Source organism: Stegastes partitus, unplaced genomic scaffold (genome assembly GCF_000690725.1).
Source record: "Stegastes partitus isolate 25-593 unplaced genomic scaffold, Stegastes_partitus-1.0.2 Scaffold23, whole genome shotgun sequence".
Classification (NCBI taxonomy): domain Eukaryota; kingdom Metazoa; phylum Chordata; class Actinopteri; family Pomacentridae; genus Stegastes; species Stegastes partitus.
This window is the reverse complement of record NW_007577754.1, coordinates 656,530-728,618: the sequence shown is the minus strand read 5'-3', so window position 1 is coordinate 728,618 and position 72,089 is coordinate 656,530. Positions and strand designations below refer to the sequence as shown.

General features: G+C 40.1%; 1 protein-coding gene across 1 annotated transcript; it reads left to right on the top strand.

Annotated features, from left to right (window-relative positions):
• The first annotated feature begins 19,673 nt into the window (after positions 1–19,673).
• Positions 19,674–67,241, top strand: brinp3a.2 (bone morphogenetic protein/retinoic acid inducible neural-specific 3a, tandem duplicate 2). Its single transcript, XM_008295519.1, has 8 exons — positions 19,674–19,894; positions 36,256–36,446; positions 39,051–39,241; positions 44,439–44,544; positions 44,802–45,038; positions 55,781–56,003; positions 64,145–64,487; positions 65,902–67,241. Exons 1-8 carry the CDS (start codon positions 19,674–19,676, stop codon positions 66,670–66,672), a joined length of 2,283 nt encoding a protein of 760 aa, XP_008293741.1. The 3' UTR covers positions 66,673–67,241.
• Positions 67,242–72,089: the final 4,848 nt, after the last annotated feature.

Here is a 72,089-nt window from a genome sequence, read left to right as displayed (position 1 = left end):
GCTGTGCTATGAAGGAAAATGGAAATAGGGGCTGACCTCTGTCAACAGACGATGTGTATTAAGGGACTGCGGGTTAAAAACTTAATTGGGACATCAGTACTTTAGAGAGATCTGTTATTGCCAGGATATCATTATGCAGAGTTATTGCTGGGGGTCATGTTTTTCAGTGCTTTTACTAAAGATGAGTCACCTCTTTGATAAACTGTTTTTATAGACTGGCTTAGCTTCATAATGTGTCAGTTTACTGATGCCACTGATTACTGAATACTGAGGTATTCAAGTGTAGAAACGTCTTATAATGTGGTTTTCAGACTTAATGCAACATGCGGCGCACTCGCTGCTGTTCAAGGGGAGTCACGGAGGAGACAAGGCAAAATAGAGGGGCTTTGGAAAACTCTTGACCCTATGTTAGTGAAAAATTCTGTATAAAAATTAGACCATTTCACCGCATTACTTCAAATAAGAAACTGTAATAGGCCTGCAGAGCTGCAGGTAATGTTTACATACAACAAGCTATTAAACTGGCAAGACACACTTGACACTCTTTTGCGGATTGGCATAAATAGGACTTTTCTCCTAAACTGTCATAATAACCATTTTTTATATAATTCAGGAAATTCACACACACATTCCTAATCTTAAAACCCACAGACTCACTCACTTTAAAACATTCTAGCTAATTGTGTGAGAGCTCAGGGTTGTCCAACTAACAAATCATCAAGCACACGAGGGCTCTGACGAGGGCTTCTCAATGCTATTATGTGCCCTTTCTGTGAGGCTGCATATTTGCAGACTTTCTCATAGTTTGTGATGAAACTGGTGCCGTATTGCCATGGTTGCCCTGCTCTCCACAAAATGTGCACAAATCAGGTGTGTGTGGTGTGCGTAGGAGTTTTTTCTTTAAGTGGCAGCAGCTGACTGCTCACTGTTGTGATTATTTATTGCGTGCTTGTGGAGTTGTTTGCATTTTCAATCAAACCTAGGATTTACAGATGTTCACAGTTTTAGTGACTTTTGGTAGTTTGCCAAAATGTATAAACACTGTAACGTCACGAACACGGAGTGACTGACTGAGCAGCTAATTAAAGCGTGAGTGACACATGAGTCAAAACTCACTTTTTTTTATAGCAATGTATTGTTTCCAAACAGCGTGTGCTGTCACAATAATGTGTCCTTTATATACAGTATTCATCAGTAACTCACAAACTCAAGCAGTTAAGTCAGTTAAGCCTGTGAGGGTTTAATGCTTTGGCTTTGGGTGCAGATTGGGATTGGGCCAATATCTGCTTTTTCTCTGTTTCGCTTTCCATGCCTGGCTGGATGTCTCATTTCTATTGGCCACATGGGTATTTGTTACAGCACGCGGTGGGTAAAGTTCAACTAATTTGAACTTTGACTGCTGAATGTGAGCTCACTGGGTGGTGCTCGATTCAGCAGCAGTCGTCTGTGGTGGGGCACGAGCCGCTGGAAATAACTGGGTTCAGAGAGGAGCCGAGCCATGGTTGAGTTCTGTGTGAAAGCTTAGTACTTCATGGCGGCTATTAATTTGCATCAACCACAACGTATAGGCTCAACTACAATCTATTTATGTCGGCCTGTGTGTGTGTGTGTGTGTGTGTGTGTGTGTGTGATAGAAAACCAGGTGCTCTTTGATCAGGCTGCATACAGTCGAGCAAAGATGCATCTCAGCCTCACAGTGTGAGACTCGCCTTTTGACTTCACCTTCAAGTGCTGATGTAGAGAAGTGGGACTTTCCATCCCATGTGTGGAGACAAATTGTGTGTTTGTTTTTTTCTGTCAGTGCACACACACACCACCCCCAACAAGTAATAGTGTTGATATGAGTTCCCTTGTACAGAGACAAGCTCTGACTGTTGTATTGAAAAGAGGGGGCTGTGTACGCTGCGATGGCCATGGGGGAGTTTTTCGCTTTCATCAACGAGGTCAGCCTCTCAGCACGAGCTTGTTGCTGCCTAGTAGTTTATCTGCAATACATCATAGGTGATGGATGGGTAATGGAGAAGCCATAGCCTTCTCATTCAAGGCACTATATCATTTCTGATAAATCTTCAAGCTATCTGTTCATTGGGTTCAGTGATAGGCTTCCTCCACGGCATCATACTCGAGGTACAAAGGTACACTGATCTATCCATATCTGGCCTCTCAATTTCCCAGTTTCTTTCTGGAACAGAGTTGACTGATAATGCCTGCACCTCTAAAAGAAATATGTAGCTACACAGATGGACACCAGCTGGGCTTCAGATCCTAATTATTATTTTTTTTATTCTTTTAATGTTTTACACTTTTTACTAGACTTGCTGGAAATGAATATTTAACAGCAACAGCGAGGGATGCAGTGGGAATTCTTTTGTCAAATGTTTATTACAGCTCCGCTTTGTTGGCCAATGAAATGCTTAACTGGGGTGGTTGTAAGTTCAGTGGCTAACCTAAGGGCACTTTGACTGTACTTGATGTTCTTTTTTTTTTTGGAGCTTGTCCAGGGATTTATGCCAACAACTTTATTTGTCACAAGTTTACTTTCTCTAACAGCAGGCTACAAATTTGCATTTCCAGTTATGACTCAAAACTTTACTAAAGCGCTCTAAGCCTGCAGTGCTTGTGGCACCGTGCGACTGGGTGGATGTTTTTCCAAAGAATGGAACATTATCTGTCTGAGATTGTGAATGCGATCTGTGTTTACTAAGGGATAGTCAAAGCAGCTTACCTTCCTCATCCCTCAACCACAGTTGTGTTATCAATCCCACAATCCCACCGAATTAGCCACCACACTGTTAAGCACTGATGCTGCCATACCATGATAAATATCTTGAATGAAAACACTGATTGCTATCACAGCATTACTGTTTACAAGGTTATCTCACTCTGCCTCTGGTATCAAGTTAATTCCTCTTCTCTTCAGGGTCATCATTAAACCTTGTATTGGCCATTACGCAAAGTGATGTTCATTATATAATAACAACAACAGTCAGGTGCTTTGGGGAACTGGGTACGACATTATGAGAAGTTCTGGTAAATTAAAACATTAACCCTGAACACGCTCGTCAAGTCTTCTTTTTTTTATGCACCCAATAAGGAGACATGTCAGCAGGGTGGATTTGATGATTTTCTTCAGTTTGATGAAAGGTAAATAATAATGATTGCTACTCGACTTTGTAAAAAAGTCAAGAGGGAAAGCATCTGAATATCCTTTGTGATGAGACACAATGTTGAATATTCCCTCCGAGCAGTTTAAAAGTTCCCTCTGTTCACGAACCTTTTGTCCCGGCTATGCGCAGATAAGCATTTTCCACAATAAACAGGGGATGATACTGTGCTGCCACTGGCTTATATTCTAATACGGAACCTGTAGTGCAGCAATAGATAGAAGGTAACACAAGATAGCTTGAGGTAATCTGTATGAAGCATGAGGTATATTCAGTCCCCTGCGCCAAATAATCCTAGCTGTTTTAAATATAGACTAGATAACTGCTGGTCTGATGGTATTCTTGGGGGGAGATGATAGACGGTAAAATGGAGCCAAAAAATGAATGGACCCCTTAGTTGAACAGACCCTAAATTCATTTCACAGGCCCGGTGGAATGGGGTTATGTGAATCAACTGTCCGCCATGGCTGCTTGAGGGATTGGAGATGGGTCAAATTACAGAGCGGGGTTCGGCCTGTGAAGCATTACCTTAAGAGTTCACAGGAGTCTGACAGCCAGCCAGTCTTGACACACGAAGATCTAAGACAGAGCATGGGGGAACAGAAACTCTGCTATTAACGTCATAATTGGCACAAATGTAAGATCAAACAGGCATTCCAAGGAAAAACAATAAATCACTGTTTTAGCTTGATTCATCACGAACATGGATGTGAACTCCTTTTTTGAACAAAACGCTATTAGAAAAGGAAGAATGACAGCAGGAGGGAGGGGAAAAAAAAGGGGGCCATACATGATGCTCGTCTGCCTACTGGAGGGACATTTTCGGTGCTCGTGCAGACAGTTAAAATGAATGTGATGCTCTCCAGACACTCACAGGTCCTCTAATGAGACTGTGCTTAAGGTGTAAATTAGTTACACTGCCTTGCTCATCACAGACACCGGAGCAGCAAATCCACTGGGTTGCTCCAGTTCCACCAGACATGATGGAGATCCAATTCATGAACATCACTCATTAATATGCTAATGGAAGTCATTAATGCTTGATAGTGGAATTAATAGAATTACAGTACTTGGCAGGTCGTGGCTGAGAAGAGGAAGAAGGAAGAAGGGGGAATATTTCCAACAGAGAGCTATAGTGAGGAAGAAAGGAACATTCTGCTTAAATGTTAGATTTTTAGATGGAAAACACAAACTGATGCAGTGATAAGTATGTATTTTTGTATGCTGTTATAATAGAAGAGCACTCTTGGCAGGACTTACAGACACTTCCAATCAAGCATTTAAGTGATTTTTTAACCTAAAAGTTCAACTTCAATGATCCTTGGAGCTCCAAAAAAAAGGGGGGGTGCTGGTTATTCATGCGCCCCACCCATGAGCTTATCATCAACAGCAAACCACCGAGGTGGAAGGCTTTAATACGGATGATAAATGGATCGGAATGGGCACAACGCTGTCATTTTTTCTTCTTCTGATGTAGCCCACAGATGGATGAATACACTTAAGGAAATGGTTAAATTAATGACATTTTTCTAACAAGTTGTCAAGTTTTTTTTTGCGCCACCGTCCTGATCGGAATTGACAGTTAGGAATATAAAACGGAGTCTGTGTCACGCTGAATCTGGCACAAATCTCTGCTGGGACGCGACATAAATCAACTTCAGGACCACGGACAGCTCCGGCGCAGAGCAGCATACTAAACGGACACTGAAACACATGGGGAACTGGGTTAATTAGCACCACACTGAGGCTGCTGTGCCTGTAGAATTCCAAGACCTGATTGCTTTCACAGATTAATTTTCAGCTGTTTCTGGGTAGATTTCTGGGTTTCTTTTCTTTGGTCTCAGCAAGAACCACGAGGTGACAAATGACCCCGGGGGGGACGCCACCCACGTTGTGTTGTACATGATGCAACAGTGTTCGTCATTACATGAAACAGGAGAAATAAACACTGCATCTTGATATTAAAATTCACTTTTATCCACCATGGGCTCAAAAAAATCCACTTACTCAATATGATTTCACTGAGGCATCCAAATTGTGTTTCAGATGTAATTCAGCCACTATACTTTTTTTTTTCCTCTCCCCTCACTGCATATTAATTATTCCTGTGCAGTTGTAGGAGCCAATAAAAGGCAACAGAATCTGCCTTCCTGACCAATTCAAGTCCTACACGCTCCGGCGCTGTTTTTTGATCAGTGCAATCTGAGATGGAATCAGGTGCCTGGGTTTACAGTTAAACACCGCTGATCCCTGTTGCTGTAATGTGTGCTGTCATAGTCATTATGAAAATGCCAGCATCTATTCACTCACTCTGTGGCTATATCTCTGCTGCAACGCTGATTGTAGCAGAGCTGCCTATTTTTTATTTTTTTTTGCGGTGCCACTTTAATGACTCATGGTTCATGCATAGGCATGCTCCACAAGACAAAACCAAAGAGGATTACGCATTATGCTCAACACCTTCCCTCTCCTCTAACTAATGTGACAGCTCAGACAGATAAGGACTTAAATGTTGACGTCCTCTCTGGAGGCGCTTTTTTTGGAGTGGGCCAGCCAAGCAGTTATGGGGGATATTCAATTACTTCCACTGCTCATGTCTTTATAAATAACTGCGGCATTAAAAGAACTATATTAGGGCATAAAGTTAATGACAAGAATGTCATTTCGCTTAGTGCACCCCAGTGCTTTTCATTTAAAGTGAGAAGGAGAGAGGGTGACTGTTAACAAAACGCGCGTTATTATTCTCTCCACGTCGCCTACCTTAGTCTACCCTCCTTTGGCAGCTATTACAGAGGGCTACTTGTGCCTTAAACATGTGACTAAGTGAGAGAGGGGCACAGGGGAGAGCTGAGGCGCCCATGCCTGTTATCTGCTGAGCGCCTACCTACAATTTCTACAGGATCTGGATCCTCCGCTCCTGCGCTCCTCCACGGCGATGCGGAGTAGGCGGGTCAAGTAGGAGAGGAAAAAAAAAAAAAAAAGAACAGCGCTGGGGCGGAATTCGCAACGGGATATTTAACAATCTTCGTGGGGCGGCTGTCCACGGTTCCCGGTAGCCGCATTCCGCCGCATCTGTCTGACGCCGGACCCCGCCGGTTTGTGTCTGAAAGAATTGCGCCTTTTTAATCTTCTGATCGTCAGCTTCTTTGCGCTCCTTGAGTCTCTCTCCACCTCCTCTCTCTCTCTCCTCCTCCTCCTCCTCCTCCTCCTCGTCTCTTCTCTTGACTACATCTCCTGCTGGATGATTTCATTTTGTAAAGTCATTATCCCCAGAAAGGTCAAAGCCTCTCCTTCTAGGAACGCAGAATTACTCTGGGATAAGCCGACTGTCACCCCAAGCGCACCCCGACTGCTTTCTCAAAGTTTTCTCACTGGTGTAGAACCGTGCGTCGGATTTGTCCGGAGCTGCCTTCCTCACCAATCACTTGTACCTCTTTTTCGGATCCCTGAGTGTGTACGAGTGTTTTCTTTTTTGGAGTGCTGTTTCTTTTTTCTTTTTTTTCCTTCTTTTTCTTTTCTCCACGGAGTTGCTATTGAGCCCCGACAAACTGTGAAATGAGTTTCTCTACAATTTCGGCAATTGAGAGCCATCGAGATTCAGACAGAAAATGGGAAATACTGAGTTAAACTTTATCTGCTGTTCCAAACCGCGGTGAGTTCCTGCAATTCTGCTGTTTTGTCGAATGTGTGTGGATGTAAAGAATTCCTGATAATCTTGATACTTATTTGTGCTGTAAAATAACCACATCATCGTTGTGTTTGACCTGAATGACACTTTAAATCTGATATCTGTCGTGTGTTATCCGAGGCTTGACCACGATGTAAGCAGAAACTCTCTCTCACACACACACACACACACACACACACATTTGCGCGAACATGACTCCGGCTGCACACCTGCGCATGGCACCACACATCTACTGTATCTACTGAGGCTTTCAGGAAAGCATACACAATATTGCTTTTCATGCCTTGTCAGTATGTACATGAGCACAATCACACTCATCTCCTCCCCTTCTCGCTGCCTGTCTCCTTCCCACCTCCTCCTCCTCCTCCTCCTCCTCCTCCCCCCTCCTCACCCACACTGCCACCCTTTATCTGGCTCTCCAACAAACATCTCTAATCTATATTCCTTAGGGTGTATTGGCATTCTCGCCTGTGGAGGATCAGATCTCTAACACTGATCTGTGCACAGAGCACAGTTTGCCAAGCACCAGCCGGGCAGAAAACCTAACTCAGCCTGGCCAAAAGAGAGAAAAAAAAAAAGAAATAGTCCCACTGATTTCATAATTATACATTTCACCCTCAAGCATCACCCTCAAAGAAGGCACATGAGTCAGGGCAGCCTTATGGGACGTCAGTGGAGGCTGTGATAATGAGCCAAATGCCCTCGAAGAAAACAAATAACATTTGAAATGCAATCATACTGGCCCAAGGGCACACTGGCATAGGTGGTATTTGCAGTATTTTAAATTTAACTTTATATAAAACCAGAGTAAAAAAAACAACAACAACAACAACAAAAAGAAAAAAACGTCTCCAGTGGCAGACAGGTTGTTTTGTAGCCGAGCTTTACGATGGAAAAAACAGTGAATCACTGCTGTAATTCTCATTGCCACTTGCCAGTGTTGGGCAGGAATGCCAAAGCCTCCGAGTGTTTATAGGGCCACAACAGGGCCACTGTTCAGCAGTGTCCTCATCTATCCTGGGAGACTGGTGAACCCGACCGTGTCCAGGCCTGAAAGGCACACTGTCTGCCCCTATGAAAAGAGAGATTTCTCTCCTTGTATGGGTCACCTGGTCCACAAAGGAAGAACTTAACAGCTCAACACATTTCCTGATTTTACATTTTCCAACTTTTAAATGTGTGTCCCAGCCCTGTGTTTGTCTGTCTGCTTGTTCATCGGGGCGTTGATGACGAGAGCAGCTGCCTGTGATGGACATATACTTGGGAAGAGACAAATTGAGCTTGAAAAACACTTTTGCAGGGCAACTGTGAGCGAGCAAGGGACCATCTATAGGCTTCTAGACTAATGTCAACAGGAGGAATTACATGCCTGAGAGGGCTCCTTGTTCTGAGAGTTCAGCGTTTGGTGGCTGATGGGGCCGGATGCGGCATCAGTCGTAGGTGTGACGGCTGAAGAGCGAGGAGGGAGGAAAACGAAAAGGAACTCTGCCACCCTCCTCCCACAGCCACTGCAAGCACACCAGAAGAGAATGAAAAGACCGTGGAGTAAATGCAGTTAGTGCGATGCAAAATGGTTCTCTATTGCTTATTTTCAGGGAGACGGGTGGATGGGTTTGGGAGCTAGAATGCTAACAAGTGTTTAGCTTAATGAATAAAAGCCCTTGCTGTCTGAAATACCACTGCAGTATATTTGATCATAATTAATATTTGCTTTTAAGTGGGAGTTGGAAAGAGAGAAGAAAAAAATGAAGTCTGAAGATAAGGGGTAAGAACGGAAGGAGGAAAATGAAGAAGGATAAAAAGCAGAGAAAGATTGGCTGTGCAGGTTTAGGTGGTATTTCGGGGTCAAGTTTTGCCAGGATCTGTTCCATATCCACAGCCCATTATTTTATGATAATGAGCTAACAAACGACTTTTACTTCAATCTGAAATGATGGAGAAGAGCCTCTGTAGGGAGAGAGGGCAAAAGCGGGAGAGATGAGAGTCAAGCAAAAGAGAATCATAAAAAGAGGAAGAAAAAAAAAAAAAGTCTCATTGAGGGATTTGAGACTGACTTGGGCGTTAAAATAGAATCTCTCAGATTAAGACCGACTGGGGCATTAAGCCAAAATCTCTCTCTGAGGCAACTGGTAATTGAATGTTGAGTCTGAGCATATTCTGTAGAAGCACACAACGGACCGACACAAGACTGCTCTTACAGCAAATTTGCAGTCAGCCACTGACAGCAAAGTGCTCAGTTTCACATTCTGCTTTGCAAATCAAGTGCGGGCTTCTTATGAATAAAATAGCCAGACATTAGGAATGGCCACAACATTGCACTGACAAAGACTGATTAACCATATAAGTACAACTCAAATGACCACATTTGTGTTCTGAAAAATCATAGTCAGGGTTGCCTTTGAGAAGAACTTTGCCTATATGTTAGAAGCAAAAGAAGCCCAAATTGTAGCAACTAAATCCTTCAGTTTAAGTAGCTGGAGTTGCACACAAAACAAAAACAGAGAGAACAGCGAAAAGGGAATCTGTCCCTTTAATTTAAGAGCAACCTTTGTCCCTGTTTGTACAAGGCCACCAGCAGAAGAGATCTATTTATGTTTTACTGTGATTTATAGAAGCTTCGTTCTCTGTATGTCCGCGGCCACTCAGTGATATGCAGCCAAATAAAAGCGTTGGAGTGAGAAGTTTACAGTCTGAGTAGCAATCATTAGGGTGACTTTTCCCCTGTTTGCCTTCAACTTTAGCTTTTACGCACAACAGTTTAAAAGTGATTTACAATATGCTCGCAGATTAAAACTCGCAGACTTACTTTGAACTCGCTAAAACCTACCAATACGAGAGACTACGGGCAGAATAAGTGATTGAATCCGCTGAAACAATTAATCTCATATTGCTGCCACAGCCTCCAAGGGCAGCACGTACACACTGACTGTATACCTACAACCACACACACACACACACACACACACACATGCACAGTTTCTGTCTGTACTAACATAATTAAATTGATAGTCAACACTCAAAAATCAAGGTTTGCTTTGAAGTAATTTGGACGGGCTTTAAGAGGTGGGAAGCAACTTCCTTTGCATAATGACGTGGGATGTTGATGTCAGTGTTTGGGCTATCCATCTTTCATAATGAATTTCCACTATATTAAATGAAGGGCTTGCTGTTTTTCTTATCACTTTATTGCTTTTCCAGCCAAATTTCCATCCTACTCTGTTGGAAAGATCTTTTTATGTTGGCCTGAAAGGTGTCTGCTGTCTTTAATTTTCTTATTTTCCAACTAGTCACTGAGAGATTACATTGGATGTTACAAAAAAACGCAGGTTCGTGGGTACGATCTTTAAATAGAACTGCACACAGTGTCACTGTAAAGTCCCACGGCGCATGTATGGTGATACCACTGGCTGGTTTATTGGTTTTATCTGCTATCTGACTCCGCAGTTGATCAGCCGCCTTCGTCTCATATGGAGTACAATGAGTATTTGTCCAGTTTTTACTGCTAGAATTTCTGTTTAACAGTTGCAACCATACTGAGCAAACAGATATTTAGTACATAATAAAACTCCTCAGTTATCCCTAACGCCGATGTCCTGTGTGAGCGCTTGGACAACGCAGCCTCCCTTTAATAGCTAAAACCTACCTAGTATTATTTAATCAGACTGATACTTAATGACTTTCACAGATTTTATGGGGATTGATGTTAAACATAATTTGGAACTGAGGACTAATGTTTGAGATATTCACCTGCGTTGCTTCTGTTTTGCCTCTCAGAGACTATATGGTTAAATACAATGGATTTTCATTTGCTTTATATCTGTAATTACTGTCAATAGTTCTTTTTCTCAGTGGTACCCATCACAAATCCCAAAAAGTTCTATTTGTATTTCTGCTTCATAACTATTTGTCTGTAGCAGGTCTAACATGGGGTTATTCCTATCTGGGCTCTGACTGATCCAAAGTACAGCATTTTGTCTCTGAATTCATTTCTGGCACATAAAGTCAATATAATTCTTAATGTATTGTGACCTCCAACAAGCAGGAAAACCCATTTTGTGGGACATATGGATTACCACTATACTATTTGTATACATAGAAGGTTTTAAAATGCCCACAGGAAATTGAAAAAAATGTATATTTTAATGTAAATATAAAACATTCATTAGTAAAGTCAGTTACAACAAGCACTAGAGTGAATGAAAACAGTAAATGTTTTCTAATTAAAAAGAAAAGAAAAAAAAGTTTAACCCTGTGAAGCCTGGACATGAAATAATTGCCAGAAAATTGAAAAATTGAGGGGAAAAAAAAGGAGTGTTTTTTTTTTTTTTTTTAACCTTCTGACAAAGTTAAATAGCAATTTTCATATATGAGTTTATATTAATTATATATTCATTTATACAAGTTTTTGCTACATCTGGCATTTTTGATGGATGAATTACACTCATGTTGGATTGAATATGTCTGATTGTATACATCAGGTATTTTTTTAAAAAATATATACATATATATTACACTAATGATGTAGAGGTCTCAAAAACTCACATTTTAAATATGATACACTTGGTGTTAAAGGGTTAACTATAACTCTGTACACACCAGTCTACATGATTATAGCAGCAGCTCATGTAAATAAGTTCCCTTGCTTAAGACTCCACCGAAAATGTATTTACATACAAAGAGGATTATAAGAGATAAAGAATGTTGCGGCTAAAATGCAACGCATCAAAGTTTAAGTCAAAATTTGCAGTGATTAAAGGAGTTATTTAAATAAATAAAAGCCAAGCATGAAATGGGTTTGCTGCGTCCACTTATTAAATCTCAATTTGGAGCCGAACAGCACCGTGTGTAATTTTGAAGAAATATATATCTTGGGTGGTTGCAGGAAAGTTTCTGTTTGGGAACGTTCCATCACTAAATTAGATTCTCTACATCCCAGAAGGCTCAAAAGTAAATTTTAGGAGTCGATGGAACAACACCTACACAACGTGTAGAAAAGCACACCTTCACACACCTACAGCGTGTATAGGCTTTGGTTTGACCTTCCCCCACAGCAGCCCGGTGGTGCTGCTCATGTATTATTGCTTCGCGTCTTCATGTCTAGGACTTATAAACGCATGTTTGTAGATCTGTAAATGCGCGTGTTTATCATTGTTCATGTTAGCGCTTTCATAGTGACATTTTTTTTTGTCTTTGATGTCTTCCTCAGGACACCATGGGAGCTCATCCTTTGTATTTGTTTTGTAAGACAGCCGGATGAGTGCAACTGGCAGTCATATTATAATTTCACAAAGGCTGTGTTTTACCCCCGGCGCTGGTATGAGAGGTATTGTTGACAGTTGTAGGAGGGAAGATAACTGGGTTAATTAGGGCCAAAAACCTCATTAGTCAGCATGGAGGGGAAGATGTAAAGTTTATCAGTTCCTGTTTTCCTACTTTGAGGATGGTTTTAGGGTTGGCTTGCAGACAAGTTACAAAGTGGATCCTGTTGAAGAAATTGTAATGAAATGTTTTAATCAACCCCCCTCCCCCCCTGCAAAGCGTGCGCCTCCCCTCCATCTCCCTTTTCCACCATTGTTTTGTTTCAGATGTGTTTAAAGTGTGAGATATCACAAAATGAGTCTCATTTCAATTTGCATATCCGCTGTGCCAACAAAGAGGATCTGCTGTGGTGAGTGTTCCAGTCATGGATATGGACACATTTTGCAAGACGCCACACACACACATACACACGTTTACACACACACATAAAGCTCAGGCAGGTGACCATTACAGCTCTGGCATCCTACAATAAGCGAGCAGATGTTTAGGGATTGAATGATCCATTTTGTCCTGGTCTCCAATGAAAACGGCTGCCGAAATTCTCAAGAAAGATTAGGCTTGGGAGTTCCCACATCTCATCAAGCTTACTGTATCCTTCAAAAGACAGGGTGAGAGTCAAGATCCAACACTGCAGTCAGTAGCCAGGTCCATATCTCTGGAGAAAACATGTAATTTTGGCTGTTACACAAAGTTACTGGAAGTGCTGTAGTGCTGCAGCCTGAAGGACGTGCTCCAAAATTTTGTGGAGACAGATAAATCTATTCATCACAAATGTTGCAGATTGATAGGAAAAGCCCAATAAAGAATCTGTTTGGGATGTTCTCTTTTGCAAAAATCTATTGAAATATTAACTCAAAGTAGCAATTTTGTTAATTTAGCTCAAGAAGTCTGTGAATCAATCAGCCAACCCCAAAACAAGCAATGAAAAGTGTCAAGAATACCAGCAATCATGGCTCCACTCAAATTAGTTCTTTATTGAGTGACAAATTTGCAAACATTTTAAGATTTATCTGCTGTATCATTTGAGGACGTAATCCTAAAAAGATATTTCTGTTATTCGAAGGACTCCTTCTTGATAATTCAGAAGAAAAATAGTAAAACACACACACACACACACACACACAAACAAAAGAAACGCAAAGAGAGCTGTCATGTTCACACAGATGTTCCAAATAGCTGGAGGACACTGTGCACGTCACAGCTAAATGGAACCACCAGTAGTGCTCGTAATGAAAAATACCTTTGACTCACTGTTTCATCATTCAGTTGATTTTTTTTAACATCATGCCTTAAGCAAGTAACATCTTGAGATATGACTAAGTTATGGGCATGCTTTCAACTTCGCTTGGCTGGTGGTCTTCCAACACAGACGTCTGTTTTTCAGTCCAAAAGTTATCTTTTGAGAACTACAGCCTTTCTTGGGGGCGAAGTGCTGCGTCGAGTTGGTCTTGCCTGTAGTTGACGTGAGGTGCTTAATAAGCATCCACAGAAGTATAAATACGATTTGTGATGGGTGATACACCTACGCTGAGCCCCGGGGGTTAGGGTTTGATAGCGCTGGATTGAATCTGAATCATTCAAATGACTAAGTGGATCTATTTGTGTTTGGCTCGCAACAATTTTTAGTAACAAAGCTTAGGGGCTTAAAGTCAAGACTGACATTCAGCTAATAAAAAAAAAAAAAAAAAAAAGAGAAAGCAGAGCAGATTAAATACTTGCTGTTTAGATATTTTAGATAAATCCCTAGGTGCCCTATTAATGCTGGATAAATCTGCTGTATATTTTGTAGAGCCGGTGCCACTGTTTATTGTTAATGGAAGAAATGGTGAAGCTTTAATGTAGCAAAGTCAAGGAGTTTAAGGTAGTAGGTGGATGTTTAACATATCAGAAATCCAGAGACTACAGATGTGAACCCTTATTTTATTCATGTAACCACATTATTCTCTAAATCCTACTCCTTTTAGTTGACCAACGTAGCTTATTTGCAATATTCACACAATATTTCCCAACCGTAACCAACATGTAGCTGCCACACAGAGATAAGATAGAACAAAGTAATGTTCGAAACATTCATATTGAACACCAAAACACATTGCCATTCAGCGTAATCTGTGCTTTGCAGAATCACAATAAGCCTACCTGCATGTTGTAACACCGAGAGTGATGGAAGGGAGGAAAAATAACAATTTGATATTAGAAGCCATTGCACTCAGAACCCAACAAATCCAGGCGTTTTCACAGCGCAAGGATCTGATCGAAATTAAATTGCATTCACACTTTGGACTTACTAGGGTCCAGGAGCTTTCATAGACCTTATCAAGGCATGCCAGGAAGACATAGTTGTTCTGTGGAGGATGGTTTACCTTGAATATCCTCAGGAATTTGTTTTAAAAGAATCGTACAGCTGTATATAAAACTGCATGTTTCAGTCATAAAGTGAAAAGCATAAGAAAAAAGAAAAGAGGTGCAGGTACTATCACACTTAGCTGAGCCATTGATCCACTGAGCCTTCAGGTCAAGTAATGACAGAACATTAAACCTTGCATATGATGGGAGTCATCACAGATGACTTGTTAAGTATTTTTGCAGTGGAAATATTTGATATTCAGTGGCGCTTACTGAATATAGCCTGTCATTATGATGGGCAGTGGGCGTAAAAATGTTGTAGAGTTTGATCCACTGTTGGCTGTACTTCACTCGAATGGCCATTTGTTTAACACCCTCCTCTCTCTATTGAACTGGCAGAACAAAACAGACTTCCAAATGGATATTTCTTCCCTGCAGAAATAAACAGGACCTTGTCATAGGTGTCATTTCAAAGATGAATTGCAATCTCCGTGCTTTCTCGCTACTCAAAGGAACATTATGTCTCCTGTGCAAATGTGTGGCACATTTTTTAAACATATGAAAAACAATTGCGTGTCATATGACAAGGCTGAAGTGATCGTGCATGGGGGCACGAGCTGACTGTCAATTCCGCCAGAGAGCTGTTATAAACCTTGAGGGCCTCACAACAGATGTTTTCAAGGATGGAAAAAATGTTTATGGTATCTGTTTTTTTGTTTTATCATTATTTTTCAAGTTAAAATTCTAATTGCTTCTGTGCTTAAAGAATACGTCTAGCAATGATTTTATAATGTGCAGGAAGATTAGAAAAAAAAATACTGAAACAACAGTCACTTCATTGCTTGAATAAACAAGAATAATTGGTGAATAATTGGTAAAGGGTCGCATTCGCTATACGGTACCACGTCTTGCCTTTTTTTTTTTTTTTTCTCATTTTCTTCTTGGCATTTGTCTATTCAGGGACGGCAAATCTTCATTATATTCGTGTGTGGGAAAATCTATTCCCTCATCATTTGCACTCTTATCACAATTCCATTGAGAGGACGTCACAGGAACAAACAGAGCTTTCATTTTATACAGAGGTTCCAAGCAGCCCAGGGCTATTGCTGGCCCACGTTGTGCAAAATCATATTTGAGTGGATCTACTGGAGCCCCGGTGCTTGCCTACTGCTCCAAATGAAAATTCTTTCCTGTTGTATTACGGAACATCTGATTTGTTGTTTCTAGATTATATGGAAGCTTTGCTGCCTTAAGGAGGAGCATTTTTAACAGTGTCTGATGAAAAGCAGTGTTTAAAAATGGTGACATAATGTTCCTGTAAACTGAAAAAAAAAGAAAAAAGAAACCTATATCTGATATCATCCAGGCGGCTGATGACAAAGGCTTAGTGGACGGCTTTGTTTGGGTGATAATGTGATTATGAGGCCTGCACAGACCTGTCTGAAAACAACAAATGTTTGCAGACAGGGCTGCAACAGCAAGTGTGTAAAATATTGAGGCTCAGAACTGGGTTTTAGAGGTATTTGAGAATGCAGAGGAGGAAAAGAGTGGGCTGTTTGCAGAAGGAGAGACAAAAAGGAAGAGACAAAGGAGTTTGATAGACAGAAAAAGAGAGAAAATGAGGCACGGAGAACAGGGGAGAGGCTGGTGTTCTCCTGCATCAGCTTTTTGGACAGCTGCCTGTTGGATGATAGGATTAAAGAGTCTTTTAATACGACCTCTGCACTCTATTTTGATATTAACATGCCACACACTCCCCTCTGAGCAAGGTCACTATATACACAACATGCACCATGTAAAGCAAGGCAGCGTTTCACCTATAATATTTAGCCAAAGCAGAGGCTAGAGGTGGGTTCCGATTACCCTAACAAAGCTGCGCTTGTAGTTTGTTCTGGGGCCAATTTTTTTTTTTATGGCAGCAGAAGCGCATTGTCATACGTTATCATATGGCAACTTATTCTCAAATCTGGTGCTATAAGATAAGTCTGATTGTGACAAAGTGCCACTGCGCTCACTGTGCGGTGGCCCTTTCCTGCGGAAGGAATAGGGACGGAGAAGTGAAATGCTCAAACTCAAGCAGAAAGCATTGCAGAAGATAACAGAAATGGTGGGAAGACAGAGGTTTCTCTGTCTCAGTGCAAATAAACTATTCAGCACTGCTGGAATGAGAGCAGAAATTGCTAAAGGACTCGCTCACAGTTTAACTGCATCAACAACAAAAGGAGTTTAAAGAGAATAGGGGAGAGTTTTGCTCCGTTACGATGTTGGGTAACGCTATCCCCGTCTGTACTTTATTTATAGCAACACTGTTCACAATCTCATTTATGGTTACATTCTACTTCATGTACATGAGATCAAACTTGAGAGTGGTGGAGACTTTGATCTGATTCAGGCTGGATCGGTCTTTGTGGCCTTCTGATCACGTCTGTTGTTCCCAGAAAGAAAGCCAAGCAAACGTTAAAGCACAAAAAGAGTGAGAATCATTATTTGAATCCATCTCATCAGGTTTCAGTGCAGAGCCACAGCTGGGCAAAGTTCACCTCCCTCTCATAAAGCTCTGCAGAGTCCTTTTTCTCCACATCTACAGATTGCAGCATAAATTAGCAGGACAGGTTTTTGATGCTTGACCATCTCTGCTTTGGAACCCTGAAAGATGGGATTTCAGAAATTGCATGCCCAAGTCTAATCTCAGAAATTGATGTTCACTGTGTGCTCCGTTCGCTCATTAAGACTTCAAGAAACTGTGTTGGTTGGAATCGTGGAGTGGGTTGTCTTTTCTTAGCAGGTTTAAAGAATATTAAGATCTGTTCCCACTCGTAGGATTTGAGAGCCGATTCTTACTTGACTGCTCTGAATTTTTTGTGTCCCTAAAGACTAGATTTCACACAAGACTTGAAAGCACAGCAACTGATTCTCAAGTCAAACTAGGGATTAATTCCGTACATTTTGGCAATGCACTCTGGGGGCTGTGAAAGAAAAGGAAAAAAAAAAAAATTAATTCCTGAAAAGCTTGCATGATTACTTGCAATGTAAGAGTTGTAACTTGACTTGGATATGCCTTTAAGGGTTTGAAACATGATTAGAGACCGGCTCTGATGGACTTTTTAATAGACTTGCTTTTGGGTCATAAGAACATATCGTGTGTCTTCTCAAAAAAGTAGATGGTACTTATTAGAAATGAAAAAAAAAAAAAATGCACATCCAAGTGGTATAATGTATTATAATCAAATTAATTGCACAACAACACACAAAAATAATCCACACACACACACACACAGCGGTCCAAAAGGCCGAGTCTGGGGAACAATGACAGCCAAGTCAAATTGAAATCAATTTCCAAATTGCCAGCTCATCTCATCTCATTAAAACTAGTAAATTAAAGTCCTCCTGCATGCTTAACTTTCAATAATTAACCCCCGTGCCTATCTTTTTTCTCTCCCCGCGTACGAGCGCGTGATGGTATTTGATATAACGTTTTAAACCTGTTTTTTTGCTCCCTCCATCCACCTCCAGCTGTTGTGCGTTCTCCCGATGCTGTCAGCTGTGTTGTCTGAGAGTAGTGATTTTTCAAACCCACACACCCACACACGGTCATATGGCTGAGTTAACTTGACAGATTGTCATCAGAATACTGTAATGGGACTCAAACCCCTCCCACCACCACCACCATACACCCCAACACACACACACAGACATACGCACAACAAGAGTGTGTCACTGTGGGGGGGAGGGAGATGATTGACAGGGTTTGAAATGGTGATAGAGACTAATGTGAGCTCTGGACAACAGTCTGAACAGCAGGTAGTCTGATAAATCACAGCAACTACGACTTTTCATTTTAGCAACAAAAGGGCGTGCGTGTGGATGCGTGAGTGTGTTCTCCCGTCCTTGATTTGCACAAAAAGTACAACTCTTAATAGATCTGTTGCAGTGTTACAGTAAAGTGTTTAAGTGTGATGAGTATAATTTTCAAAACAGCAGCACGGCAATTATCCGCTAAGTTAAAGGGATGCATTCACAATTAGAATCGTAACTCCCACCCCCCCCTCCTCAGTTCAGAAGCATATCCTCCATGCAAAAACCTTTATATTACAATATCTCATGTAAATCACAAAGCGAGGCTGCAGCAGAATTTTAAAACTTTACTAATCAAGTCGGCAAAAACTTTTCTTCCTTTCTGCTCGTATTAAGTTCTCGTCTTTTGAGTGAAAATCCCAATTCACTGGAAGCAATGAATGCGACGAATCAAAACAAAAATGAAATGTTTGAAAAGAGCTAAATTGTTCCCTGGCTCCAAAGGAAGATGAATTCATCGCACATTACAGTGTCTTTTACTGAAAAGTGCTGTGATTTATTTATTTATTTTTCAATTTATAGTTTTTTTTTTGTTTTTTTTTACTAAGCCAACCAATTTAGTGTAGTGTAGGACTGCAACTAATTATCATCTTTTCCTTTATTATTGATCAACCTTTCATTTGCCTTTACTTTTGCAACATTTCTAAGTTTAAATTTCTATAGAATCCCCAAAATACCAAAACATTTCCATCACAGTTTCTGTCTAAAAGTACATTTTACAATTTCTTTTGGTTTTACGTTTAGATTATTAAAGACCTTGGGATGGGAACATTTTTATTTATTCATATAGTGTCATCTTCAAGTCCCTTTTTTGTTGTTTTGTTCAAACAGCTTTCCAAAACCTAAAAAAAATAAATAAATAAAATAAAATACATTCAGCTGACAAATATGCAAATGTGGAGAAAAGCAGCAAAAACCTCACAAGCAGAAATTAGTCCTTGTTTGGCATTTTTCCTCCGTGAATTACTCCAGTGATCAATTCTTGCGACAGAATGTCTGTGTAATGAAACTTATTTCAGCAATTGAGGATTCAAGCAGCTATATCTCGCTGTCACACCGACTCATCTCTGTTTGTTTGTTGTTGTTTGTCTTCCACGCAGGATGTGGGTGTTTATATTCTTCACTGTGCTTTTCTTTAGGTGTTCGGGGGGCGTTGAGGTGATGCAGGTCCCCCGGTCATCCAAGTGGAGGAGCCAGCTAATGACGAGTGTCTCTGGCTGCTGAAAGCCCTCCTCTCCCTCCCCTCCACCGCCGCCACCACCACCACCCTCGCCCCCCCTCCTCCTCTCCCTCCATCTCTGATGGCTCTATGGGGCGTCGTCAGCCTCAGCCTTCACTGCTGGGTGTGTTTACGGTCCGGTGTAACAGCAACGGCAGCGACAGCCAGCCTCCCCAATGACAAACCCGGGGGACCTCTGGACTGGCTCCTGTCTGATAAGGGGCCCTTCCACCACTCCCCGGAGTACATCGACTTCGTGGAGAAGAACCGGCAAGGCTTCTCCACCAGATACAAGATATACAGGTGAGTCGCCGCCGTGGGATGAAGAGGCTCTTTACACTGTGTTTGCTAATGCCGAGTCACCGCTCCGTCTCTATTATGTGCATGACAAATCTCCCAGCAGTCTCATCAAATAGTCTCCATGGTTGTCCTTTGAAAGACTGGCTGCGTGCAAATAAAGGCCACATATCAATATGTAAATGTGTTTACATATTTAGATTAGTATAACTCACAGTCACAGCATTTTGTCCTTAACCACAGGCTACACAATCCCCCCCCGTCAAAGTAAAACATCTTCTTTAACACTTCAGTTTGTGTACAGTTTAGAAGTGTATTTCCTGAAATGTCAACTTTCAACGCAATTAGCGAAGCCATGATAGTTTACCATTCACATCCACTGCTGCTGAAAGGTTCTCCAACATAACTAATACACTGCTGCCCATAATGATAAAGTGCATATCTTCTCCAAACTTTATTGATATCACAATATGCATACAATACATTCTAAAGCAAAAATTAAACCACAATTCACTTTTGCAAACTGTGTATTCAGGCTTAAACAACGTTGGGGGTATTCAACAATAGGATTAAGGGTTTTGTTTCAATTTTTCAACCTTGGTCATATAACAGGAAACACATATTCAAGGGGATTTCATGCACTAGAATGTCCAATATTACTCTTTCAAATGTCACTCAGTCATTAATATTGAGTCTGGCCACCCCTGACATGGATCAATGCGTTAAGACATCGTGGCATACTGTCCACCAGCTTGTTGATGGTGTCAATGGGCAGGACGTCCCACCCACCTCCCACCGTTCAGTCAGATCCAGAAGTCAGAATTGGCTTCTCCTGGTAACTGGGACTCAGTATGTGATCATTGCACCTGAAAAAAAAAGTTATTCCAACTTTATGGGCAACAGTGTATTAGGTCCTGACTATAACTTAGCATCCAGTTTAATTTCACTGAAATCACTCCCATCATGTGGTCTGTATGCTGATTTTGGACATCTACATGAAGGACAAATAAGTCAAGCATCATTCGGTGATATGAAAAGAGTGTATGTTTTTTTTTTTTTAACTACACATTTCCTATTTGCACCATAAAGCAGAAGTAGTAGTAAGAGACTAATCTAGACGGACAGATAATTAATGTGAAATGTGAATTGCAGCAACCTCAAGGCAACCTTAAAGCACAAACCGGACCCATGTTGCAGCACTCTAGTGAAAATGATATTACTTGCATTGAAATGTGCTGCATTAAAATCAGGCGATGTTCAATTAAATGATACAGATGAAGAAAGAAGGGAGTAAACCTTCATTTGCTTCAGTTGAATTGGGTTGCAAATGTACTTCTGTTATCCAGTACACTGATTAAAGTGTAGGACAAGGATAAACCAAGGACACTTCTTTTTCTTTATTCTAATAACATATACTAGAGGTTATCTAAACACTGTAATGTTCAACGCTGCAATCGAGGAGGGTGATTACTACCAGCGCATTGGCTGTTATGTGCTTCTTTTTTTTTTATTGTAACATCAAAATGCTGTAAGGAAGAAATGCAGCACAATTACATATCTGATATAAGTGCAAACAGTAGACAAATGATTGATGAAAATCCCTCTCACTGCTATTTAGTAGGCGTAGTGCATTATTTGTCCGGTGTTGTCATGCAAAAAAAAAAAAAAGATCCCTCACAGCCGGCGTTCACACAGTATCTGCCATGCTTACATACAATTATCATGTATTACACGCGTCCATGTCACAATGAGCTGGCTGTATCACATTCTCGCTGCCTTCCAAACCCTCAGGGAGTCACCTGATCAGGTGGTCAAATGACATATGTTGATTAGCACTGTAAAAAAAAAGAAGAAAAAAAAAAAGCCTGATGATTTGCCATGACAGCAACACAGTCTGAGGTATCGGCATGCGACCAATTTAATGGAGATTGTGTCATGAATCATATCCGTCGTCGTTTAGGAGGATGTTGTCCAGGCTACTGGAAATGAACGGACAGGGTTCCTGACATCTATGGATCGGTGCAAGGATGCTTTATGGCTTCAGTGCCGTGTTAGAGCTTTTTAATATTTCCTTCTCTGGCAAAAGGCAGTGGTCCATTGGAGCCGAGCTGCATGGGCGGCAAGATTAATAGTCTTATCATGTGGCCAAGTGATTAGTGAGCTCTTAGTACTTATTACTCTGCATTATCACAGAATCCCCTGAGAGGCTTCTGTCAGCTGCAAGGTTGTGTTTGAGGCCCTCTAGATTACCACAATGCGGCATTGATTAATAGTGATGATATTAAAAGGAAAAACTAACCTAAAAAGTAAATAGCCTGTAAATCTTCCCAAATTGAATTCACTTGGATTCAGTCCCGTTCGATTTAGAAAAAGGGACGCAGACAAGAGGGATACAGCTGTGGGATCATTTCTGTTTTTGGCAAATAATAGCTTTTCTTTCAGTGCTGGTGTTGGTGGTGTGAAATGTGGCGATGATTTTAGGAGCTCACACCTGGAGCAGGCGCATAAAAAATTCAGTAGGATTGTTTTATTAAAGAAAGAGGGCCTTGCTGCATTATTCTCTTGAGGGGGGGCCGCGCTACATCGCTATGCTTCTGCTGAGTAACAGAGGTCCTTAAATTTCCTAATCAAGTTCTTTCTGTACTACAAGACCAGGCAGTGATCCTCCGTGGCAGTAATACCTGACCTTTCTGGGCTTGTAAAAGGCTGAGGATGTCTTCCTGAAACTACTTACCACCGACTGAACATATGCCTGAGCTGTGAGCACATCCCCGAAGACTGATGTTTGCTTTTTAGGCTATTTCATTTGAATATCAGCAAAACAGGTACGCTTTTATCAGTGCTTGTGGAATGATATTTTACATTAATAATATATTAAATCTCCCTGCAGTGTTAAAACGGCTTTAACACAAACAGCCACGAGGCAAAGCTTGCATTGTATTGCTGCAAAGTTTATTGATTTAGAAAAAAAAAACTGATCCAATACTATGCAAGCTGGGCTAAAAAACTGACCGGACATTCAATACTATCTTGAATGGTTGCCAGTTTCTGATATTTGATGCTGGAGATACATTTAGTTAGAATGTGTCTGCTTATATAAGTATTGAGGTTCAATACCCAACACTGACATGATAAACCCATCACCGTTTATGAGGAAACACTATTTGATCAGAAATAAAGTGGATTAATAGAGTTTTAAAAAAAAAACAGTTTTGTGTTTCTTTTTTTTGTTTGTTTCTGTGCTACATATCATTTTTCAACCACAGATTTTTCTGGCAGCTGCTTTATTTGTTGTTCTGGAAGCACTGCTCTGCCGATGCCGAAGCTCTGGTCAACATGTACCGCCTTCACACTGGCATGTATTCTAATGACTTTTGACTGGAAATAAATACGCTTATCTAACATGAACCTGGCTGTGGCTCTCCACATTAAACAAGATTTACTTGTGTCCAGCCTCCAGGTGCATTTTACAGTAAAGAACAGAGTGATAATCACTTCAGGTGCAAGCTGTAAGCTTTGAGCTCAGTGATTATCTGCTGCCCACAATCATTAACTGTTACATACAATTTGCAGCTGAATTGTAAGTCAACACACCCTGTAGTGTATTATGTTATGCAATTCTGACAATACTGACAAAACAGGCGCACTGCATTATTGTCATGAAAGCATCCAAAAGATTTGCATTTCATCACAACATAGGCATGAAGTATTAATCATGTATTGTGCAGCAGTTGTGAAATGAGCCTTTTCCCCACTGGTGAAACCCACGATTACACACATGAATTCAACGTGACCATAGATACATATTGAATGAATGAATTAAGATTCTGAACAATAAATGCGTGCTTTAGACTTCACATGTAGAACACCCAATTAAAGCTGCTAACCGTGGATAGCTTTTTAAAACGTACATTGCAGCAATGATGTGTAGAATCTCAGTGAGCACCACTATACATCTACAAATAATAAATTACAACAATAGGACTCTAATAATTATCTGCAATTAATTTATTCAACAAATCCCAAGCACGTGTGATGCACCCACTCCGAGTTTAACTTGATCAAGAGGAAGCAGCTTACTGTTTGATGTAAGAGGCACTTCATGTACAATGAACAACAGCAGATTTCCTAAACCACAGGGGAGTCTGCAGGTGCTCTGAAGAGGGTTGAGGTGAGTGTTTTAGAGCAGACTCCCTCAGCGCTGCTTCTCAACATCCCACTGCTACATTCTTACTGATGTTCTGTGTCTCATCTCCTCTCCTGAAATTCCCTCAGAGGTTTTGGCAACTCCAAGTTGCCCCTTGTGATAAACAGACTGGCGAGAGAAGGGAAATAAATAGTAGTTTTTCACCTTTAAGACCCCCTTTTCTCAGCTGTTATTTAACATATTAGAAAGGGCGCTGATCTCTGAGCAGTTATTTATTTTGGAAGTCAAAAGAGACACAACATAAGACGTTCTACCCCTGAATCAGCTCTATCAGTTGCTCAGCTTTTACTTTTGTTCTCGCATTGATTCATTGTGGTGCTGCAGGCAACTGAAATCAAAAATTTCTCATGGGTTGATGTGCCTAAATTTGTATTTAATAAAGATCAAGTGTAAAAAGGATGATTATTTCTCTGTAAATTGAAGGAAAACTCATTTTGGTTTCCCTCATTTCAGGTTTTAAGCCACACTAGTGGTCAGTCCCGTAGAATAAAACCTGCTAACTTTGAGGATTTATTGACTTTTCCAGGGCTACCATGATTTTGACATTCATGGTTTTGAGAGACATCTCTCCCTATCTAATGCTTGAATTGACCTAATGATAGTGCTGGAAATTCCATTACAAATTTGATTCTCAAGCCCAGTGCTTCATTTATTCCCAGATACCTGCAGAACTAATGATACTCTCATTAGCCTCAGCTGCAGCTTGCATTTATTGCTAATTAGCCAATGACAGCATCCTAAAACACAAAACTGTTGCACATGGTATACACTATACTGCTAAATACAAGCGTATTAGCATTGTGAGCGTGTCAGCATTCTGATGTTACCATTTAGCCCAAAGCACTACTGTGCCTAAGAACAGCACCTCCTCACAGAGCTGCTCGCATGGCTGACGACTGTTAATCTTGTTGACTTAATGCCATGCCAAAATTCAAAAAGGCTCTTTGAATTTACATTTTCGCTGCAATAACAATATTCACACAAGCTGTGTCACATTATGATACACATTTGTAAAAATGAATGATTGTATGACAGCAGCTTTAAATTTACAAAACTTAAAGAGCTTTTCTGGCTCTCAGAGAGCCACATTATGCTTTAAAAACAGAAGGAGCACCTGCTAGCATCACTGCCTCAGCAGTTTCTGTGCTGAATACTGCACATTGTTTCTTATAATGTAAAGAGCTTACATCAATAAGTGTCAGCGACCATTGTACTGACAATAGTGAGGGTAAATCTTACTTGTGTTTGTTGTAAAAGATAATTTTTGACAGCCTGTTTTTGGTTGAAAGGCACATCACTTTGCACAGAACACAGGGCAGAGGTGATTGAAAGTGACAATATTATTTCCTGGTCTGGTCTTCCTCATGTGTAGTTCAGATCTCTGCTAAATCCTAATAAATGCTCAATGACAGGAGAAGATGAATTACCAGAATCGGTGCTTGGAGTAACAGCGTTTGAGCTACTTCAGCAGTGATGGAGTAATGAATTCACGACACGTTATGCCTCTACTCAATTTCCCACTTTTCTCACTGATTGAATTTGAAAGAATTTTTAACAAGTCCTCTGAAGGAAATGAAAAAGGGTTTATGTTTTTGTGGGTGTGTGTGCGTATGTGTGAGCTTGCGTTTTGGGGATTGACTGGAGAGCATCCCTATTGCTTCCAATGCAAACACAATGTGGGCCTTCCGCCTTTGCCACCTGTTCAGAGCAAACGCTGCCAAGGGAAGGCTGCCATATTCACCAGGGTGAAGGTAGCAGTGTTGACATGTATTTGGACTCATTTTGAACATATTGCATTTGGGTAATGCATTTGATTATTTTTTATGGGATAAGATTTCATTATAAATATCATTTAACTGTGGAAATTTCCCCATGCTGATTAAACGTTATCAAATTGCTTAATTATTAGGCGACACGCCAGCAAATAAATGTGAGCACATGAAATATCAGAAGCACACAGGCTAAAGCTCTATTTATATCTTCTACTTAAGTTGAAGCGCCAATACACATTTCATTACCAGCATCAAATGGAAAGGTGCTTTTTCTAAAGAAATGTGGCTCCTGCAACTGGCACAATATTATATATTAAACTATTAGATTGCATAAGAGGCAGTTTGCAGTTTGTGGTGTCCTTCGTTTTATTTTATCTGTTGGATATTTCCCTGTGGTTTCCAATCTATGAGTTGATCTGGGGAGTTATGAGCTGATTGATGGGGCACAGAAACTTCTACTAATCGAATTTGTATGCAGATTTTGGACTTTTATGTAGCCTCTGCCTTTTTGGCATATATTGGTTAAACTCTGTGGACCTTAAAGTCCCTCACTGGGCACTGATTAAACCCTTTAAAAACTAATTTAGAAGTTTTTACCATTAACATAATCCCTTCCTACCTTAAAAGGGCTTAGATGTAACTCTGTACAGCTGCTTCTTTAAGAATTGAGTAGATCTATGAATCCCCCAATTCTATCTGCATCCACCCTTCTGCTGCTTAAGCACACCAGCTCACCTGCATCTCCCCTTAAACACCGTAAAGCTAATCTACATTATGCAATAGCAAGTTGTGTTATTAGAGTAACACACCCATATGTGCAGCCATCGTGTTGGCTGTGTATTTTACCTATGATCTGTATTCTAGTATATAAAATGCAACATATGGACATGCTAAGTAAAAAAAACAAAACAAAAAAAAAGTTATTTACTAAAAAGGATTTAAGTCGCTTAAAGGTACCGAAACATCAGACACATGATCTTAACTGGACCCTACACATTTTCAGGGAGGTAGCAAGACAAGAAAACAAACAAAAATACTAACCAGCGGATTAACCTTCAACAAAACATTACAAGTACTTTATATGTTATGTAGAAACAGTAGTATATTGGAGAAATTGTCACAGAAGGGTTAAAGTACAACAACCCCTCTTATATATAGTTGAGCATTAGTTCAACTTAATAAGAAATAGGAGTACAGAGAGTAACTCAAAATAATGTCTAACTACATTACTTTAATAAATATACCGTGACGCAAATGTAAACCAGCTTTAAAGAAAAAGGCCTTCTTTTAATTTCGAGAACATTCAACAACTTTAACAACTTGGCTAGGATGGCGTCAAGAGAGTTAAAGCGATGAAACTGATGTAGCCCCGTGAAAGGAGCAATGAAATGATAATAATAATGACTTAGCTGGTTGTAGGGAGGATTGCAGCCCCTAAAATCAACTCTGTGGTGAAACCCATTTCATTTCATCCTTTCCCTGCAGGGTGAACCATTTGGCCTATCGGGGGTTTAAGATAAGACGGGGCTAGCTTATCACAGTCAACGATAACTGAAGAAACGAACGACAACGGGGATTTGCGAATACTCTTTCTGTACCTGTCCCTCCCTCCCTCCCTGTGTATCCCCTCCTTTTTCCCACAGAACGTGCTGCAGCGGCTTTGAACTGCTGCTCTCACGCTGCAAAGTGGAACTCAAGAGACATAGTGTCCCATTTGAAGAGGTCATTTATTTGTATGGCATGAAATGAGGTGAAGATTAATAGCTACACTAGATATATCTGAGCAAGAGATTAGTCAAAAGGCTTTGTCTGAATAGTACAGTGTCAGCAAAAAGGTCAGCAGGTACCACATATCCATTTAACATCATTATGTTTACTTCCTACACAGTTTCTGCTTAATATTGTGTGAATCAGTTTGGCTTCGCAAACAGAAAATGAAAATGATATTGCAAATCTCCAACGCCAGCTTGTTCTAACTTTTGTGTGCCGCAGTTTGAATTCGAGGGGATTTACGCTTTGTATCATTTAAACATCTGTGTGTTTGAGCTTTCCTCATTACTCCTGGTTTAATGTGATATATACCCTTTCAAAAGGCCACACTCCCTCCATCCATCATCTGCAGCCAAGGTTGTTCAACCCATTCTGATTACAGCAGTCAAGCTTTTAGTCTGAAGAGAGGAAAGTGCAACATTTGACTGATTGGACAATGCAGTTCACATGAATTTACTGAACATTTGTTATTTTCTGCCGCGCAGTGAAATCTTACAAAAATAGTCCATCACTCAAGGCAGTTCATTTCTACGTGGGATTTGGTTCTTTTGATGATCACACAGCATCAGTTTTTGGCCCTCAGAAAAAAATAAAAAGAAAAAAGACGGACAAAAAATAAAAAGAAACTTCTAAAATGAACAGAGTGCTCTCTAAAAAGGCAGAGGGTTCTTTGAGGAACATTTTTCCATTTCTTTTTTTTCTCATATAAGCATGATTATGTGAGTAAATTTGGAGCGGTGCCAGGCGGATAGCAAAAAAAAAAAAAAAAAGAAAACTGGCACCGCACTCTTGTACCCGCCCAGAGAAATTTCAAAGTAATCACAGCCGATCTGTTATAATTACAGCTGTGATATCTGTCTGTGACTTCATAACTGTCTCTTCAGAAATTCATTGCCATGCAGATTTGTAATAGAAAGCGTTCACAAATATAAATACAGTCTCACTCCTGGCCTAGTATCTGAGTTGTACATATTTTAAACATCAAAAATAGTTCTGCTCTTCAAATGGTCTTAATGCTGCAAGTATGTATTTAATTAGTTCCAGTTACACATGATGAACTGGGTTACATCTCTGTAGGAGGGTTGTCTTGTTTCATGTTTAGCTGATTTTCTTGCCATTTTCTCGATTTCTCTGTATCGTGATTTCATATTAATAGCAGTCCAAGCATAAATGAAACGTCTTTATCCTCAACAGAGTTTTCTTTCTTCGTCTCACTGTTGGTGGAATAGTTGAATGGTTTCTGCTGTGAACAGAAGACACTCAGGAGAAGCAAGCTGCTTTTTAGGAGAGCTGGAAATTAAGGCATCTAATTAGTTAAACCTATTCACACGGGAGAACCCGGCGTGTGCATGTGATTAAAGTGCAGAGAACAGAATCTGCCAGTGGAAAACCGTCCACACAGGGTAGGCGTGTATGCTGGTGGACAACACACACTGTGTAGGAAAGATGGAAGTAGTGACCACAGTGTTTTGCATTAACCTGCCATCGTATTGGTCTTGACAGAACAATTGAGCGGTGACTGGAGAACCTAACAACACTACCTGTGGTGCTATGGTAGCGATCTGTCAATCACAAGGTAGTCACGCCCTAAAACATTCACTGCTCTTTTGTCTATTTTACTCAAAATGAGGCCAAAATCTACTAAAGAAACACCATGCTGTATCTAAGATTCCTGAACCTATTGATGCCATGATCTCACGAAGAAAATCGTTACTGAGGTAGCAGATCAAGTGAGCAGTAGGATCATTTTCTCATTGACTTTGTATACAGTCAGACTTCTTTTTGCAACCAGCTGTTAGAAAGAACGCAGGTTGTAAGTGTTTCCACCTTGGCTCCACTTGACAGACCTGAAGGCTATATCCACCTACTATGCACAGTCTGTGGATAAATAGCACAATTTTTCGGGAATATTTCTGCTCAACAAGCACAAACGCAGTACCACAAGTGTAGGACAGTGCTAAGCTTTTGCTCGACCCTCCCTGTGAGATCGTAACTACTTGACACTCACTTGGGTGCCAAGTTGACTTTGGAGGCAGGGATGGCGAGTGATGTCTGGGCTCCTTTGCTTCGTTATATGAGTTGTGTTGACTGGTTATTGCAGATACTGAAGAACTAGCCAAATTCTATTAAACACTAGCAGCTTTTTTTTTCGTATTTTCTGTCCAATGGTGGCCCACTGTCAGCCCCTACAGCTGGCTTGAGTAACGACACAATATCTCCTTCAAGGTAAAGTAAAGAAACATAACTTACCATGTATTTTTCCACTGTTTATAAAGCACAGAGAGATGATATGGAATAAAGAAAATATAATAAAAATGTCAGTATTTACTTACATCATAAGGAGATTGTCATTATTCAAGAGCTGAAAGTGATTTATATGAAAAAGTCAGAGTTTGGTCGTGTAAAGTCATGAAGTATGTTTACTCAAGTACTGGGAATTTGTACTTAACTTAAGTATTTCCCTGTTCTGGTACTTGTAACGTCTACCCTATTTCATTTTAACTCTACATGTAATTATTAATACAAACACAAGAAATGAATGAAACTAAATAGCCTCCCAAGTTGTTTTCCTCCTTTTTTTCTTCATTTTTTTCCTTTCCAATGTTTTTAACACTCCTTTTGTTTTGTTTTTGTTTTGTTTTTTTGTTTTTTTTAAAACTCAATTTCTCTAATCCAGAGCTCCTCTGATTAACTAAATGCCATCTAGAGAGAGTCAGCAGCCTGTGAGGTGGACGGATTTGCCGTCACATCCTGAGAGGGGCGGTAGAACAGTTTATACTTTCATGGAAGGTAAATGAAAAGTCTTTCCATCATTCTGCGAGTCACAGCATGTCACTGGACCATTTAAAAAGTCCGTCCTCTGGTGTTTCCTCATTAGGTTATGGTGCAAAATTGTTAGAAAGTCCCACAGTAATGACTTAAAAATGGACTTAGATGAAAGCTTATTGATCCCCATGGAAATATGTGCAAACTACCCAGCAGTAAATATTAAAATCAGCTTCATCTGCAACTTTAAACAGGTGAACACACTAATGCATCAGTGATTATAATTTAATTACGTAATATTCTAAAATAGAACAATTTGCATCATTACTGCTTTTTTTTCCCCTTTTGCAAGCCTTTTACTTGTCGGGTTATTTTCGACACTGTGGTATTCTTGCTTCCTCCACCGCTGTCAGAGGACCAGAGACTGGGTGCTGAAAGTGACCAATCAAAGCAGCAGAGTTATTAGCCACCGTCCTCGCCTCCAGAGTCTCAGAAGTCAACTTGAAGAGTGAGCGACTGAGTGTGGTAGCAGTTGTGAGCACTTCGGGAGGGTCGGGTGAGCGCTCGTCACGGCACTGTGCTTGTGGGACCACATTTATGCACGAGGAGCTGAAACGGTCCCTCATGAGTACACGTTTCCACTCGCAGACATGTTCTGTGCACTCCTAGAGCAGAAATGCTCCCTTGCAAGGACGTTTTTCCACTTGATGATACTGTCCTTTGTGCTCGGATCACATGTTCTCACTGAGTTTTTGTGTGCACAATGTTTCAGAATAATTAAATGCCATAGAAAATCCATTTACCCAAACCATCACATGTATTAAGGTATTTTATTGGCTCAAAAGTAACTGATGAGAGAAGTTTGCATATGCATGGTAAAAAAAAAACTGAAGGTCAACCCTGAGGCACATATCTGACACAGTATGTATATATGTATTAGTTTCATTATTTAAACTGCTTTGGCATTGATATGGAGATTTTTAATGGCAGCTGCTTCCCAGTTACTCTGAAGTCATTTTACCTTTTTGTGCGAGTTGGCCACAATGAATTCAGAAGAAGTAAATAGATTAAAGAAAGCCTTAAAATGTTCGTATTATAAAATTGACTTTGTATTCATTATATTTTTAACAAACTTGATCTTGGTTTAAAGTATTTCTCTTGGACATTAAATATTTGTACTAAATGAGCAAGAAATGCTGCTAAACATTATCTATTGCCCAGACTAGATATTCAAACCTTGAAGCTGCGCTTGCTCCAGTATTGTTTCTCTTCATTCATTTGTCCTTGTCCGTTTTGTAAAGCAGTATGTAACGCAGGGATCTTGCCAAATCCGCTCCTGTATCTTTACCTTTGGACCAGCTGGTTGAAAAAAGCTCCGGTAAAGAGTGGTGAAGTGCTGTGCACGTCTGTCAGAGCTACAGCTGCTGTTGACCTCAGTCCCACAGCTCGCACTGTGTTTACATTTTAGACAACAGAGGCAGCTGCAACTTCTACCTGTTTGAAAGCACTTTAGCAGTCTGTCAGATTAGACAGAGGTGTTTCCCTGGGAACAGAAGCAAACAACATAACAAGTGCAACTGAAAATAGCCTTGAAAACAATACCTGACAACACAATCTCTTAGATTGTATCACACGATCTTCCTCAGCAGATTGAGTTAGCCCAGCTGTCAAAGAATTATAGATTTCCTGTTTTTTTCCCCCCCAGAATTTTAAGTAGTCTTCTTCCGTATTGGCTTAAAGCCCCTATCTAGTTGTTAATTTAAACCCTATAAACTCATACGTCTGTATCACTTACATATTTAAAAAGTGAATTGAAAATATTCCCTTCTTCTCTTAAAATGTCTCGTTGCTTCCTCAAGAATGTGAAGATTTATGAAGTCGTTGCCACCCTCTCCACTCACCCCTCTACTGGCTGCAGCTGGAGCACACCAGCTCACCTAAGCTGCCTGAACACTGTCCATCCACTCTCCATTACAAAATGGCAAGTTGTAATATTGGAGTAATTCAGCTGTACCTGTTTGAACTGGAAACCAATTTTGAAGAAGAATAGCAATACATAAAATTCCCACTCTGCATGTTGTGACAGGAATGATTTCCTAAATGTGTTATATTTGAAACCCCAGATGTCAGAATCCATGTATTTTAGATGGTTTGCTGCAGTTTCAAGATGACAAAACTCAGCCGTGGCTTTGACTGCTTATTCCGTTCCAGATATGTCTTCCCAACACATAAACCATATGGACGGGGTAAAACAGGCCTTTATCTTATCTTTGTCTCGTCTTATTTTTGAGAATGGAAATGAATTCTTGACCTTAGAAATATTACTTGACAAAACGATGTGGTGATCATACAAGATGAAATGATGCTGGTGACAGGCTGATGGAGACACACTGTATCACCTATTTCAGGCCCTTTCCATTTTAATGTGAAAAGCTTTAGCAGAAATATAGGAATAAAATATTCTTTCTAACTTATTTGCAAAAATCTGTGTGTTAGTTTAGTAAATGTTAATAGTTAGAGAGGCTAAATTAAATAAATACTAGGTAAAAATGTTATGTGGGGGGGAAAAAAAAGGCATTTTAGGGCATTTTTTTGGCCCAAAGCCGGGGTACCGATCAGGATGTCCTGAGATCAGTGCTCAGACTTTCTGTGAAGCAAACTGTGTTGACCTCACATTTTTGATCTTGTGCTGCCTTAGTCATATAGAGGCTGGCCATTGGTTCTCTTATCCAATTTGTTATGACAGCAGGTTAGCTGTGGTCGGAGTACAAATTGTAACCTCGTGTGCTCGGGGCAACTGGCAACACTTTCATTGAAATTAGTGGAATTTTTCTTTGGGAGCTATAAAACCTGGCACTGCAGTGTACCAGGTGTACTGTATGTACTGACAACTTCAGGAAACTGTGTGTGTTTTCAAGCCTGTGTCCAGAGAAAGACTGTTAATACGTGTTTACAAGGGTTGTTTAAAACAGACGTCATAGCCATAACTGGGTAAATGGCTGTATTTCTATCTATCACTGCAACATTTTGTTCAAAGGTTTTTCCATGGATGATATGCATGTTTTTAGTCATTTTTTTTATGTCTTGTTGGGATTTTTGAGCTGTCACTATCATGTTCTGTTGGTCTGCAGCTGTCTTAACCTTAGCGTTTCATGTCAGAGCTCAAGTCTCTGCCTCCAAGAAGCTACAGAAGTTGATTTAGTTTTATCTCCGCTTTGGTTCCTTTGGTGATTAACTTCACACTCGTGAGGCTCCTTCAAAGCTTCTCTGTGATGAAACTACATTGATTAAACAAGTTACTTTCTGGTATCAGCATTACTCACGTTGGTAGCAGGCATTTAATACTTTGAATTCCAGTTCAGTTGTCATACATGCAATAATATATGTTGCTCAGAGAAAAATAAATCGCCCGTTTCCATTTCTGTGATCATTCTGGCTTTAATAAGAGCAAATACGTTTCATTATTTTCAACAAACTAAAATGTATTATTTTAAAACCAGAACTTTTCAGATGAAGTATGCCGTGCACTCTTCTCAACCTTAAATTTGTACTGTTTTGCCAAAAGTCAGACAAACAAAGCATGCAGAAAGCTCATTTCAATTCACAGACTGCTCTCTGTTATGCTGAGTATATAACTCCAAGTGAAGGAGTACACAAAATTATGTGTGAAGGACACTTCACGTCGAAATCTTTCACTAAACACCTTGAACTTCTTGGTAGTTGAATAACTTTGTTTAGAGCCAACGCACTGCCAAAACGCAATGTCAGTTCAAAGAGCTGTGCCTTGGGCAAATGTTTAACAAAAATACGAGGAAGAATGCACGCAGGGTGCCAGGTTAGACTTTATTGATTGCACATCCATATCCTCTGGTTTCTCAAGTGCTGCTCCACACCTCAGCTTATCATGCTGCCTTTGACATACATATCTTTTTTTTCCACTCATAATGTATTATTTTTTTTTGCATATGAAAGTTTAAAGTTGAAGCTGCTTAAAAGCTGTCGGAGAGAGATAGGGAAAAGAAAAAAGTAGAAAGTGCATAGTTTGCAAAGTTTATTCAATTTTTGTTGTTGGCTGAGATGCAATTATATGAACATCTCCAGAGATATTGTAATCAGTGAAGCTCTAGGTAATTATTACACAGTAAATGTGGCATATAGGCTGCACTCATGGCTGAGGTCAGTAGTTGTCGGAGAGAAATGGAAGAACATGAAAAACAACAAAGGCTAGCACAGTCTTTTGTTTGGGCCTCATCCACCATTGTTCTGATAGCTTTGCTCCCACTTTGCTTTCTCTCTCATTATGGAGTATATTCTCTGTTTGAGGGGGGGGTAAAAAAGTGTCTTGTGCCACCTTGTACTTTATTCATTTAGTGGTACATTATATCTCTGCCATGATGGGGCTGTTAGTGAAAACATCTGTCAGCTGTGTAGTCGGAGCTCATTTCCATTGTACGTGACGATCATAGTTTCAGTTGATTCCAGGTTTGTTTTTTTTACATCTCTTCTCACAAACTTTCTCTCTTTTTCTCATTCAGTTCACTTTTTGTTTTACTTCAATTCCGCCAGTGTCGGCATGGTCGAGGGGTTTCTAACACCACCGAAGCACATGACATGTAATGAATTAAATTCGCTACTCTCTGTCTCGCTCTCTCTCTTCTCTGTCTTTCTCTTTTTGTCATTTATTCCACTAACTGAGTTCCAGGCAATTGTTGTGCAAAATGTCACCTGCCTGAGAAGTCGGCTTCTCCATCTTAGTCTGACTCACCAGATGCAGTGAGTGGGTATAAACTTGCCATTTCCGTTGATATTTTATGCAGCATTCACTTCCTCTTTTCACCATCTCTGTGTTGATGTTTGACTAGGGCCACCATCGCTGCAGAATGATAACGGGTGCAGTCAGACCATTCTCCAACACTGACACGGTGTTGTAAAGATCATTCTGGCTACATGAAACGACCTCTGCCATAGCACTAGGACTCCCACATTTATTATATTCATTTCAAACTCACCTATTTTATTCACCACATTACGATTGTTTAATTTTTTTTTCAGTTCATACCAAAATTTTGGGTGATTTCCAGAACATAAGTGTCTGTTTTAAAGTGCTTGTTTTGTTCCAACGACTCCAAAATCATCAAAGGATCAAGTAGATAAAAACTGTACCGACTGAGTGAATGTTCGATATTTTAGGTGCATAAATAAGTTAAAAGGGCTCTGTGGACTTTCAGTAGTAGTTAGTTTTACATCTAATGTGGGATTTCTTGTAGCCTAACAAACATGTCCAGTTTCATTAGTTTAAATTAAGCTTGGTTTACATGTTTGCTAGCTTGCACTTACCTTCTTCCCTGCTTTTGTTGGCGCATCGTTGCAAATGTTGGCACATTACTACTACCTGTAGATCAGCATGTGCACACAAAACGACGACCCATTTGTAGAAAAACGGCTTCCTAGAAGTGATGATTAGGATTTTCAGTGCTAATTGTCTTGTGAATTGACAAATCATTTCAGTTCTAATAATGAAAGTGCATATTCATTATTAAGGTTGCCCTAATCAAGCTTTTTTCCCTTAATTTATCCACACTCGAATACTCAGACTGCAGATGTACAAGTGGCTGTTGGATTGCATTTAACAAAAAGTAATTCTTCATCCAGAAACAAATTATGCTCTGGTACCTGTGTGTCAGTGAACATAAGCAAAAGATTGGGCTTAGGTTGGTGCTCGATAAAGACGATACCTATCAGTCAAAGAATATCGTAGTTTGGCTCGTTCCCAATCTTTAAGATGGGATCAGGACATGTCTGTTTATCATCCCTTCTCATGTTGTGTGTGTGTTTTTTCTGATTCTGTCCAGGGAGTTTGGGAGATGGAAGGTGAACAACTTGGCAGTGGAAAGAAGAGATTTCCTGGAGTCTCCATTACCTCTGACTCCTGAGTTCATCAGGAACATCCGACTCCTTGGCCGCCGGCCTGCCACCCAGATGATCACTGACAATCTGATCAGGAAATATGGAACTCACTTCCTGTTATCAGCTACACTGGGAGGTAAAGGAAAACACTATTGCGTTACTGTGTATAAGTTGACTACATTATATATCTTTATGGTTGCATACATAAACCTATTTACAGACTGAGCCTATTGGAATACTTTGGCCTGACTTGTTCACTTGTTCACATATCTAGCTTTTTTTCATTTCCAACTTGCATAAATGCAGCTGACAACAACAGCGGTGACAGATTCAGAAGTCATTGATTTTTGGAACAATGGTTTCCTGATTTCAAACAGATGCAGCCTTCCCTTTTTTTTTTGGAGGGCATCCATCAGCTTTTCCGAGTGAAATGAAAATTGTTGCTGGCAGATTTTATCAGATGTAACTACCAAGATAATTAGGATCAATTCTGTGAGTTGTTTGAAACTGCCTTTGACTGATTTTAATATCCCTGATTGACTTTGCTGAAAAGAAGAACCCTGCAAACGGGCTCAACAATAAATATGGTAACACGGCACTGTGGTAATGCGTGAAAGACTAAAGATAAAACTTATGGATCCCAGGTCAGCATTTTCTTCTGTTAATGATTCATGTAGAACACATAAACATAAACACAGTAAAGCATTTTTCCAAAATTCCAGAACAGAAAAACTCTATACGTACTTTAACACAGCATAAGATGGAGAATGTGCTTTACTTTACTTCCCTCCCAGATGATATGAGGTTTAGTAGAGTATACAATCTGCAATGATAAAAGCTTTTAGTATTTGCTCTCCTGGTCACTCCATATGGAAAACAGATGGACATGGCACAATAAAGCAGTTCACTCAGAGTAACTCAATAGCACATCACAACAGATGTATGAATCAGCGATGTATGAATACATGTGAAAGCCTGTGTACTGTAAACCTGCCGCTTCTACTGCTAGTCACACTCACCCTATTTTGGGTTTTCTACAGTCAGATGAATGGACGAGGACTAATGGTTCTCTGACTCAAAAAAAAAAAAGAGAGAGAGAGATGAGAAAAACTAATTTAGGATGCTAGGGAGGCACGGGCAAGTCTTGAAAAGCAGATTTGCTTTTACAGAGCAACACTTGTCAATTACTTTAGACCCAACTCCTGGCTTTGAAAAGGTCGCTGTTGTGAGTGGCTCCAGATAATGCAGCCCTTCCAGCTGCCTGAGCTGATGCAGCCTCGCACTCTGGCTCTCAGCCAGTACTTAGTGATATGAAGAGAGGAGAATGAGGAGTTTGCCTTGGACCCTTGCCAGAGATATGCCTCTGTGGTTCTGAATGGATTGCCTCTGTGTTCAGAAACATATGGACTTAATGAAATTAATAAATAGATTGTGATATTAAGAGGGTGCCCTTCAGCAGCTGAGTAAGAAAGGCAGTGGGCAGAAAAATGGCCCTGAAGCATTAACACTGCATTATGATGAGAAATATGATGTGCAGTGTCTTGGGAACTCTCAAAGCAAAGAGAGTGCGCTGCACCATGGCCCCTAGACTTATGAAGTGCTGATTGCTATGATCGGTGGCTTCTGAAACAGGGTGACGTTGCTTATCCTAATTGTGGTCAAGTGTCTTTCTGCTTCAGAGGCGCCTGCACTGGCTGCTCCTGGTGCCCGTAACCACCTGGAATTGTGTGTGTGTCTCTCTTGGAATAGAGCAGGTGGCTGCTTTTAAAATTATGGCTCTGTTAAACTGTAGATTAATTAAGAAAAAAAAAAATCAAAATATAAAAAGGTATCTTGAGCTTTGTTCCGCTATGAAACGTGTGCCAAATGCAGACACTAAAACCTTATTAACTGAGAATCCAAGTGAAAAGATTTGACAGAAGCTGGCACGCTTTGTGATTGACAAGGGATTTGTGGGAAGTGCTGTATATAAACACCTCACCAATGAGTGCTTAGCACCAATGAGAGAGACAAACACAATAATCGCTAAAACACTTAGGATATTAACTCTTTGATTTTATGTCAGGAAAGCACAGTTCAGCCTCGGAGACGCTAAAAATGAGAATCTACTTAGAAGGCGATAATGTGCACACCCTATCAGCTTTTAGAAAGTACGAGCCAGATTCTGTGCTTCAGTAGCAGCGACTGGACTTATTTTTCATCCAAGAGGCTTTCTTGCTTCTAACGGACCGATGGCGAGTTCCAGCATTTATTCTCACCCTCAGTTGATGTGGCCTCAAGGCTTGTTAATGACCCAAGGTTAATGGTGTGAAGCTGTCTGGGGAGGGATCTCAGGACTGCATTGTAAATACCTGATAAGTGGTGCTGTTGACAATTTACCTTATTTGGCTTACTTAACTCCTCTCTTACACTATGTATATTCTTTGTCCAGAATGTGGAGACGAAGGAACGTCCCTTATCTTTTTGATGCAGGTGGACTGATGAATCTTTTCATTAAGAGCTGGCTCTGCCGTGTCAGCACATGGGGTGATGGAGCTGTTATTGGGAATTTAAGCTACCTGAATCTCCTGACCAGTTAGTTAGAACTGAGGAAGTCCTTTAGACGAGTAGTGAAACAGGTTCAAGTGTAGCTGCATTGTGCTGAAGTACGTAGGATGACTGAGAGTCTACACAAACATACGGGCCAGTTTTTTTTGTTGCTTTTTTTTAACAACCAAATGCTATTTTCTTTTCTGTGCAGGAGAAGAGGCCTTAACAATATTTGTGGATAAGAGGAAACTGAGTAAGAAAGCAGAGGTGAGCGATTACTCGGGTAACTCCTCCACTGTGACTCTGGAAGCTCTGCACCAGCTGGCTGCCTCCTACTTCATCGACAGGGAGAGCACTCTGCGCAAGCTGCACCACATCCAGATCGCCTCCACTGCCATCAAGGTAACGCCTTTGTTTTGTTCGTCTTCTCTTTCATTTCTTGGGACATGTTAAAATTCACTGATTATTAATAATGCTGTCTACTGTGATCGTTAGTCAGTCATCCATCAAATCAAACTCATTACGCCATGACAATACACTCAAAACCTGAAAGCTAGAACACTGGTAGTCTTGGTAGATCACTGTCTCCTACTGCTTTGGAACCTTTTGTTCCCATCTTTTTAAACATTTCTACAAAATATATAAAGACTGCTTGGCTGTGTGGGAATAGTTACATTGCTGGTTATTTTGTTAGCTTCTACGCTTCAGAGTCCTGTATTTATTTTAATGAGATGCACGTAAATATACAGAAACCACTGCAGACAACTGTTCACAGACTTCATATAGGCAGCATTGCTACGATACACAAAACTTTGTAGTAACAGAAGCAACTAAACATCATTTGTTCAAATAAAACTGGTATTTGAATGGCCAATATTAACAAGCCTGCTTCATGAGCGTGAACCTTTCTCAGGAGCAGCAGAGCGACAGAAGCCTGGAATCGCAAATACAAGATCTTGTGCTTCCTCTTTGCCGTTTGCATCCTTTTATTATGAAGCATTACACTGGCTTTGATTGGAAAAATCAAAAAACAAGCGATGTCTGGGTCTTAAGACTTTCCTCTCACTGCTCTCTGGAGGTGCAAACATGGAAATCTCCCTAAGGAAGCTTCTTACGAAACTCTTCTTTGACTGAAAAAAAAGCTGGAAGTGACAGGATGCAGTATTTTGACCCAGGCTAGCGACAGTATGTATCGTGCTGTCAGTGCCACACTTTTTTTTTTTTTTTCCCTTTATCACTATTTATGCATAACACACTGCACTCCTCCGGTATAATCATTGATCAATAACTAGTAATAATAACAACTGGTAATCACTTTTAACATGCAGAGATTCAATTTTAAATAGGTTATTTTCTTTAACAAAGAAAAAAAATGCATTTACAAGTCAAGGTAATATGTGTCACACTATCATGAGGAAATAAAAAGATATAAAAATGTCATAATGGGAAAAAAAAATGCAATTATCAAACAATAAAGCTAGTAAGCCTGAAGAAGCACACGAAAGCTAGGAAATATACAGCGCAATGAACAACAGGTGAATATTTCAATTCAGTTCAATTCAATTCAGTTCAATTCAATTCAATTCAGTTCAATTCAATTCAATTCAATTCAATTCAATTGTATTTATATAATGCAGTTCACAACATATGTCATCTCGCAGCATTTAACACATCAAGGTAAAGATCTGATGAATTTCAACAGAGAGCCCAACAATCCAAAGTTGCCGTTGGACTCCCTCTGAGCAAGCAGTTGGCAAAGGTGGCAAAGAACCGGAAAAAAAAACCCCCTTGTGGGGTTAAAAAAAAAAAACTCCGACAGAACCAGGCTCAGGAAAGATGGAATCTGTCTCGACCGGTTGGGGTGAGATAGGGGACGAGGGGGATGGGGATAGCCGGAGGGGTTGGGGAGGATATGTGCATTTGATATTCATAAAATATATGTTTATACAGTATAGATATTTTTGAAAAAGATCACACGATTTTATTTTTCAATTCAAACTTTAAACCTTCCAGAAGTGGTACAAGCATTTTTTATTTTTTTTTTGCTGCGTCTTTCATTGTTAACAATTTCCTTGTTACAATACAATGATAACAGCGATGAAAATAAAGTAGATGATTACGCTTTTTATCAGCCTGCTTGTGATGAGATATGATCTTCAGCCGCCGTAAGCACATTTAGTCTGGAGGAAGCGCCGTGATGAGCACATATGGTGCGAGGAAGATAAATGAGTCTTGTGAAACACGGCTTGTGACAGGTTTCTGCCTCCGGTTGTCACCTTCAGGTAGCATGGGGTTAATAGGGTGACGGAGGGGAGGATGACCCTCCTTTCTGTCTTTTTTTTCATTTCTCGGAACACAGTGGTAGTCGGCTTGTGAAGTGTGGCTTACCGTGCTGTAGCAGAACATGAATCAGTCTCCCTGTACTTATATCAAAGCTCTGTCCTCTCACTACATTGTGTTCAGGGAGTATTTCTTTTGCAGCTAAGGTGGGCACATCTGAGGTGCAGAGGCAGATGCTTTTGTCTGTTTCATTTCTTGGGAATTAGGGTTTTTTTTTTTTCTGTAGCTACAGAGAGGAAGAGAAGACGAGAGAGTGTGCTTTTATGCTCCAAAGGCAGTCATCTGGCGTAACTGACAGGTGGGAAGTGGGAAGAGGAGAGATTCACCTCCATCACTGGTGGAAAGTGAGTCAAAGGAGCGACAGATTGCTCCACACTTGTGCATCATTTCCACAGGGCGTTGACCCACACAGTAGCAGAACTGATACAACTAAGCACTTCCCTGCATGAATTTGAAATCGAACAAGTTGGAGAGTGAATGCGAAAGGGCTGGTGAGGCAAAGGCTCCCCTGCTGTCTCCATGCAAATGGGACATTGAAGCCATAAATATTGTGGTGCGCTGCGGATTGGCTGTGGAAATCTGGACTTTCTTTAAGAAGTCACGGCACAGAGCAGAGCTTGTTTGTACAATGAGTAATGACTCCGGTTGTTGGAGAGCGGAGGGGAGCGTTTTTTGTTACAATTTGAGAATTTCCAAGACTGAATCAATGGTGATATCCCCAACTGACTCAGACCATATTTGCCAGTCTGTCTAAACACAGTGATGAACAGGGCGACAGACTTGAAGGCGAAAACGGCAGGATCATCTGGTTTCATATTTACTTTTCACTGACAGTCTCGATTTATTGTGCTCTCATCGAGGCTGAGAAACGCATTTCCGTGTACCCAATCTTATGACTCGATCGATGTTGGCTGGACTATCACAGCGCAGATAGACAACTACTGTGATCATCTACACTCACAGTAAATTTTTCTGGCATGCAGGCATTAAATAGAAAAATAGCAAAGTTATGTAAACCTGTTGAAAAACACAAACACTTATACATTCACAAACTGGCATACCGATAAGGACAGTTGGAGGCTAATCATAAGGCAAACAGCTGTAGTATTATTATTATTTATTTATTTATTTTAGCTTCTGGTAGCTCATTATTTTAGTCAACCCACACATCTCTGCTCATGTTAGTCCTCTCGCCAGATGCAGAAAGAGCCCATTTTCTGCAAACAAGCTCTAATAAACACACTGCCTGCCACCTGATGTAAGATCTCAAACAGGATTGTTTTCTCAGGAAGTGGTGGAGAACCAAACCGGAGCAAATAGGAGAGGGAAAATTAGTATTAAAACCATCAGATGAACAAAAACACCAACTTTGGATCAAAATATTTTTTAGCTACCAGTTTTAACTGTATTTTCACTTAACTTTTTCGACATCTTTTTGTACCGGCAGACCACTGGAATTGCTATGATACCTGAAAGTTAATCGATTCAGGCTGTAGGTGATTATTAGCACTGCTGTGGATGGATGTTTCTTACACTTTACTTTGGAAATCCTGGTTAACCTATTCACTGATGTCATTATGGGTACAGGCTTGTATGTTGGATCTTTTTATTCAGCTCACAGGTATTGTAAAAAACAGTTACTCATGTTTTGTTCCAATGATTATCCCGAGAGAGTGTGCTGCACATTAAGTCATGGAGATGCTTTTAACTTAGCAAACACATCGTATGCAGAGGCAGTAAATAAATCCAAAACAAACTCTTTCCCACTTTGCAAATCTTTAGTTCACTTCAACAATTTCATAATATGACAAAATGGCAGACAGTGTATCTACTGCCCCCTAGTGGCCCAAACCATTTCATGCTGTTTTTTTTTTTTTTTGAGGGGGGGGAGCAACATTTATATATAGGTATATATTTGCCTTCCTTTAGAACGGGCAATTCAGCAAATTTGAACCTTTGAATTACTCACCTGCTGTGTGTGGCAATGATCAAAATGCCTTCTTCCTGTGCTTTGTTTCTCCCACTCAGCTTTTTGAATGAAATACTTAGAGCACTGTAGCACCTGGACCATTAGTTCCCATCATGAAGAAAAAAAAAACGGGAAAAAAAAAAACACCAAACAAAGACACAAACCTTCTGCAGAGTTGGAGCCTTCTCTTTGCTCCCTTCACACGGTCACGTGCCACGATACAGGTGGCCAATAATGTCCTATTAAGTATTTTAATATACCAGAATGTATCTACAGTGAATAGCAGCTGTGAAGCAAAGCGGAAATTGAATGCTCTGCTCATCAGTCAATGTTTTGCCATATGGCATATAATATGGCATATCAAATAATTCCTTATATGGATGCAATATTCATGTGGTTTGAAACCATGTGTTGTATCTCATTTCCTCACATTCGTATCAGCATTAAAATCCCTCATGAGGGAAACAAGGGGAATTATACTCTGATATAAATATTATAGTCAAAGAATTGAACTCAAATTATCTTCATTTTCCTTTTCTCACTCACAGAGAATATTTATTCTTCCTCTCAACCCTTTCCTCTGGATTAGGCTTTTGATTAAAGAGCTCTTTACTGAGTTTTCACTTGCTTGCAGCAGCAGCCTCATATGAGTTCCCAAGCCCTTCAGCCCCTCTATGATGGTGTTACTGATCGACTGACCCTCATTGTCCCGCCTCATCCATCTGTCACTTTACACCAACTGTCCTCTGACAAGCCTGACCAGGACAAATTGCTGAACAAAATATGGTGTCCCACAACCATAAAGAGAGAAAAATGAGTATTGGTTAGGTGCTCTCCACTATGTCACGGGAAGAAAAGGGAGAGTGCTGAAATAAGATCTCTTGTTGCAAATGAAGAGAAAAAGGTTCCTTTGTTGGAGTTGCTTTGTGGCAAAGGTCAATGGAAATGTCTTCAATCAGCGGCTAGACAAAAAAGAAACATGAAGCTTTCTTGCATAAAAATGAGCGCAGCAAAGAACTCTTACAGCAATTTAGACGAATCAAAATGAGCTTACCCTAGTTTTCCATTCCTTTCACATTCACAAGTACAATCGATTATGTTGAAACTGCTTTATTTAAACTGAATAGAGAAAGCGATTTATGTTGTACAAAGAACCTTTTCTTCGGCTCATCAAACTAAGTACCCTTTAAATATAGGTTTGTGTAAAGAAATCTAAATTAACCCTGCACCTGTCCTTAAATGGATGTGGTAGGGACTTTATAAATAAGCTTCTTATTTGTTGTTGCCCAGGTGACAGAGACACGAACAGGTCCTCTTGGATGCAGTAACTATGACAACCTTGACTCTGTCAGCTCTGTGCTGGTTCAGAGCCCTGAAAATAAAGTCCAGCTGCAAGGTTTGTCAGACTTCTTTTTTTTTTTCCTCTCTCTTTACCAGTTTTATTGTGATTGTCACGATCTGTTTTTAAAGATCAAACATTCTTCAGAAAAGTTTAAGCACGGGAAGTAAACAGCGATAACTGTTTGGCATACAAATTTAGATTTTATTGAGTAAGTTATAAGCTCAGCCAGCGATATATTGCCTCTACACTTTCACTGTCACTCCCCAAGTTCACAGTTTGATGATGGCACTAAACCCAGTTTCGTTTTACAGGCTTGCAAGTGATCCTTCCAGACTACTTGAGAGAAAGTTTTGTGCAGGCTGCTCTCAGCTACATAGCCTGCAATGGGGAGGGTGAGTTTGTCTGCAAGGACAATGACTGCTGGTGCCACTGTGACTCTAAGTTCCCAGAGTGCAACTGCCCCTATATGGACATCCAAGCCATGGAAGAGAGTCTGGAGAGGATCACAGAGACGTGGGGGATGCTCTATAAAGAATTTGAAGAATCAGGTAAGAAGCCTTAATGAAAGAAATGGATTCTTGCCTCCTTTCACATTGCATCCCTCATCCTAAATGCAAGAAAATCTGACTTTTAGAATATAAATCATTTATACGAGAGGAAGTGGGGATGAATTCAAGTGTTTTATCTGCATCATTAAATCTGAGGGAGAATCTTATATGCATGTCCCTCCCTATTCTATGATTTATAGGTGAACTATAATAGGTGGTTGAGACTCCTAGATCCTGGTGCACTATCTGCATACAGCAAATTAACAACACGGCATGACCAGATTAAAAATAAAAAAATAAAATAAAAAATCAACAGCTTTCAGCTCAGGTAGTTTACAATATGTCTGGAGCAGATTAATCAGCTATAAAACCCATTTATTGCCCGTCTAGCTTTTCATATCACCGCAGAAACTGAGTCTGAATGGAGGCTCTTAGCATGATGTTTGGTTATTATTGCTGTGCTCGGTCACCCTGCCTTGGCGATTATTACTCAGGTGAAATCAAAATGGATGTCTTTTTTTCCTCGCTTCAGATTTGGCTGAAATATGCCTAAGTGCAATTACTTTCAAAGTTTATGTTTTAATAGCTGGCTGTGAAGCGAGGGCAGGAGCGTGCCCGGCATACAGATACCCACAAGTGTCATAAATGTGTCCTTCAGCGAGGGATATTACAGGTTTCTAGCTGCTGCTTTATCAGCAGGAGATCTAAAGAGGTCAGAACTACAGCAACCTTTGTAGTATGTAGTAGGAAGCTGAGAGCCGAAATGTGCCGGTCAAACAGTAAAGTTCTGCTGTATACTGTAAGTGGTGTTGGGGTTTTGACCTTTTAAGGCTTTTTCCTTCTTCTATGCACTTCTAAATAGGTGAAGCTGTGCCAGAAATACCTACAAAGTGGATGTTTAACCATTAACACAGATGGAGGTCAACAAGAGTGACTTCTATTGTTGACCTTGAACACAAAGAGGACACAAAAGGATACACAAGAATTTGGTGACTTTTGCACTCAGATTAAACAGAATCTCCTTACTTCACATGCAATTTGAACAATTACAATAAGGCTGTTAGCACCACTACACATGTTATCATCTCAATTGTTCATATCGCCAAGCTCAAACAGAAAAATAGAAGACGAAACTGCTTTTCAAAACCAAGGCCATCGTTCCTATTCGAAATTCAGCGTTCTGCTCCAAAGTGCAATGTCTTTTTTTGCTTTACTGAATATGATCAAAACGTGAGAAGTAACTTTTCAAAGCACACTTTGCCAAAAGCTGTGCCCCAATTTAGATATTCCAAAGTCCACACTTGTAGTCCAAATAGAACAGGCTGCCACGCTCTATCCACTTTCAAAGGCACCGTCCAATGCAACTGAGAATTGCAGCATTTTTTTTTTTTTTTTTTTGCCTCAAACTGTAGGGCACAATTGGTGCATCCTCTGCGTTCTGTAGTAACCCACATTCTGCCGTGTGCTGGTCACTTGCTTGAGGTGAACCTCGTCATTGACTTTTAAATACGATACATGAGCTGGGAGCCACAGAAATGCCCCTGCTGGATGTAAATAATGGAAGCCAGCCATGAGCATGAATGTGTTCTCGTTAGGAGACATGTTGTAAACATACGGTGGAAAAATCAAAGCCATCATCAATGTACTTCCTGTTTACATGGTACACCAAATTGCAGGTTTTCCATCTGTGTGAAGGTAAAATCTTGCTGCTCAAATAATACACTGGGGCATCTTTAGAGTTGTCCCAGTTTTTCACTGCTGGTATTCAAACTTGGCCACATTACACATTGACGCAAGGCTCCTGGAAAACATAGATTGAAACTTACTTTCAGATAAATACGACTGTAATATCCTCCACTCACCATGTGTTGGTAGTCATACAGAGTAAAGATGGGCGATATCACCTGAAATCAATGCTGTACTTTGTCGCTGCTTACTAAGAATGATATTTGTTAGCTCCTTTTTTTTATTGTTTTGGTTGATTTACAGCAGAATCAATACTCAAGTCTTTCTACCGTGTTAAATGTTTCAAACTGCGAATCTCTAAGAATAACATTTTATGTAAAATTTCGTGGTTTGGATCTCTGTTTACCATTGACTGGAGAAAAAAAAAATACAAGATTGTTTCACATCTCATTACTTGAGGAAATCAAACGTTAAATAACCTAAATGCCAAATACCGCAGGTCATTGCATTACCTAACAAAAAATATATATCTTTTTTTTTTTAAAGTGCTCACTGGGGCTGGTCCTGACTCAGGATTGTATTAGTCAAATCAGATTTAGGTTCAATATGTAGTTTTAGCTTTGTTTCTTTTTCTCATATAAACTATTTGGCATTCAGACCATCCGTTAACATGAATTCCAGTGATGATTTTTGACCACTTTATTATAGTCAAAAGCAAAACAGTCATGGGGACATATTTTTAAACATTTACAATTCGATAAGAAACGGCTGCATATGACGCAAGATTTGAATGCAAGCAAGTTCCGGCATATGATGCTGGGTTTCTAAATGGATTTGTCAAAATAATGAAACAGGCAGCACACGTGTTTGTCTGTTTAAATCAAACTCTGTTGCCACTTTGAGCGCTTCTAAACTTCACTTTAAACATCAAGAGCAACATGGAAATAACTGAAAAAATGAATGAGTTCAACATAAGCTCACACAACCAAATATCTGATATGACCTTACAGATTTCCAGTGTTTTTCCATGTTTGATGTTGCTGAATGATAAGCTTGCATCTAACTTTTTTGTGGGTGTCCTCATTCAACTTGAAGAATCTCAGCTGACTGAGGACTGTCCAACTGATGATTCAAGTTATTAACTTGTAGGGGTAGCTGTCGTGCCTATTAGATTCCACTATTTTAGCATACAGAGTGTAGTTGCCTGCACAGCTGTGAAATCTCCTGGTTAGCTGTGTAATTTCTGCCGTGACCTTTTCTTCAGCATATTCTGTGACATGATTCTGTTTAAGATGTTGAAACAAATTGGTCATATTTCCCATCCAAGCAGCTACTTTCTTCTTGCAGTATTTGCAAATGGCTTCGATCAGTTCAGTATCACAGCTTACAACTTCCTCAGCTCCTGCATTAGTTCCTTTATGCTTGAGCTAAATTGGTTAAAACAAATCAGCAACCTCCAAGGCCGAAAAATATAGTCTAATGCTGTGTTCACACCAGACGCGAGTAAAATCATTCGCGCGAATGATTTACATGTAAAGTCAATGTGAAGACGCGCTTAGACGTGAGTAAATGTTCCGCAGCGTGACTCGCGCAATTAGCGCGGCGCGATAGACGCGAATTGAGCGAGTTTGACGCGCATTTGACACGATTTAGACGCGTAACGCGCATCTAGAGAGAAAGTTGAAAAATCTGAACTTTCGTGATCTGACGCGCCACGATGGCCAATCAGCGTTGAGATTCTCTGGTGAAGTCAACAACATGATTCATTCATTTTTTGCAACTACACTGTGAATACTGATTGATTTACTCACCCCCCAGCCGAGTTGCTAGCTATCGCAATGCTAGCGGGATAAACCTCCGCTGGCTCCTCATCACTGTGGTCAGCTTACTCCTGCTTCCAGCCGCTCGTCCGTGTTGTTGTATGTGGCGCAGAAAAAACATGACTATCGCAGCGAGCGCCTGTAGTTAGTATCCTGGAGGGATATCCTGGTACCGATCCTCTCCAAGAGGCTGTCAAACTGGGTCCGGAAGCGGCTGTCATTCAGGCGCAGCTCCTGGAGAAGGTGGAGGAACTCCCCCAGCTATTTGAGTCACTGGGGGATCCCATGGATCCCACGTCTGGATCGCGTCAGTCGCGCCAATGACTTAAATTCAGACACAAATCTTAATTGACGCGATTTATAAGCGCGAATGAAACGAGTAAAGTCAGTGCACACACACATCCAAATACGCGCGTATTGCGCGAATAACGCGATGAATTCGAGTCTGGTGTGAACACAGCATGAGAAAAAGTGCCAAAAACTGTAGTTCCTTGAATGGCCACTTGAGGCTGGCTCCAAAAGCAAGTCAGGTTAAAAAGTCCGACTTTACAACCAAAATGGACTAGTTTTCACACCCTAGTAATCTGAAATCCAACAATTCCATTCGTTTTTGTAATTGTTGTGCACAAGCAGCCAGTTAATTTGGAAGATAAAGCAAACACATTCAGCCACTGAAAAGACTCTCATAATAAAGATTAGAGAGAAAAAGAAAAAGAAAAAAAAAACATTGGTGTGAAATGTAAATTGTGTGTAGGTAGTGGGACTAAGACTCTTTCAACTGTGCTAAACACATCCTTAAACCTTCAGAAACACCTCCTACACCAGCACAACAATGTGAAGCTCATGGAAATACACTCCACCGAAGATGAGCCCATTGTGGCTGCAGGTAAAGGCTGCGGCAGTTAAAGGGCTAAACATCAAAATCTGGATTTTAACCCTGAACAGCATACTGCAAGTGACAAAGCCACAATGAAACTTGTGGTTGGACATGTGGAAGATAAAATGTTGCATTTTTGTTCACAATTTAGGGCATATCCTTGAGGTGCAGGTCACAGGCAATAAAAGGCCCAGAGGAAAAGGAAAAAAGAAAAAAAAACAAAAGAAACAAGAACAAACACTGATGCAAACTGAGCTGTGGGACAAACTTGTTATGCGGGTGTACATTTATAAATGACAGAAATGTGTTTGCCCTTGTTGGCCACCTTTTATTTTTGAATCTGGCCAACAATACGTTTATATTTGAGTATTTTACTTTTTATACCTTTGTGACAGAAAATAGAATATATTTGGGTTATAGACACTTTGAGAATGTCATTTTAGGTTTGGGAAACACGCTTTTCTTCATTTTCCGACTTTTTCAGACCAAACAAGAAATCTATAATTGATTGATTACTTGGCTTTGAAAATAATAAGCCCTAGACTTAACTATGCAACTACAATGCTGCTTATACATATGTTAAATAATCATTTCTGTGCTTTTACAGTCACTGTAAAATTACTATTTTTAATTGAACAAAACAGGGAAAAATCTGTAAAATAACCCTTTTAAGTACACACACACACACACACACACACATATATATATATATATTTCATGCTTAAACTATATAATCTGTTAAAATAGCAGTAATATTCTGTAATTTTTTTTTTGCTGATTTAGGTACAGTTAAAAAAAAAAAGTGTAATTTTATAGTAAAAAGTTTTGAATAAATTTGAAAGAATACAGACGTTTGATGTGCTTTGAATGCTTTTTTTTCTTCCCAATTAATTTTATTAGTTCCAGAAAGACAGATTAAGTGAAAATAATCATTAGCTGCAGTTCTAGACTTAACTATGTAACTGTAAATAGGAATAACAGTAATGTCATGGAGCGGGCCAGAGACTCAAGTGCAGGACAAATACACACGGCAGACCAAGCGTACCAGAAGAGAAGGAATTATGTTTACAATATTTACAGAAGATAACACGTGAGAACGGATGTAACTTTATTTTTATTTAACCAGGAAGTCCCATTGAGATTCAAAATCTCTTTTACAAGAGAGACCTGGCCAAGGTAGCAGCCAATCACAACATATTAAGATGCGACAAATTCAAATGAAACAAGAACTGTTTAAACATAGTGGACCTCTCAAGAAAAACATTTCTCCATCATCACATTCTTTATGATGCCCTTACAGTTTTTAATTGATGAGTGTTTCTAATCCAAGATCTTTCTGCAGATTATTCCAAGCCCATGGTGCATAGTAGGAAAAAGCTGTTTTCACCAAATCAGTTAAAACCTGGGGTACATTGAAAAGTAACCACTTGGAGGAGGGTAGCTGGTAACTAACAGAGCTGACACAGAGGTTACAAAGGTAGGCTGGAAGTTGCTCAATACTGCTCTATAAATGAAAGTGAACCAGTGCTGTTGCCTGCGAAGAGCCAATGATGTCTAACCTACGAGATGATAAAGAATGGGGTAGTTGAGATGACTGGAGCTCCCTCGGGAGACAACTACTGGACAGGCGGGGAATTACACTGCTAAATGTAATACTGGACTAGAATCAATAACTCAGAGCAGGTCAAGACAAGATAATGAGAACCTAAATAAATACTGACCCAGACTTGGTAACCCCAAGTTAGGAAGATACTGCTGAACTACTGTGTTATTACCAGGAATCAGTAATGATTGAATGGTGAGTCTAAAAACACACACTGATGTTAGCTGACTGTACTATACGGGTGAGGACTCAGCGAGAGTGGAGTGACTTAGCTGACAGCCTGGTAGGGAGGATGGCAGGTGGACAGAGCTGGCGTGTGGCGTGGCAGGTATGGTGTCCAAACAGGTGCAGGGGGCAGGTGGAGGATCTTTCACAGAGGAATCCAGTGAGAGTAGATCAGCAGTGGAAGACAGACTGGAGGCTTGAACCGGGTGGAGACGGAGCTGAGGAGTGGGTTCGATACTGAAGTGAGGGAGAAACAGAGGTTAGGAACATAGAAGGCACACAAGCAGAGCAGAACAGAGACCTGGCTTAAACTAACATTGGTAGTTGAGTACTGGTCTGGATGTGGCAGATAGTGATGAGTTGCAGGTGAACCACTCCCCGCTGCAGGTGTGTTCACTCCGGCGATCATCCAATAGGCTGCACCTGCCCACATACCACACACACACCTCACTCATGCCCACCTGAGGGTAAAAGGAGAGGCTGCCACTAAGTAGTGCTGGAGGGCATGACAAGTAGAGAACAATACTGCTAACACATAATGATGTCCAATATAGTCATATTTAATAACATATCCATCACACATGCCATTCTATATTATAATTTGTACTTTCATTTTAATATTTTAAGTTGAAGTGGTATTGTGCTTTTGTTTCACTGAAGGATCTGAATGCTTCTTACACCATCCCTAGAATGCAATGGCCTGTCAGCAGCAACTGTCAGCCATCTTTGGAACCAAGTAGCTCTGGCATATTTCACAGTAGAAATGTCATTCAAAGTTAAAACGGGTCACAAGGCTTTAAATGTTATTCGTTTAAATCTGTGTTTTGATCATTTCTTAGCTTTTTTTTGTAGTCGCAGTTTAATTTTGATGATTTTTTTTGTTAACATCAAGACTTTTTCTGCTGCTTTAAAAAAAATAAAAAATCTAATGAAAAAGTACAGTTAAGCCTTTCAACACTTAGTAAATGTGTATTCCTTATATACTTCAACACTAAGTATCTTTAGCTTGAAACACCGTTTCAACACTAAGTAACTTTGCTTGAAATTCATTATCAGATATGGTTTTGATTAATCACTCATAAATTCCTAAGTGGGCTTCATATCATTACATATCTGCTATCTATCAAAAGTAGACAAGTTGATGGTTATATGGAAGTTTGCAGGTGTGAATAAGAAAAGGTAAAGGTAAACTTCATAATTACCAGGGATATATGCAATTAATTATCAGTTGTTATATCCTGAGACATCAGCCAAAGTCTTTTAGTTAGTTAGTTAGTTGTTAGTTAGTTTTAATAGCTTATAAACATTTCAGAAACGAGGTAGCGAAAATCCCGTTTTCTGGCGATTTTTGGGGTCAAACGACGTCATTTTACTTCATTTGCATAGTTTATGTAATGACTGAATCTCTTGTTCACATATGGGGTTTCCCACAAAATTAATGGAACAGAAAGTAACCATATACCGGAGTCCACTATACCAGGCTGCAGTGCTGAACGGGGTAAAAAGCCGCAGACCGATATATCGGTCTGCAGTTTTGAACGGGAGTCATAATGCCAGCCCGGTATAGCGGGCTATACTGTCGACAGGGTTAAACTTGTCTCTTTCTATCAGTTTCTACTCCACATGAACAACTTATACATGTAAGCATTTTGTCCTCTTTCATCCAGTGGGAGTCTCATTGCTGTACGACTTGTGTTTTTTCCTATAAATCACTCCAGAGCACAGAGTGTGCAGAACAAACCTCCCATTGACTCCCATTATATCTGTGCTCTTAAGTGTCGGATGAAAACCAGATACGGTGAGTCTCTCTAAGCTGCACCTCAATATATATAATATAGAGTACTTAAATGAAAGTACATCAGCCTGTTCAAAAGGAAATTGTGCTTCATAGTGAAAGAACTCTTTAAATACGACTTCTAGAGTTTCAGCTGTGACCATTTGTTCGAGAGGCTACCTCTTAGTCTGGGTATCGCCATATCAACCAGTGAGCGACAGGTGTTTGGCTGATTGGTACTGGACTGAAAGTACCATTTTCAAGCTCCAGAACTCTGGTCTACTGAGATTAGGCTATCTACCAATATTTGTGATTTTGTGGTACAAGTAACTAACTAACTAAATGGAGAAATAACTAAACCAATAGATAAATGAATTAGGGTGGCACGTTGGTACAGTGTCTAGCATTGTCACCTCACAATGAGATGGTCCTGGGTGTGACTCAGACAGGTTCCAGGCCCCTCACGACCCTACAGATGATAAAGAAATGGATGGAGTTTACTAAAATCCATATTTCAGCTTTTGCATAAGCTAAAATGTTCTTTATTATTATTATTGTTTTATTCATTATATCCATAATTTATGCTATTAAAATAATTTGAAGTAAGTCAGAGATAATCAAGCAGGAAATATTCTAAAAATATGATAATTTCACATAGAATGATCATATTGACATATTACTTTATCTACTCATTTACACGTAGCTTGAGCTCTGAAGAATCTCCCTGACATCATCGTGGATGCTTGTCAGGGAGATTCTGTTTCCGATAGATTGAAATGACTGAAAGTTACTTCTCACGTTTTGATTGAAATGCACCCCATCTGGAAGAAATACGTCAAGTACCAAAGATGCCAGCAGCCTTTCTGATTCACTTATTTGAAGATCTTCCTGTCGTCATTGACCATCACTGGGTTTCCACATATCATGACTTGTCACTTGTTTATGCTGGAAAATGCGGTGGCGGCATGTTCCCACAAAGACACAAGTCCAAGATCGTTGCCTCTGCCGTGGACAACCAAAATGTTGGAGGGGACTGACTAGTCAGCTCGGCATAAAAACAGGGAAGGACAACACTCCAGTGCATGCCTCCCTTGACAAACCATGAATTTAGTGTCAAGTCCAATTCTTCAAATGCCGCCACCTCCCCTTGCAGAACCTGATGATCCACACCTTGGTCAGTGTCTCGGTTAATTTGTGAATGTCTGGGCATTTGAGCCGGATCACAGCGGAGGAGGTCTCTGGTGTTACTGCTACGTTCTTCACTGTGATTCTGACTATTCTTTTGGTTTCTGAGGAGGAGATGCCTGCGACTCTTTTTCAAGCAGTGGGAATTTCACTTTCGAGCCTCTTGAGCAGAGTTCTCACCTCAGAGATCTTCCTCTTTTACCTCAATGGGGAACCGCTGTAAGAGGAGATCTCTGAGATACCAGTTGAAATCTTACTCTCGCGCCTTTTTAGTGAAGTTTTTTCTTCACAGACTCTTCTCGTCTTTCTTGGTGGGGATGCAATGTCAGGGCTTCTTTTACGATTTCGTGTGTAATCTGTCCTCTTTCTTTTCAGTGATGGCTGCATGGTGAACACCACAATTTTGCAGCGTGGGAGGTATCTGGGTAATGAAACATGAAGGGGAAACATTAGACCTGAAAAATGAAGTATTGCACTCTGAATTGACTTACTAAGCCCAAAATTAAAATATAACACATTACTAAAACTGATTTAGCAGAAACTACTGAGAAAAAGTAATATTGTGAATGACATTCACATCATTGTTCAGATTTACGTGTCCAGTTTTTCAGCTGCCATTTCATTTATTGTCAGTTCATTTCTTTTTACAGTGAAAACACACTGTTTCGAACTTCAGATCCAACAAATTTATTCCAAAACAGTCTCCGTTGTCTAAGTATTTGTGAATAAAAAATACTGCATTAAAACATACGATACGTACATTTTTACAATAAATTTCATGTTCAGCATGATTGTGCATTTTATAGGATTGTTACTATGTAATAACATTATTATTATTTCTTATGACTATTACATTCATTTTTAACTAGTTTGATAATTAATTTGTTAATTTGAGTCATATTTTAGGGAAATAAAAGAAATAATAAACTTTCTCTGTTTCAAGTTTCTTAAGTCCACCTGTTTTGTTTCATTAGAAACAAAGCTGTTTAAAAGATTGTGTCTTGTCGTCAGTTTAAGCCAGTCAGCTTTTCATCTGACCTGCAAGTTTTATGGAAATGAACAAACAAATAAATATTTTTGCATGGAATCACACATGTGAAGGCTGAATTTTAAGGCGAAAGGATGCAATTGCTAATTTTAGGGGTTATAATGGGAAAGTAGCATATTGAGTTTGGAAAATTGGAAAGTAGTATTTTTTAAAAAAGAACAAGTAATTAGTTAGAAATTGCATTTTTTAAAAACAAAAAAGCTGTATGCATTGCTAATGCTGAACATAATTAAAGGTCAGACGCTGACTGTTAGTGAGGTAAGCTTTAATTTATCGTTGACATTTTCGGGAACTTAAGGGAAGGTGGCTTTAGAGCATAAAGGATCAGCTGACCACGAGATATTAATACATGGACCATGTCAACATGAGAACAAGTGGGTTGGTTAAAAAGTTATAAAGTCAATGAGTGTATTTCCTTGATTCATTCTCCAGCCCAAGTAAAGAGGATAGCAAATGCTAACCGTCAACTGTGACATAAACACTGCCAAGAGATCCCTTTCATGTGTCTCCTCCTCTTGTTACAGATGAATTCAAAGCCTTCTATGCAAGGCTGCCTCAGAACTATTTCCTGAACGTGTCAACCATACAGCACTTGTGGTCCCTGGACAGCCTGTTCCAGTGGCGATATGAACAGTTGGAGAACAGCATGCGGGTCCTCTCCAGACGAGCCCAGAGAGTCGTCTTCAAGCTCTTCAGTCTCAGTAAAAGATGTCATCGACAGCCCCAAGTCCGCATACCGAGAGAACGGTGAGTATAACTGCATTTTTATTTTCGCCATGAATACACTCTTTCTTCCAATTATGTGTACCTGACATCTATCGTGATTAGAAAAAGGCTTCTATGTTTTAGTCATAGACACTGTTAACATTTTTGCATCTTGTTGCAGTCAAACTTACGAAGGCTTTTAAAATTACAGCAGTGTCGTTTTAATGTAGTTTTCTTTTTTGTGCATCCTCCTCATCTTGTTTGATGTTTACCCCCATAGGAGCTGCATGATTCTGGCATTTTTTTGCCCAAAGCTACTGTATATCCAGTCACTGCTTGTCCTCTCTATGGACTAACCCAAGAACGTTGAAGGAAGTAAACAAGTTGCCATCTCTGTGGCGGCATTTCACTTGTACACCGTGACGATAACCATTACAGAACTGTTAATGTGAACGATTTCACTCTGAAATCTCATTTGTACGGCTTCACATAAAACAGCGATACTAAAAAAGCTCAAATATTTCGAGCAAATTAAGCCCAGTATTTTATAAATACTCATCTTTTCGCTCGCAGATCACCGTAAATGAGCTCACCTGGCGTACTTTATTGTGTTTGCTGCAACAGTAAGCTTCAACAGAATTCTGCAAACCTCTGTTCAATTGAATATTTATGTGGCTTCATGAAATTTTCATGAAATCATAAAATCTTCATTTCATTTCACTGGACTTTATCTCTATGAAATCCTCTGATATGTCTTTGAAATCAGGTTTTCTGCTCTGGTTTCAGGGATTAAAAAAAGGGGGTAAAATTACAGCAGGATGCCTTTTTTGTTTTTTATCAGATTCTTCATTTTGTCTGACTACAAAGCCGGTGAAATTTGAAGTAAGGATTAAATATTTGTTGATGAAGTCACTTTAAAGCACTTTCGGCACCCTTTGACTAAGAAACTAATCAGATCAGGTTTGATTTTTTTTTTTTTCAAAGTCCTTATGATAATCAGTTTAAGACTTCACACCTTTGTTCTTGTACTTTGTGTGGCAGTATTTGTTTGTCCCAAAAGGTTTTGCTGATTTGTGGCATCCAGGGATGGAAAAAGCACTGGGAATGTTATACTCAAACAAAAGTACTTGGAAAGTTTTAATTAAAAGTCAAATTGCTTGTTGAAAACTTTACTAACATAAAAGTAAAAAGTAGATCAGTGAAAAGATACTTATAATAATGCTTTGTGATATAACTAACAAAGGAAAGAACATCTTTAATTTACTATATCAAGTATCATTCTAGCTGCATTCTTCATCATCGCTGCATTCTGGCTGAACAACTCCAAGCCTTTACATCCAAACAACACTAAATCCCTTCTCTGTAGACAAGCACTTTGCTGCCAGTGCAAATAACTGATTATCAGTTATGAATATATTACTGCCTTCCTCTATATAGCCTTAATAGAATTGCCCAGAAAAAAAAGACAACAAATCCACCACGACTTGCATCCCCAGCCTTTATGTAGTAATTTAAAGCGGCGTGTAAGTCACTTTTAGAAAATTAACAGCAGCAAGAAAACAGCTGTCAATAAAGCAAGACAACACAGAGAGGCAGCTCATAAACAAGCCCTTTAAAGTAAACAGATAGCTCTAAACCAGCATAGTGGACTGACACAAAACATTATATTGCTAGGCAACATATTGCTTTTTGTTTTCCTCTGGACGTTGAGTTACAACAATCATGGGGTTTGCTGTTGTGCTCACTTCTCTGAACAACCACATTCCTATACATCCAAGCTGCATTCTCAGTTAGGTTTTTAGTGAAACGCATTTCCTAAATACCAGTAACACACTCCCAGTATCACAAATACTGTGTGTTTCAAATCAACAGATATTTGCCTTTTTTTTTGTTGCTTTACGTTTTCTTCTTTTCAACCAACCAATCATAGTCTGGTCACCCTGGTAAGCCAGAAAATGGAAAGAAAGCTTTAAATATGTTGCAACAAGGTCAACTGTGCTATTTCCCTAAACATAACCACATATTTTTGGTGTCTTAATATAACCCAGCTGCTTAAATGTAGTTATAGTTTTCATAGTTTCAATCAAAGTGTGATTTTCCCCGCCCCTAAATCTCATCATGTAGTTTTGGTACCTAACCAGTAAAAACCCAAAAGTAAACAATGGGTGAAAATGAATCTTAAGTCTTTGGCACATAATCCTCTCCCCACCTGAGGTGACTTATGCCTCCATTCATCCCTCCTGCCTCTTTATGTTGACTTTGTGACTCTTTCATCCTTGAAGCCTTTCATACAAAGTCACAATCTTATCTTTTCTTTTAAAACTTAAATGCAGAATGCGGCTTAGTTGTATAGGAATGGATTTTTTTTAGACTGCACGAAACATTATTCCATGAGTTTTGTGCTCCTTGTCGTCCTCCTGAATTTGGGTTTACACTCAGGTTTAGGTTGTACTGTGCCCCTGTCAGGTCTGAGATCAAATAAACTAACCGAGCCAGAATGGTGATGTCTCTGGTGAGGAAATAGACCGCTTGGTTTATCCGATCGCAAAACATTAACCAGTGTTCTGAAGCAGCATGACTAAAGCTATAGGCTATTGCAACAGAAACATTTAAAATTCAGTAGCAGCTTCAGTTAATTAACTTACATTCTTATGCTTGCACAGTCTGGATACAGAGTTTTTGTATGCTGCCATCTCTACATTTCTGAGTAAAAAAAAAAAAAAAAAAAGAGCTCACGCTGCATAATGAAGCTGTCACCTTTCTTAAAGTTGAGCTGATTCTGTAAATGCGGCCAAGATTTTTTCTTGTGTTCTGCCTCTGCCTCAGCGGAACTTTAATAGGATTCTGATTCGTCTAAGTCTGCATTTCAGTCTTATGTCCTTTTAATTCCACTCACCTTTGTGGCGTCTCATCTTGACTGCCTGACGTGGAGTTACCAGCTGACTTGGTGTCTTTTCATGAACACTCCATTGCTGCATATGTGAAATTGAGAACATTTTGATTGCATAAGAGTAAAGTTTCAAAAACAAAACAAAACATATTTATATAGGCATAACTAGACACAATATTAACTTCCTTACAGTAACAGGAGGAGTTTTAAGTCATTACCTCCATTCTGTCTAACATAAATGGTCAAGATTTGATTTAGGCAACTCAAATTATTTGCTTACAGAAGTTGCTTAAATAGCCAAAGTGTAATTCTGACAAGGAATTAAACCCCCAAGGTTTATCTCTATCTATCAAAGTTACATATTTAGAGGTTTTTTTTTCATTGATATTTTCTATTCCTTCCTTAAAATACACCATACATCTACTCATTGCTACTCAATGGCCAGTAACGAAGACTAACAATACAAGAAGTTCCACTCAGCAGGTTGGCAGGATTGGTTCTTTTGGTTTGTGATGTACGAAACCCCAGAAATCTGCACCTGTGTTTTTGAGATGGCCATTGCTGCTCTGTACCTTTAGGGTGGAAATGCTTCACCATTACTTATTTCACACAGAACATCCATCCATCATTCAGTCACCCATCAGCACTTACTGTTTGGAAATCAGAAAAGAAATCCCAGCATCACCTCGTATAACCTATCATCCACTCCGACCTCCTCCGTCACTTTCTGCTTTGTTAGAAGAACATCATGCCCCTTCTAGCTGTGCAGCTGAGAGGACAGTCATTATTTGTATGCCGGCTACATGTCATTTTCCCGCAAGAAATATAGACATGTCGTTTCAAGTGTTTGATGTTTTTTCAGGTGGTGACAGTTTCCAAATCTTAGAGCAGTCTTAAGACTGAATAAAAATCCACATTCACATTGAATCCCTTTATCTGCCAGAGGGATGATTGCAGAAGGTGATGAATCCAAGCATCGCTGTCAGTCACACTACTTTCAGTTCGACTCAGGCACCACAGTAATGGCAGCAGTAATGGTGGCGACAGCACATAAATCAACTGTCAGATTAATCTATGCAGTGCACTCTGTTTAATGTCCAGCCTCTCACTCTCTGTTGCTCTTTCTTTCTTTCCTCTGTCTCAGTGTACCCTCCCTTTAATCGTTCTTATTCTCTCCACCATATTGCCAAAACACACATTAATCACTGATCTACTCCACTGATATTCCCACCCACTTGCCAGGAAGCATCATCTGCCTCATCCTGGCAGTGTTTATCTATGTTATTACCGACACATCAGCTGTGAAGCTCTGCCGTTCGTCTCTCTCTTCATAGAAATCTCCATACATTGTAGAGAGAGACTTAGGATGGGATGTTTGTCAGTTTGCCTCGGAGAGAAACGGAAGCCCTCGAAAAAAAGGAAAAAAAAACAACCAAAAAACCCTTCGCTCTCTCTTTAACATCCTGTTCGTAGCACTTGAGATAGATGAGAGATATGTGATTGATTTTGTTTCCTGGGGGCTACTTTTGCACTGCGCTGACAATTATGAGCGAATAAGCCAGTCGGAGCAGCAGCCGGCTTGGCTTTTGTTAGGCTGGTAATGATAAGACACCACAGTATACTTTGTGCTCAAACTTTTACCATTAGGCATAATGATGTGCATTGTCATTCAAGTGATGTTTTCAGTACTTCTGCTTTAATCAGTTTTAGAAAAGGCCTTTCTCATGCTTCCCCCAGAAAAAAGGTGCAGAATTTTTTCACGTACACCGAGGTTTTGAACGCTTCACTGGAGGACTCCTCTCATCTTTGTGTGACTACTTCTAGAGTGCAATTAAGATTTGACTCTAAAAGTGTTGAATAGCTTTTTAATGATCCTTTCAAGGCATTGGGTAGATTTGACCAATTTTGTCTTTACGACCACTCTGTTTCAATCACTTTCATTGTTACAGAGGAAAAGATGGCCCCAAAGGTGTAATTATTGCACCTTATGACACTGGCCTTCTCTTCCCTCGCATTCTTCATATTGATTGCTTTTGCTTCCTTGCATTAGTATTGATTTACTGATTGACTGGTTTGGCAAAAATGCTATTAATAGCATATATACAGTACCTCTGACAGAAGATAAATATGAGTAGGGAAGGTTCTGGAAATAAGCACAATTGTGCTCCTCCAGGGAGCCTCTACAACAGATCTGACAATAAAAAAAGACTAGTAGAAATAGTATATAGTACCCTATATGTTGATCATTTTAAAGCCATTTAATGTGCCTTGCTGGATGCTATCACATGCAGGAAATATTTAAAGTAGAGTCGGGACTTTAACGTGCTAATTACCATTAATTAATTACAGAAAAAGTAACGTGTTAAAAAAATTAACACATTTAATTACACCTTTCTCAGTTCCATAATTTTTGGCAAAGCGATAACACTGATGCACACACTCCAGCCATAATGCAGCTAAAGCTTGTTTGCCAGCTGCAAAGACGATAGACAGGACAGGATGCATTGAGTCACATCGGCGCACAAGAAAGTTTGGTGAACAGTGATGGAAGACGAGACAGCGTTGCTTGACTTGTCGGCCGGAAAGTTTTTTTTCTTATCAAGGCCTTAATGCTTCGTATCCACAGGGGCGATTTTGCCAAAATTTGGCAAATTTGCATAAAGCTGAAGTCAAGTCTACTTCATGCAAATGAGGGCTACACCTTGAAACTCCCCGCAACGCCCCAGAACACCGTGCGGGGCATTTCACTACACAATGAATGAGAAGCAAGAAACAGACAGATCCTGTGGACACATAACATGAGCATGGTTGTGTGCAAATTGTGCAACAAAGAGTTTTGAAAGGTTAAATACAATCACTATAATTGCACTTTGAGTTTGCACTAGTCTGTGAATGTGGTAGACAGATGAAAAATGCAGATAACTGTGGATGAAAAATTAACATTTTTGTGGTTTAAGTTCACATTTGTGTCTATTCATTTATTCAGCTGTCAACCAAAATTTATTTGAATTGAAAAACTTTGCTTATTGTGCCAAATTTTGCTCTTTGACAAAAATGCAATTAATCATGATTAATTAATTACAAAGCTTCTAATTATTATTATTATTTTTTACCTTGTCCCACCACTAATTTGAAGATAAAATTAAATTGAGTAGTCTGCAAGGCGAGGACAATAACGGGAAAATACGGCACAATAAATACAAAAGAAGAGTTTGATTTCTTTACTGACAATTTCAGTTTTAGTTAAGAGAAATCTTTTATATTTTAGACTTCTTCTTCAAACTTTTTTTGGTAACAGTTCACTGGGGTCCTTATCCTGCATGCACAAAGTAAAGTCCACAAAATACAGTAACACAGTTTTCTGGTCTGCACAAAGCCTTGACCTCAGCCCATCCTGCACCTTTGAAATGAACTGGAACACTGACTGGGAGCCGGCCTTATCGCTCAACATCATTATTGAACCTCACTAATGCTCTTGTGACTGAAAAGGAGAAAAAAAAAACCCTGCAGCCATGTTCCAAAATCTTCCCAGAAAAGTGCAGGTAGTTGTAGTAGCAGGTTATTGCCAACAGACTGAGAATAGCAAGTTGATTTATTACATTAAGGTGTAACATGCTGTCCAGATACACTAGCTGAGTTTACAGCCTAAAATCCATTAATATTTTGCGTGTTTTATCCCTGGAAACAAAGCTTGAGCGTCCCTTTAAGTCACCGCTGAGAGTTGTTAGCGCAGAGGAGACAAAACTCTATATCCAGTTGATTTCATTTTCTAAACTCAGTCTTGCTTGCTCCTTAAAATGGAATGTAGAAGTTAGAAGACACTGTGATTTACAGCAGTGGTCCGGAGCAGGAGTTGTGGGGAGCAGGAAGGCTGTACATAATCACACCGGGGAACTAACAGTACAACCACAGTCTTGTCTTGTCGACTGCTTTGCTCTGCTGAAGCTGTCGGAGGTGAAATGCCTTACCCACAGGTAGCGGTTGATGGAAGGGAAGAGTCCTTTCAGTTCATTTCCCATGACTGCTTTTTTCCATTAGTGGGTTTTGATATTCAAATCAGTGATTTTCTGAACTCAGCCTTGCTTCCCACTGCCAAGCAAACAATAAGATTGGGATACAGAAGAAAAAATGCCCCAAATGTAATCCAGCAAACATTTTCAGATTAGCATAAAGTTTACCTCAATACTCGCTCATCAAAGAAGGAGCTTCTTCTTTCTTTTTTTTTTTTTTTTCTAAAAGGAAAGCCAGCGGTATATACTGAACATTTCTTCTCTTCAGCGAGCAAAGAGGATAAGAGGCATAAAGGGATCACAGTAGAGAAAGTGCTACAGACGGGAATCAAACCCCAGTCCACATGGGGGAATTATGTGTATGTCTGAAAGTAAGTTACCCTACGGCTGCAGTGCACTTCTAATATTTATGTCACAAACTGATCAAAGACAACTTGCTCTGTCTCTCACTTTCCCGTCTTTTTTTTAACACTGTTAAAGCTCACATTCTTGTGTGACTTGCGCTAATCGAGCACTATGAGACAACAAAAACATGAAACTTCCACGAGAGTCTCACACCGGGCTGACTAAGTAACATCAGGCAATTTCATAAGACACTTTCATATCATCCTAAAGACACCCTAATGGGTTGTTCTGGAACAAGCTTGAGGAAATGATCGCATTCGAAAAACATTCATACCAAGAGTGAATCTACTAGGCAAAGAGGAAATTATAGTTTCAAATAAACTCCTAATTTTTGCATATAAATCCCAGAAGAACAGCCATTTTGAAATACTAGAATTATTGTGTCTGCTACTCATTTTATTGATCAAAGTAGTAGCAGGTCCCACTTTAAGTTTGAGTGTTTCAAATGTTCCAAAACTCTCAGTCGAGTCTTTCAACCTGTGTCAGCAGTTGCAGTTCAATGAGTTGTCACGAAGGTGGTTCAGCTATTAACTCACAACCACCAGTGATTTGGTTAAAAAGCTCTTTTTTTATCACATAGCAAGTACAAATTATGCTCTGATATGTAATGGTTGAAATGCTGTTTAAATAATGGTTATGTTAAAAGACTGGTCTTTTGACCTGCAAATGACCTAAACCATGCTTACTGAGAGGATCACAGGCTTACACTATCTGGCTATTATTTTTAAGGGGCAAGCTGTCTGTGGACCCAGACAGGTCTCCTGGGCCTAATAAAGCTTCTCCCTATTAAACCAGCTCATCCTAAAAGCCTGTTCAATAACCACTGCTTCTCTGGCTTTCTCTCTCCATCTCCTGTTTTTCTTCTCTCCCTGGTGCAGGCCGCAGTCCTACTGGCTGAGTCACTTCCAGTCTCTCCTGTATTGCTCAGAGAACAACCAGCTTGGTGCATTCTCAGAGGAGCTCCACAGCTGCAGCTGCCGATACGAACACAGCCCCTGTCAGCTGCCCCCGCCCTGCTCCGTTGGGGAAGGCTCGGCCTGTGCGGCGTGTGCTCCAGACAACCACACCCGCTGTGGGAGCTGCAACCCGGGTTTTGCCCTGACGCAGGGAGCCTGCAGGCCGATGGTGGCAGACTCTACGGAGAACTACCTTGGGTTTGAGACAGACCTCCAGGATTTGGAGCTGGGCTACCTACTGCAGAGAGCTGACCGCAGGCTAGAGGTACTTTTCTTTTTAGCCTTTGTTTAATCATGTCAGGCTCACTGAGAGTTGGTCTGTCTTTCACAGCTGTAGCCTGGGAAAGATACTTTCACTCATGGGAGCCACTCAGCATTACAATGTCTTGCCCTTCTGGCAGCTCAGAAACTTAGTGGTTTCCTCACTTTTTTCCCCTTGTATTTGTTATACTCTGTGTATTTGGATGCTGTTTTTGGTTTTGAACAAACTTTTTGTGACAACTATATATATATATAAAGATTTCTGATATCCCTGATAACCAATATTACCGATGTCAACACTCAATTTTTGTTCACATCGAAAAATGAGTATAGGTAAGCACTGTAAGAATGTGAAAACTACTCAAAAGAAGCCTATACCAAATTAGATCACCAGTCTTTTTTATTACATAACAAAAGTAAAACATATTTAAACATATGTTAACATATTTTAACATATTTAACGTTCAAGTCCAGGACCATTTAGTAAAACTATGAAATAGCAGCAATATCAAATGTAAAGACGAAGGCGCTAATGTTAGACAATCATCGGTTTCACATCAGTTAAAATTGTTCATTGAACCGATACCGATACAGGGGAATAAACACTAATATTGGCCGATACTGGTGTGGTCGCCGATATATCGTGCATCCCTAATAAATGAATAAATAAATAAATAAATAAATAGATAGATAGATAGATAGATAGATAGATAGATAGATAACTTGGTGAGCCTGAAGAGTCATTCTTGATGCAGCATCTCCCCCCTTTAAGTGTTGAGTTCTTTAGTACAACCGTCATCCAAATGCCACAGGACTTTTTTTTATTTTATTTTACAGTTAAACAAAAATAGACAAAATCTGCCAAGTACCTAGATACATGCTCTTTTTTTTTTCTTCCTTCCGTCCTCAATTCCTTTTATCTTTTTTTTTTTTTTTTTTTCTTTTAGTGAGTGCCAGCTCTATCAAATAACAGTGCAGCAATTTTGGCCCTTGGATTTGTTAAGAGAAATCGAAGGGCGCTCCAATGTTTCAATAAGAGTTGCTCATAGGGTGCCAAAAAGCCCTCACCAGTTTCACATTTGGGGCTGACAGCACAGCAGCATCACAGTGTTTGGGTTTGTTGTGTCAGAAATTTGTCATTTTTGTCAAAGCATGTCACATGGCATGGGATTTTGACTTAACGTGGTACAAGAGGCGTAGTGTATCCCATATCCACAATGTGCCTGCTTTGACTGGAACTGGGTGCTGTTGTTGAAGGGCATCCGTTAAATGGCATCCCTTTTGCAAAAAAACTGACAGCAATAACAGTATTTTTATCAAAACTCAAACAATGAAACCTGTTCTTCCGTGCATGTTAATACAATAGAGTTTGTTTTTTCAGTCAGTGTATGCATTTACTTTGTTTATATTTCTGACAGGTTCATGCAATCTTCATCAGCAATGACATGCGACTCAATAGCTGGTTTGACCCGTCATGGAGAAAGCGGATGCTGCTGACGCTGAAGAGCAACAAGTATAAGTCCAACATGGTCCACATGCTGCTGGGAATATCCCTCCAGATCTGCCTTACAAAGAACAGCACCCTGGAGCCTGTCCTTACTCTCTACATCAACCCCTTTGGAGGGAGCCACTCAGAGAGCTGGTACATTCCTGTCAATGAGAACAATTTTCCAGACTGGCAGGCCACCAAGCTGGACCTGCCCTTCGAGTGCTATAACTGGACTCTGACATTGGGCAACAAGTGGAAGACATTCTTTGAAACCATCCACATCTACCTTCGGAGCAGGATAAAGACTCAGGATGGGGTGAATGACAGCGTTTATTACGAGCCTTTGGAAATGACGGATCCTGCTCGGAACCTGGGCTACATGAAGATCAACAGCATCCAGGTGTTTGGCTACAGCATGCACTTTGACCCAGAGGCGATCCGTGACTTGATTCTGCAGTTGGACTACCCGTACACCCAAGGTTCCCAGGACACAGCCATGCTTCAGCTGTTGGAAATACGAGACCGAGTGAACCGGCTGTCCCCTCCAGGTCAGCAGAAGTTGGACCTGTTTGCCTGTCTTCTCCGGCACAGACTCAAACTGACTGCCAGCGAGGTGGTTCGCATTTATGCCTCCTTACAGGCCTTCAGCTCACGTCTGCCCAATTCAATGGATTACGAGACCACCAAGCTGTGCAGTTAACAGCTGCTCGAAGGGGAGATCTGGACTGTAAACGGCTACAAGGAGAACTCTGGGACATAAGAGTTGTGCCCACTGTGGTGCAGATTCTTACATTTGTGCTTGGTCTCTGTGGATTACCAAACTCTGTGGTTAATCAGGAGACAACCAGCTGTGGACAGCTGAAGAATGTACTCATCTGGCTGTTTTGGTTTTTGTTTCGTGGCTACTACCTTCAGTGCTATATTATAAAGAATGGGGTGGATCAGTGAGGAAATGCACAAATGTTTCTCCAGAACAAACTGCAACAAAAGAATTCTACAGTAGAAATATATCAGATACCGCTACATAAAGTTGAACCATCCTGTTTCAATATGACTGCTCATTTATACTGTAAGTACCGATGCCAAATGAATGGACATTTTATGGTAAAAATGGTACAGTCTGTTTGTTTGTAATTTTTATATGTTCCTTTGCTTTAGTGACAGTGCACTTTCCATGAAGACCAGAATACAGTGGTGTCAGTCAAGATTTTGTAGATAAATTGATATTAAAACATCATGTTATAACAGATTCTACCTGTTGGAACCATTTTTAAATTCCCATTGAGGTCAAGCAACTGGATCTAAGTGCTTATAACAACTACACAATCATGTTAATTTATTATTATTTTATAAATTTGCAATTACTTCCACGTGTCTCGACATTTAATGCTCGCTTCATTTAACAGAAATTCACCCAGGAAATTGCCTTCAGCAAGAGTTGAGAAGTGTACTGCATGTCTGATTACACAAGTTCTATTTTTTTTTCCCCTATTCACAATATCAGGCCAAACAAACTATTTAAAAGGCATTATGTGCAGTTAAATTTGTCAGGTAATCTGTCCGCTTATCTTAGTAGGGTTTCTTTAAAAGTGAGATCACGGTAAACACAATTAATAGCCTCCACTTTACTCAGCTGGTATTGTTTAATCTACAGAAATGTAAATGTACATTTCCTACAGAGACTATTTGGTTCTACTGCAGGGGGAATTCTTTATTTCCATTCACTTTTTTAGAACAAACAAATGCACATGTTAAAGTTAACTGAGGCAAGCTAGTGTGAAATTGAAACTATGCAGTTGAAATAGCAGAAAGACATTATGTTTTCAGACTTAACATTTTGTACACGCACACAAAACAAGTTTACCTCAAAAACAGGACTGCTACACACAGAGGTGAACTATGCAAATTGCAGCATACAGGTGAGTAAAGGGCAAAGGTCTGCTACAGTGTTTGACTTAAGACCAAGCTCCCAGGGTTTTGCAGCTTTCTGGCTATATTTAAATCTCTGGGGCCAGGTGCCAGGGTTAGGAGATTAATATTAATGTGCATTTTGTTTCTAAGAAATGTCAGTTTCTCTATGATGTCTTTTGCAGATGATATCATATCAACACTGGCTGTGTTTCGGTTGAATTTTCCAGTCTTTTCCCTCTTCTTTGTGATGGTTGAGAAAACACTGAACCAATGCAGCTGGCCACACCAGCTGTACAGTGGCTTGCGCCTCGCTCCTGCTTTACACATGTAACTACAACCCAAAGCCCTTGTCAACACTTTTGACTCCCTTACACTAACAGATATGCTCGTGTATTGGGCTGTGAGCTCTGTCAAACAAGTCTTGAGTGCACAGCAGTGCACTGTGGTTGAACAGATCCAGTGTAGACACTAACAGAGGACAGCAGCTGCTGCTATTGTGCTGCTGACATGCTGCTTCCGCTGTGTGGCCAGTTTAGACAAGGTGATGGGACCAAATACCAATTAGCTCAGGCAGCACACAGCACTTTCTGTTCAACTCAAGTGCATTGCAAACCATTAGTCACCTCTGCTTGCAAGAAATGTCTGTGTGTGGTTGTGGCAGTGAGTCAAGACACTCTGTGAGGAAGAAGAGGGAACGAGCAAGAGCTTTACTTTTAACTTAAATGGCCGTCTTGTACAAACAATGCTTTATTTCTCCCCCCCTAATATTTAAACATGAACTCAATCTTTTCCTCACCCTAAGCATACTGGATGTTTGTCGGGATAATCTGGTGCACGTGCCCTTTGACAGTGCCCTTAGTTTGATGTTCTCAGAACCATTCCACATCACCTTGCAGAGGGGAATGGATGCATCATCACCCGCTCTTGCCAGTTTAAAAAAACAGCAGTTGATATCAAACTAGAACTTCTCTAGTTAAACACTATATACACGCTTGCTGGTTAGCCAGGTAACTAGCTGGCTGGCAGTTGTCAGAGATTATATAGTGGCTCACGGTGTCTATAAATGATGAAAGATTGCAGTTAATACAACAACAGCAACCATTTGCATTTCAGTTGTCTCAATAGCACAGTATACGAGGTGTGTCAGAAAAGTTTCAGGACTGGTGTCACAAAAGATATATTTCAAATCCAAACTACAAGTTTTCCCCTTCCAAGTAATCCCCCTCCCCCTAACACACTCTCCCAGCCTTCTCTGCCACATCACCATGCACTCCTGGAAGGATTCTTCCGGGATCCTCTGCAGCTCCATCGTCACAGCCAGCTTGATGTCGTCCTCGTCTTCAAAACGGGTCCCCTTGATGACCTCCTTGAGCTTGGGGAAGAGGAAAAAATCCCATGGAGCCAGGTGGGGTGAGTAGGGAGGTTGCTCCAGCACAGCGATGTTCTTCTCAGCCAGGAACTGTCGGATGCTGTGAGTAGGCATGTTGTCATGGTGAAGCAGCCACCACTTGTCCTGCCACAACTCTCACCTATTCTGAATGAAGCAAACGCCACAGGATCTCTTTGTAGACGTGCTGGTTGATCGTCTGAAGGGGAAAAGTCATAGTTTGTAGTTTGGGTTTGAAATACATCTTTTGTGACACCAGTCCTGGAACTTTTCTGACACACCTCGTAGGTTGCACAATAAGTGCTCTCTAAGATATACTAAAAGTAACTTCATGAACTCCTGCTCCTGAAAACAGATGCATGCAAGCAGTGACCCTAAAAACATCACTCCATATAGGCCCTAATGTTAAACTTTGATGGAAGTTTGCTGTAAATTTGGATTGTGTAAGGGTGCAGGTTTAACATTAATTTTTCCACAGCCAAGCTTAGTTATTTGGTACAGGTTCTGCTTCAGTCATAGGCAGGCTGAGGCTTTTTTTTCCCCTTTTTTATCCATTTTATGCTAATGTCTCTAGTTTAATAGTGATTTACTGATGTTAGCGAGGTAAATAAACATGTACTTTTAGGTTAGTCACTGATAAAATGCTGTTGTGGCCCTGTACTGTATGTCAAAGATTCTGTCAGCATTATTAATGTCAGCTACAAGATGCCATCTCTAATTTGTTAACATGTACGTGCTTTAGTGACACCGCAGAGCAAAGAGAAGTCAAGCACCTGTGAAGGTTAACAGTCATCACCTCAATTTGTCTCCTCCTCCTATCGACTCCAACGCATGTCAAAAGCTACGCTGGACGAGGGCTGTACATGGATGAGTAGTGTTTGATGAGATGTGAGTGGCGGAATGTATTACCAAATGTCAGCACGTCTTTTCCTGGATACAGCTGTGTCAATTACGAGGAGGAAATGAGTGCTCCAGCACAGCATGAAAAGAGCAGCTATGAAAGATTGAAAGACATCACCTCTGGTTGTGTTTGTGAGTCTGTTATGACTTTGTTTCAACTTTGAGGTCAGTAGATGTCCGGAAAATGGTCTCAGCTGGTTTGCAGATCCTAAGGTGGTCAAACTGTTTTATAACCCTTTGGGAGAAAAAGCATCACAACATTTTACCCACTTTCACACACACACACAAAAAAAATTAATAAATAAACACCAACGCAGTCTGAGTAATTAGGGATATGGATGGTGTTTTTCAAAGAAAAATGGAAATGGAGGACTGAAAAAAAATAATCCTGCTCTTGCTACAGTACATGTTCCTCCTCCAGCAAAATAAAAGGATCCCAAGTATACCCATAATTATGATGTTTAACAGCACTCTGCTCATTGTGCAATTACCAGACTGGGTTCTAAAAACCCATCCTGCAGAGGCAGCTAGCCATAATTCATTACCGCAAGCTTGTAAATAGCTCAATTTTTTATTCCACCAGTGACTCCAGGCTCCCTTATGACAGTGTGAGTGGGTGGCAAGAGGAGAGCTTTGATTAGAGAAGCTCTGACCTTTAGTAGTTTTTCAATCAAAGGTATCAGAGACTGAAAAGCCTATCCGATTCACAGTGAATCAGCTTGATTAAATTCTCTGTTTGAGATTTAGTGAAAATGATGTCTCCTGCTTTTTTATGCTGTTTTAACAGAACCTTAGGGGAAAATTTACCCAAAGGCAGAATATTTATACTGATAATGACCTTGAATGTCCTTGAACATGGAGGAAAATGAACAACTTTCACTCAAAACTGGAAGCCAGTCAGGCCACCGGAGCTAATTTGTAAAACCTTTCATACGAATGACTGAAAACAATTGTTTGCTCCATTGCAACCATAAGTGTCACTATGTTGCTCCGACAGATCAATGCCATCCGACCTGAGACTTCTGGCGGGCCAATATTCCGGGAGAATATCTGAGATTTAGTTTGGTCCTAAAACCATTTAGTGATTTATAAAGAGCAGTTTTGTTTTAAATCAGTTTTTGACAGACCGAACCCCGCAGCAGAGATCTTAGAACCAGTGCAGTGTGAACTTTCTAAGACACAGCACACACAAAGGATATCCCCAAAGATCCAAGAACACCTTATTAGTGGAAAGTGTTCAGTTTAGTGAGGTAGTTGGGGTTTTTTTTTTCAAAACTTGCTTGGACACAAAGCGATAATAGGCAAATGTTGTCATTGTCTTGATGTAATCTTGAGTATAAATTTAGATCTGAATCCATGACAGCGCCAAACTTCGTCTGGCTGAAAAACACAAATAACACACTGTGACACTAATTTGCAGCAGCAAATGTGTTGCAAGCGAATCCTGAATTACATTTGTATAAACAGAATAAGCAAACATTTTTAATGAATCTAAGCTGCAGAATGTTGATACTCAGGGTATCTGGAAAAAACTTTGCTAATGATCTATTTCCATTTCCTTCAATATGAACTTCTGCCAACTACAGTGTGATGTCATTTATTCTAGTTATAGCAAGTGATAAAGTTTAGAGAAAGTTATGGTCTCGGTTAATGGTGCCCTCGCTTGGTTTTCTTATAGACCAAAAAAATAAATTAATTAAAATCACCATTCAGTGTTACTCACTAAACTGTGTGTCCTTAAGAGTTTAAAAATGGGATAGAAAATGTTTCCTTCATCATAAAAGCTGATTCGACACTTCAAATCCTACATTATATCTATGATTACCTGCACGCTCTTTCTCCCCTCTGTCAGTGCATTGCATGTGCGTTGAAGGAATAGCATGACACCACTGAAAAGAATGGTTTAAGTCAATGTGTGT

What these genes read in the sequence shown, in the direction of transcription:
- brinp3a.2 (XM_008295519.1), top strand. Translation starts at nt 19,674, where the DNA reads ATGGCTCTATGGGGCGTCGTCAGCCTCAGCCTTCACTGCTGGGTGTGT. An exon ending in AAATAAAGTCCAGCTGCAAG is followed by an intron (nt 44,545 to 44,801) that starts GTTTGTCAGACT and finishes TTCGTTTTACAG; the next exon opens with GCTTGCAAGTGATCCTTCCA. An exon ending in TAAAGAATTTGAAGAATCAG is followed by an intron (nt 45,039 to 55,780) that starts GTAAGAAGCCTT and finishes CTCTTGTTACAG; the next exon opens with ATGAATTCAAAGCCTTCTAT.